General features: G+C 43.6%; 1 protein-coding gene across 2 annotated transcripts; it reads right to left on the bottom strand.

Moving 5' to 3' along the window:
- Positions 1–26,547: 26,547 nt before the first annotated feature.
- LOC115833272 (sarcoma antigen 1) lies at positions 26,548–56,682 on the bottom strand. Of its 2 annotated transcripts, XM_030807013.1 has the most exons (20): positions 56,516–56,682; positions 54,005–54,091; positions 48,642–48,774; positions 45,780–45,872; positions 44,955–45,095; positions 44,183–44,323; positions 43,796–43,936; positions 43,409–43,549; positions 43,022–43,162; positions 42,634–42,774; positions 36,039–36,179; positions 30,997–31,137; positions 30,610–30,750; positions 29,835–29,975; positions 29,444–29,584; positions 29,057–29,197; positions 28,280–28,420; positions 27,659–28,033; positions 27,196–27,289; positions 26,549–26,812 (listed from the first exon to the last, which is right to left on the bottom strand). In XM_030807013.1, the coding sequence occupies exons 2-20, from the start codon at positions 54,089–54,091 to the stop codon at positions 26,713–26,715; spliced, it is 2,715 nt and encodes a 904-aa protein (XP_030662873.1). In that variant the 5' UTR covers positions 56,516–56,682; the 3' UTR covers positions 26,549–26,712. The 2 variants fall into 2 exon arrangements, with proteins under 2 accessions (XP_030662874.1, XP_030662873.1); XM_030807014.1 differs by lacking the exon at positions 45,780–45,872 and having other exon boundaries at positions 26,548–28,033; positions 56,405–56,613.
- Between the last annotated feature and the right edge of the window lie 5,875 nt (positions 56,683–62,557).

Genomic DNA, 62,557 nt, shown 5'->3' with positions numbered 1-62,557 from the left:
TAAAGAAGAAAAGAGAGAAGAATCAAATAGACACAATAAAAAATGATAAAGGGGATATTACCACCGATCCCACAGAAATACAAATGGAGAATACTACAAACACCTCTACGCAAATAAACTAGAAAATCTAGAAGAAATGGAAAAATTCCTGGACACATACACCCTCCCAACACTAAACCAGGAAGAGGTTGAATCCCTGAATAGACCAATAACAGGCTTTGAATTGAGGCAATATTTAATAGCGTAGCAACCAAAAAAAGTCCAGGTCCAGACAGATTCACAGCCGAATTCTCCCAGAGGTACAAAGAGGAGCTGGTACCATTCCTTCTGAGACTATTCCAATCAATAAAAAAAGAGAGAATGCTCCCTAACTCATTTTATGAGGCCAGCATCATCCTCAATAAAATACTGGCAAACCAAATCCAGCATCACATCAAAAAGCTTATCCACTACAATCAAGTTGGCTTCATCCCTGGGATGCAAGGCTGATTCAACATACACAAATCAATAAATGTAATCCATCATATAAACAGAACCAAAGACAAAAACCACATGATTATCTCAATAGATGCAGAAAAGGCCTTTGACAAAATTCAACACCCCTTCCTGCTAAAAGCTGTCAATAAACTAGGTATTGATGGGACAGATCTCAAAATAATAAGAGCTATTTATGACAACCCCACAGCCAATATCATACTGAATGGGCAAAAACTGGAAGCATTCCCTTTGAAAACTGGCACAAGACAGGGATGCTCTCTGTCACCACTCCTATTCAACATAGTGTTGGAAGTTCTGGCCAGGGCAATCAGGCAGGAGAAAGAAATAAAGGGTATTCAATTAGGAAAAGAGGAAGTCAAATTGTCCCTGTTTGCAGGTGACATGATTGTATATTTAGAAAACCCCATCATCTCAGCCCAAAATCTCCTTAAGCTGATAACTTCAGCAAAGTCTCAGGATACAAAACCAATGTGCAAAAATCACAAGCATTCCTGTACACCAATAACAGCCAAACCGAGAGCCAAATCATGAGTGAACTCCCATTCACAAATGCTTCAAAGAGAATAAAATACCTAGGAATCCAACTTACAAGGAATGTGAAGGACCTCTTCAAGGAGAACTACAAACCACTGCTCAATGAAATAAAAGAGGACACAAACAAATGGAAGAACATTCCATGCTCATGGATAGGAAGAATCAATATCGTGAAAATGGCCATACTGCCCAAGGTAATTTATAGATTCAATGCCATCCCCATCAAGCTACCCATGACTTTCTTCCAGAATTGGAGAAAACTACTTTAAAGTTCATATGGAATCAGAGAAGATCCTGCATTGCCAAGAGAATCCTAAGCCAAAAGAACAAAGCTGGAGGCATCACACTACCTGACTTCAAACTATACTACAAGGCTACAGTAACCAAAACAGCATGGTACTGGTACCAAAACAGAGTTATAGACCAATTGAACAGAACAGAGCCCTCAGAAATAATACCACACATCTACAACCATCTGATCTTTGACAAACCTGACAAAAACAAGAAATGGGGAAAGGATTCCCTATTTAATAAATGGTGCTGGGAAAACTGCCTAGCCATATGTAGAAAGCTGAAACTGGATCCCTTCCTTACACTTTATACAAAAATTAATTGAAGATGGATTAAAGACTTAAATGTTAGACCCAAAACCATAAAAACTCTAGGAGAAAACCTAGGCAATACCATTCAGGACATAGGCATGGGCAAGGACTTCATGACTAAAACACCAAAAGCAATGGCAACAAAAGCCAAAATTGACAAATGGGATCTAATAAAACTAAGGGGTTCTGAACAGCAAAAGAAACTACCATCAGAGTGAACAGGCAACCTACAGAATGGGAGAAAATTTTTACCATCTACCCATCTGACAAAGGGCTAATATCCAGAATCTACAATGAACTCCAACAAATTTACAAGAAAAAAATCAAACAACCACATCAACAAGTGGGCAAAGGACATGAACAGACACTTCTCAAAAGAAGGCGTTTATGCAGCCAACAGACACATGAAAAAATGCTCATCATCACTGGCCATCAGAGAAATGCAAATCAAAACCACAATGAGATACCATCTCACACCAGTTAGAATGGCAATCATTAAAAAGTCAGGAAACAACAGGTGCTGGAGAAGATGTGGAGAAATAGGAACACTTTTACACTGTTGGTGGGACTGTAAACTAGTTCAACCATTGTGGAAGACAGTGTGGCAATTCCTCAAGGATCCAGAACTAGAAATACCATTTGACCCCGCCATCCCATTACTGGGTATATACCCAAAGGATTATAAATCATGCTGCTATAAAGACACATGCACACATATGTTTATTGCAGCACTATTCACAATAGCAAAGACGTGGAACCAACCCAAATGTCCATCAATGATAGACTGGATTAAGAAAATGTGATACACATATAACATGGAATACTATGCAGCCATAAAAAAGGATGAGTTCATGTCCTTTGCAGGGACTTGGATGAAGCTGGAAACCATCATTCTCAGCAAATTATGGCAAGGACAAAAAACCAAACACCACGTGTTCTCACTCATAGGTGGAAATTGAACAATGAGTACACTTGGACACAGGGTGGGGAACATCACACACCAGGGCCTGTCATGGGGTAGGCGGGGGGGAGGAATGGCATCAGGAGACATACCTAATGTAAATGATGAGTTAATGGGTGCAGCACACCAACATGGCACATGTATACATATGTAATAAACCTGTATGTTGTGCACATGTACCCTAGAACTTAAAGTATTAAAAAAAAAACTGGTGCAGTGTGGGATACCACGATGGTGGATACAGCCTTTCCTAATGTCACAGTATTGATTTTCTTGAAGCACCGTGGGTGGGAATGAAAATCCATATGCAGAATAAGTGTCCATTTGAGCAAGATCAACGTGATGCCCCTTCAATTGTGGAAGCAGACCCAAGTAATCACAGTGCTACCTGGAAGCTGACTGACCACTCTGGGACATGGTGCCATATTGGGGACTCAGTGTTGGTCTCTGCTGCTGGCAGATTGAATAGTGAGCAGTGGCTGTAGTGAGATGGGCCTGGTAAATGAAAGTTCATGTTGCCAAACCCGCAAATAATCTTTATCTCAGCCACCATAATCATGATGCACCATTACTGCTTAGGAGATAGAGGGGTGCACCCAAGGAGGTATGGAGGTGTCTCAGGTAGCTTAGAGTGGCCTCAGCCAAGACCGCAAGTATACGGCTACCTCAGTTCCACAACTTTAAGAAGTTAGACCTGCCCGTAACCCAAATGAGCTTGAAAACAGTTTCTCTCTGAGTCCTCAGTCGGCGGCTTGGTTGATACCTTAACTTTGATTTTGTGAGATCCTAAGCAGAGAAGCCAATCCAGGCTGCATGGATTTCGGATCTACAGAACTGCTTATATATTTGTGTTGTTTTAAGCTGCTAAATTGGGGATAATTTGTTTTGCAGCATTAACAAACTTAATACATGTTGTGCCTGCGTATTCTGAAGTAACATGAAAATCAGGCATGATGTTTTTTATTTTCTAGTCAACTGGTCACAGGGAACTTCACATGCCAGGTGCAGGATCAGAGAAGTTTCTCTGTTTCTGGGCCCCGATCCATGCTAGCAGGGTTTCAGTCACTTGTCAATGGGTCATGGTACTGCACAACATTGAGGTATACGCGAAAAAAGCATCTATTACACAATTCGTTTCATGTTCCTTATTTAGTGGTAAGAAAGGCAAGATGTAAGAATTTGCTGTTCACCTTATAAGCACCATCTTGACATGCCAGACTACTAGATTGTTAAACGTTTCACTCAGTTAGAAGGCCCCTGATTTTGTGTGGGAATTATTTATCACAGAATGTCTTGCAAGTGTGTTGCTAATGCGACTGGATTAGTTGCTATCTCCCGCTCAGTCAGCATAGTGTCATCCGTGCAAAGAATGGTGTCACATCTGGTATAAGGGAACAGTGGTCAAGGTCCCTAAGGACTCGTTTAGGATATAAGCCTAAAGAGTTGATATAAGCTTGAAATAGGAGGCCATAGTACATTGCTGACCTTTCCAGCCGAACCCAAACTTGTCTGTGATAATGACTGAAAGAGAAAAAAACATTCACCTAATTGATATTATGTATCAGGTTCCCAGGGATGTCACAGTTACCAAAGCAACAAAACCACCTGGAGCACAGCAGCTGCAGTACCTCCCAGGTCCAAGCAATTCTCCTGCCTCAACCTCCTGAGCAGCTGGGACTGTAGTTGTGCACCATCACACCTTGCTAATTGTTTGTATTTTTTAGTAGAGACAGGGATTCACCATGTTGGCCAGGCTGGTCTTGAACTCCTGACCTCAAGTGATCCACCTGCCTCGGCTTCCCAAAGTGCTGGGATTATAGGCGTGAGCCACCGTGCCTGGCCACAAATCCATATATTTCTGCACAGGACAAACAGTTCAGTTGAAAGGGATGGCTGAAGAATCACCAGCCTGTGTCCTTCAAATGCTTGGTGTTACCACCAGTTACTGCAGTCCCTCCAGGAAAGTAGTGTTGCTTGTGGATTATGATTTTTATAATTAGGGCAGTTCTAGTGGCTTCAACTTGGCCTCTCCATCCATAGCATCCCTCACTCCACAGGTCAGGGAACCAATGTGGGGATTCTGCCAGTCACCGTGTATGTCCCCAACTATGCATTCTGAAGCTGGGAGACAACCAGAGGGTGGATTCATGGACCAACTTAGTCCACTGTACATTGGACCTGATGTAAAGCCACATGGATTACCTGATGAAAAACCACATGACTAACAGAACAGCTCTTATTAGAAGAGCATAGTGACATTTTGGATATCCTGGAATTAGTACCAGTTCAGAACTTTTATCAAGTAATCCCTGAGAATTCTGATTACTTTTTCCACCATGCACTGCCACAGTAAGAATTGGGCACAGATCTGTTGAGGAAGGTCGGGACAACGATTAACAGCATAGTTATTAGGCAGTGCGGCGTGATCTTTCCTCAAGGGCAAGCCTGCAGTAATGTCTGACTAAAGAAGAGAGCCACCACAAACTCCTCACAGATTTCTGGGCTCCGTATCCAAAGTAATTTCTTGCAGCCTTGGTGAAAATCACGTCCTCTGGACCTACCAGCATGGCTGAGCAGTTCTTCCAAGATAAATTCACTCTAACATTCCAGTGTCCTTAAGCCTTTGGAGTATACCAAGGAAGTCCTTGAATTTCTCCTTAATTAAGGATAGTCAACATTTGCTTCCTTATTTTAGTCAACCAACCAAGCAAACTGCTAGAGCCATCCTTATCCTCTCAAAGAAAAACACTGAATCCAGAACCTTGGCTTAATGACTCTATATTGATAAATTTGGTGTGTATCAATTTATTTTTTTCTACCTTCATACCCCACCCTCGAGAAGCATTTTCACACAATGTCCCTAGGTTTCTGCCTATTAGCATTGGAAAAAAATATCAGTAGTTGTTACAGTAAATTCTACCCCTACTAATGGGTCACACTATGCACCCTCTAGTTTGCGGCTGGTGGAAACTTGAGTCTTACAGGGTTTTAAAGGAAGTAAAGGTGGTAGGTGCAGTTTCTCAGGAGGATTAACAGTGTCCTGCAAGGCCACTACTTCAGACGAGACTATTGCAGGTTCTTCAGGCAGAGGAGAAATAAACTCCTCAGGCGGGAGTGAAGGTGCTTTTTTACTTTTTTACACCTTTCTTCAGGTGTCTGAAAGACATATCTCACAGAATTTAGGGGTTTAAGGTACCCAGCTTCATCAAAGTCTGCATATATGTCACATTAAAATGTTCAAGATCCCATTCATTCCCAATCAGTGCTCTAACATGAACAGAAGAGACCTTGAGAGATTAGGAATTGCATTCGTGTTGTAATTCAGCCAACTGCAAGATTCAGCTTTGGATATGGTTTTCCCAAATATCAGATCTGTGGCTACGGGAGATAATCGGTTCTTTCATGGATGCTTTCTAGTTCTTTATGTGGATCTTGGTATGGATAAGGCTTTAAGGACCTAAGGTCATAATTTTCTTTTCCTATGTTCTCCAGCACATTTAGAGGCAACCAGTTATCTCCATTATACTCCTCATTTTCACTACAATGTTATTTTTTTTACTTTATTTACTTATCCATTTATTTAAATTTTGAGAAAACGTGTCTCTCTGTTGCCCAGGCTGGAGTGCAGTGACATGATCCCGGCCCACTGCAACCTCCGCCTCTTGAGCTGTGGGCGGCAAGCCACCCAGGTGCCGAGGCAAGAGACCAAAGGCACAAGCTGTTTCAGTATAATAAAGGAAATATATACAGTAAGAATATTCTAGAAATAGATTATAGATATGATTACATAGGAATATTACTAATCATTAGTTTTTAGCATTACTCTTTATTCCAATATTATAATAATCTTTGTTCTACAATGATAACCTAGGAAAACCCAGGCCATACAGAGATAGGAGTTGAAGGGACCCGGTGAGAAGTGACCAGAAGACGAGTGTGAGCCCTCTGTTACACCTGGATAGGGCCACTAGAGGGCTCCCTGGTCTAGCGGTAACCCAGTGCCTGGGCCTTACCCTGCCCCCTTACCTTGTATCCAATAAATAATAGCGCAGCCAGGCATTCCGGGCCACTACCGGTCTCCGCGTCTGAGTGGTAGTGGTACCCCGGGCCCAGCTGTCTTTTCTTCTCTTTGTCTTGTGTCTTTATTTCTACGATCTCTCGTCTCCGCAAACGAGGAGAAAAACCCACAGGCCCAGTAGGGCTGGACCCTACACTAAGCCCAAGTGACCTTCCCACCTCAGCCCCTAGAGTAGCTGGGACTATAGGCCTGCGCCACCATACTAGGCTTTTTTTGTACTTTTTAAATTTCTATTTTATTTTACGTTCTGGGATACTTCTTTACGGAAATCACCTACTTGATCACCTAGACCCTGGCATTCTTATAGGTGCTTGAGTGCAAGTCACTAAAAGTGATAATTTAAGAAAATCCCTTGCCACTTCTTGCTGTAGACTACCAGTGCACTTTTACCATTAGAAACAGGGTCATGAAGGCCTTTAAATCAAATTAGATAAAAGAGAGAACTCCAGAAACCCAGAATAATTTCAGAGAATTTCTTCTTAAAATTCTGTTCCTCTGAAATCACACTTAATACCAAAATCTATATCAATCAAACTTCAACCAGGAAAGCAGAAGCAGTAGGTGATAATATCTGTGTGTACAGATTTTTCATAATGAAAGGGCCTTCTGCAATGGTAGGAGCTCATTAAGCAGTCTCTGTAAGATTGCTGTCTCCTCATCTGGTGCTGGAGCAGGGCAGACATGCAGAAGAAAAGATTACATGCAGACGGCACCCAAAGATATGAGCTGGAAACCCTTAGGAAGACTTACTAAAATCCGTGTCCCTCCTTTTTCTCTGACCTTGGAGGAGAGGGGACTCTGCAGAAGCTGAGCCTTTCAGGGCCGAACTAAATGCATAAGGTCCTTTACTCCTGTCTCAGGTTAGATGTCTCTTTCTCAGAGAGGCCTTCCTTGACTACCAAGTTCGAAGTACCATCCACTTTTGTACCATCTCTTCACCTGATTTCTGCTTTTGGTGAATAACACGTTCTGTAGTTGCTCTGGTTGTTTAGTGCATTTGCCCTCCACTGGAATGTAAGATCCACAAGAACAGTTTAGTTCACTGTTTTTTTTCATGCCGATATTAGTGCCTGGCACTTAGAGGGTTTTTAGTCAATATAGAATAAATGAATTAATTCTTTTACTGTTTGCAACAATCCTAGGGAATAGCTGCTGTTATCATCCTCTGTTTACAGAAGAGGATATGGAAACACAGAGAGGTTAAGTAAGTAGTGCCGGGTCATAGGCACATAAGTGCATAGCTGTAGCAGCACCTCATCTCCAGCTCTGTCTTGAACCCAAAGCACTTTCCACTCATCCAATGCAGCCTCATCATACTCTCCAGCTTTAGGCTCCTCCTGACCCACAGCCTCCCATTGTGTTCTACTCATCACATGACGCTGACTCCAGAACTTTCTCTACTCACTTGTCGTCTCTTACGGGGTCTCTCAGGAGAATGAGGGCTTAGCTCCCATCTTCTGCTTCTGCCTCTGCCTCAGCCTGTCAGCTCCGAGTACTCCTGGGAAGCTCCCTCCTGTCAGGGCCCAATTACCCTCACTCAGCTTATTGCTGGCCTTCCGGGCTAGTCGTCACTCTGTGTACCCCAGAACAGATCACCGAAAATCAGCAAATGACCCACCTTGAACTTCGCTCTGCCCCAGAGCTGCAGCATCTACTAGGTACTTGGCCATGTCCGCTTCCCGTATGCCGTACCAACCCAGGAAGGACATCGCATGAGCAATGAAAACATGCTGGGCATTGCCTATGACTTCTTACATTCATGCTCACCTTCAATCCCCACACAACCCTTTGAGACGGGAGCTATGGTTTCTACGTAACCCCTGAGGAGACTGAGCCTTGAGAGATTAAGTCACTTGCCCAAGGTCAGACAACTAGCTGGTAGCTAAACCCAGATTCAAACCCAGGTGTTTCTAACTCCACTGCCAATGCTCTAAGAACTCTACTGCAATGTGACTGTACTACACAAAAGGGCGACTAGATTCCTCAGTAAACTGAGATCCCCAAACTAAAATGTGCGAAGATTTTGCCTTGCCAAGTGGACAAGTCCATGGCAAAATCCCCTTTCATCTTAAAATATGATGCAACTCTGTATCAGGTTCAAGAGCCCATAATACAAGGCTAAGTGTCCCTTGGCAGACGCTTGATATTCCTGCAACATGGAGCTTGTATAAAAAGGGACGTCCTTTCTTTTGAAAACCTGCACCTAGAACAACGTCTCTTTTCTTGGAGAGATACTCAGAAAATCAATTCACACTAGACAGTGGAGATTTTGCTTAAAGCTCATGCAGAGCATCTTAAATCGGGCTATCTTCCTCCCTCCAAATTGCATGTTTCCCTGTCCACAGGTTGTGCTCCATGGCGGACATCTCGGTACCTTTTCAGTTTCTCCTGGGGGTTAGGGGTCACCAGAGTCTGTCTCCCTGTAGGTGTCACGCAGCACCGATAAGCCCAGTCAGTGTCATTCATCCTTGCCCTCATCGTTAGCCCACACATTTTCTGACTATTCCCTGGCATGGTACAGACACTTGCAATGTTACACCTCTTTCACTCCTGTTGAGGATTCCAGGGAGTAGAAATTGCTCACCCCATTTTACTAGTGAGGAAGTTCAGGCCACAGAAGATGAGGGGACGAACCAAGTCCCACTGTCAGTAAATGGCAAATCCAAATCTTGATGGTTGAGGACATCCAGACAGGGCCACCGGAGCCAGCCAATGCTTTTAGGGGCCTTGGTGAGGGGGGAATGACAATAACTTGTGTTCTAATGTCCCTGCCTCTGCTGCCATGCCAAACACAACCTGAGGATTCCCAAAAGAGCTTTTGCTTTAAAGTAGGTCTTCTCTGATGGTGGAAAAGCATGGTTCCCACAAGGTTTTGCCCACAGATGTGTAGGGGGTCCATGAATATACTTGATATTCTGCTTAAACCTGACTTTCGCAAGTGTGATATCCAATGTATGTAATGCATTAGTCTCAGAACCAGAATGAAGAAGTTTCTGAACAAGTTGTTACAGAACATAAAATTATGTATACAGAGATCTTTCCGTTTGAGAAAGTTCCAAGTGCTCTGCAAGTCTTGTGAGGGAGATTAGTAAAAGTGATTCCCAAGGAAATGTAAAAAGGGGAATATAGATATTTGCCTTTTCCCAGTGTCTGCTATGCATCAGAACTCAGCTTAGCCACTGTGGGTTTTCTCTGAACTGGGAAGGAAGGACTTAGGATGGATTGGTGCTCCTGGGACACCGGAATCTGTCATCTACAAGGCCAGAGCTTGCTAGCAGATCCTGGAGCCTCAACTTTGCAGTTTCCAAGGAGAGAGCCTAGAGCCCAACAAGCAGGCTTACTGGAAGAATCTAATCCAGTTGGTGCCCCTTGGGCAATCTCTTTAATAAACAGGGAAGAAAAGGAGATACAAAGAGGAGGTTTGGGCCTCCTATGGAAAAATATGTGCAAGGTTTTGTAAATTGTGGAATTTGGAAAAATACATGGAAGGTTCTGTAGACTCCAGGTTTTACAGGGTCCAGGAGTGCTTTTCAAGGAAAGTGAGCAGAAGTGCAGTCCCACAAAGCTGGACCATGTATAGGTAAAAGGACTTTAAGGAATTCTGTGAACACAGGCTGAGGCCTCATCCCCTGTGCATCAGCTAGGAGGTTGGCAGCAAGACCAATCCCAGGCTGTGGCTGCTGAAGGAACTGGAGGAATAAGGGGCTTCTGCCTTGGCCAGCCCCAACTCCACGATGGGCAGGGAGGATATTGTGGATGGAGGCCAAAAAACAAAAACAAAAACCCAAATCATATTCTTAGACTTTTCATCCAAGAAAGACTGATGATGCAATCACAGAAGGGGCAGTTGGAAGAGCTTTGCATCATGAGGCCCCTGCTTCATATTCCCAACCACACTTGGTGCCACCCACCTGTCCCTGTCCCATCCATCCCTGTGCTGAAGTGACTCCAGCCTCTTTGCTGTTCCTCAAACATGACAGGCATGTGTCTATTACTGAGCCTTTGTAGTTGCTCTTTCCTCTGCCCAAATAACTGTTTCCCATTTTGTTATTTTTCTTTATCTTATGTTATTTTTAATTTTTTTTTGTAGAGAAGGAGTCTTTCTATTTTGCCTAGGCTGGTCTTGAACTCCTGGTCTCAAGTAGTCCTCCTGTCTCAGCCTCCCGAAGTGTTGGGATTACGGATGTGAGCCACTGCTCCTGGTTATCTTTTCCATCTCTCCTTAAATACCACTGTCTCGGAGATACCTTTTGTCATCCAGTCTAAAGTAAGACCCTCAGTAATATCAGCCCCTTGTTTTAATCATAGCACTACAACTTGCAGACAGTTTATCTGTGTCATGGTTCAGTGTCTCATTTGTGGGAAGGCATTGCTACCCGACTACCTACTATCCATTCCCCGTTCTTCCTCTCTTTTGTAACCTGATTTTGTTTTGGACAGCCTTTTAAAAAAATATTTTCCGTCTTGGACTCTGTTTCAGTAAGGGTGGTCCTCTGACCCAGTTGTTGACAGTGAGATGTCAGCTGAGATGGTGTTGAAAAACCTCTGCTTTCAGAGCCACCCCTACCTTCTTCCACTTCTCTCCTTTTTATATTCCAGGAAGAGTCACTCACAATGCCTGGATGTGGAGAGCCCTAATCCCCCGCCCTTACTTAGTGTTGTGCAGTCACACTGGAGCCCAAGGCACGGGGGAAATGTGCACCTCAATAAACATATTTTCATAAATTTTTAAACAATTAGTGTTTCCAGAACATTAAAGTTGTTGCAAATGTATTGAAGAATTGGAAAGTAGGTGCACAAACCTTACAATATTATTTTTTAATTTATTTTTGTTATTAACTATATATACACACATACATATACACACACACCTATATGTGTGTGTGTGTGTATATATATATATATATATATGTATTTTCTTCCACTTTCTGTAAGCAAAGATAGTTTTGCTTTTTTATATGTACAGTTATGTGTGTTTTTCTTGAGACAGGGTCTTGCTCTGTTGCCTAGGATGGAGTGCAGTGGCACAATCACGGCTCACTGCAGTATCGACCTCTTGAGCTCAAGCGATCTTTCCCCATCAGCCTCTCTAGTAGCTGGTGGGACGACAGGTGTATGACAACACACTTGGCCAGTTTTTATTTTGTTTTGCAGAGACAGGGTTTCACCATATTTGCCAGGCTGTTCTCGATCCCACCCACCTCAGCACCACTCCTGTCCTAGATATGGTTTTTTTTTTTTAATTGTAGAGCTTTATTAAATTTTTCTACTTGGTTGAAAATATTATTAAACCAAAATGTTGCAGAAATATTTGTAATCTACATGTGAAAAGACACTTTCTACTTGGCATAATGTTTTATGTTATTTCATACTGTGTCTTTTATTTTTTTTTATTTTGAGAGGGATTCTCTCTCTGTTGCCCAGGCTGGAGTGCAGTGGCGTGATCTCGGCTCAATGCAATCTTCGCCTCCCGGGTTCACGCCATTCTCCTGCCTCAGACTCCTGAGTAGCTGGGACTACAGGCACCCGCCACCACGTCCGGCTAATTTTTTGTATTTTTAGTAGAGACGGGGTTTCACCGTGTTAGCCAGGATGGTCTCGATCTCCTGACCTCATGATCTGCCCGCCTTGACCTCCCAAAGTGTTGGGATTACAGGCGTGAGCCACCGCGCCCGGCCATGTCTTTTAATATTTGATAACCGTCTTTAATTAGTTTCTAGTTTCTTGATTGCATGTTATCTTGAAGCCCAGTATGTCTCCATATAAATATATAATTTTCCAGATATATTTTGATGTATTATTTTGAACAGATATAAGAACTTCCGTATACTCATTGAATTCACACAAAAAAATGAACCCAATGAGTCTCATGTTTGGCATAATGATTTTTGATTAAATTCTGGCAGGTATGTACCCGTGTATACACCTGCCACAGATGCTCTGAGGGGAGGGAGAGCGTTAGGACAAATACCTAATGCATGTGGGGCTTAAAACCTAGATCACAGGTTGATAGGTGCAGCAAACCACCATGGCACATGTATACCTATGTAACAAACCTGCACATTCTGCACATGTATCCCAGTACATAAAGTAAAATTAAAAAAAGTGAGAATACACAGTTTGCTTGTGTGGTTTTCAAAGGATTTGACATGATTTCCCAGAAGCACTAAGTATTTGTTCTGAATTTTTAAGACCAATCAGACACGTGACCATTGCTCTATTGTTAACCGTAACATCATTATAAACACCTGTAAGTTCACCTAAATTTAGAAATATTAAAGCATTTGGACTTTCAATAATTTCCTGTTATCTTTTATGAGGTAAATTATTTCACATACAAATGTGTCGATATCTAATCACATTGATGCCGAATGGTTCACTGACAGAAGTATTTTATGGAAAATGGAAAAAGAAGGGCAGGATAATGTGGATAGTCTACAGCAAACAATAGACGCCCAGGCACTGCCACCTAATGCCTCAGCACAAAAAGCAGAGCTAATTCTCCTCGCTAGGGCCCTGGCTGTAGGTCAGGGAAAGATACTAAACATATTTATTGACTCCAAGGATGCCTGCTTTGTCCTTCATGCACATGTTGCTATCTGTAAAGGATGGGGTCTTCTAAATGCAAGGAATGCCCCCGTTGAACATAGTAAAGAAATACTGCAGCTTTTAGAGGCTGTGAATGACCCTAGGCAAGTGGCGGTCATTCACTGTGAGAGAAATCAAAAAGGAAACTCCTCAGTCTCATTGGACAATGCAAGGGCTGGCAGGCAAGATAGCAGGGCAACTACGGAAGCTGTAGCCCCTCTGGCCTTATTCCTCTCTGCCCATTCTCTTTATTTTATCTTATTTTTTATTTTTTTGAGACTGAGTCTTGCTCTGTCACCCAGGCTGAAGTGCAGTGGTGTGATCTGGGCTCACTGCATCCTCTGCCTCCTGGGCTCAAGCAATGTTCTTGCCTCAGCCTGCCGAGTAGCTGGGACTACAGGCATGTGCCATCGCACCACTAATTTTTGTACTTTAGTAGAGAAGGGGTTTGCCATGTTGTCCAGGCTGGTCTCAAACTCCTGGCCTCAGTTGATCCGCCCGCCTCGCCTCCCAGAATGCTGGATAACAGGTATGAGCCACCATGCCCATCCCGTTCTCTTGATATAAATCCATCCTATACTATAGAAGAAAGAGCATGGGTTAAAGAAAATCGAAGACCGTAACACCTGAGGGTTGGTGACTCATACGCCAAAAGCTATTGCTTCCTCAGTCCCACCGTGGCAGATTGTTAAAAGTTTACATAATTCCCTCCATATGGGCAGGACGCTATGACCCGCCTGGATGAAGCATGTTTTTACAGGTAAAGGCCTGGCAACCACAATAAAAAAGGTCACTCGGGCTTGTGAACTTTGCTCTCAAAATTACCTTGGGGGCAAACAAAACAAACAAACAAAAAACAAGGGTCTCCTCCTTTATTAACCTCAGTTTCCAGTGGTGAGGAACCTATCCTGGTGAGGAATCGCAAATTCACTGCACCAAAATGCCCTCCCTTCGGGTTTTTAAATACCTTTTAGTTTTTGTAGACACCTTTATTGAATGGGAAGCTTTCCCCACCAGAACAGAGAAAGCTACAGAAGTGGCCAAGGCACTGCCATGAGAGGTCATACCAGGATTTGGCCTCCCCTGCTCCTTGCAGAGTGACAAAGGCCCCTGTTTTCTTGCAACTGTAACCCAATAGATAGCCAAAGCTTTGGAAATTAAATTTCATCTCCACTCCTCATGGAGGCCACAATCCTCCCGCAAGGTTAATAGGACTAATCGAACTTTAAGGCAGACCCTGGCGAAACTGTGCCAGGAAACTTCTGAGTCTTGGTACACTCTGTTGCCTGTAGCCCTCATGAGAATACAAGTGGCACCCAAAGAAAAGACAAAATTTAGTCCGTTTGAGATGACTTCTGGGAGACCCTTCCTTTCCTTAGACCTGTTAATCAAACTAGAAACCCAGTCTACTATACAATACAATCGAAACCTAAGCCAGGGGCCAGGTGCGGTGATTCACATCTGTACTTTCGTCACTTTGGGAGACTGAGGCAGGTGGATCACTTGAGGTCAGGAGTTGAAGACCAGCCAGGGCAATATGGTGAAACCCCCCAAATACAAAAGTGAGCCGGGCACGGTGGCCATCCTATAATCCCAGCTACTCGGGTGGCTGAGGCAGGAGAATCGCGGAGGTTGTAGTGAGCCGAGCCCGCATCACTAGACTCCAGCCTGGGCGACAGAGCAACAGTCTGATGTCAAAAACAAACAAATAAATAAACAAACAAAACAAAAAACTAACCTGGGTACAGCAAGCTATCCAGGAGTATGGCAATGCAGTGCTGCCCTCACCTGGACAAGTGAAAAACATTCCCCAAATCCTACCTGCAGACAAGGTCCTATTAAAAACTTGGAAGGAAGGTCCCCTGGCAGATCCACTTCTTCCTAAATGGAAGGGACTTTAGCAAGTACTACTAACCACCCCAGTGGCTGTCGAGCTGCAAGGAATAGCCAGTCGGGTTCACGTGATCAGAATTCAACTTTGCAATAAATCTTTACAGGAACCAGAGGAAGCTACTAATTATACCTGCCAGCCCATAGAGGCTCTAAACTTTCTATTCTAGAACACAATTCCAGATAAAGCCAATCTGGAAGATAGGTAACGTCTTCATTTTCTTGGTACTTGCCTGCCCTACCGTAATGACTTTTAGAGACACTGGCCTGTCTGCTGGGGAAGTAATTAACCATACTGTTAGTCTATTAAACTTAACTCAGGCCTGGGCATGGTGGTTCATGCCTGTAATCTTAACACTTTGGGAGGCCGAGGCAAGTGGATCCACTGAGGTCAGGAGTTCGACACCAGCCTGACCAACATGGTGAATCCTGTCTCTACTAAAAATACAAAATTAGCCAGGCATAGTGTCGCATGCCTGTATCTCAGCTACTTGGGAAGCTGAGGCAGGAGAATTGCTTGAACTCGGGAGGCAGAGGTTGCAGTGAGGCGAGTTTGTGCCATTGCACTCCAGCCTGGGCAACAAGAGTGAAACTCCGTCTCAAACAAAACAAAAAAAAAACAAAACACAACAAAACAAACAAACACACACACACAAACCAAAACCAAAACAAAACAAAAACTTAACCTTGTTGATTTTACATAACTACCAAAGGTTGGGGATATGCCAGACCTGGGCCCTTAGAAGACTGGCCTGGCATCCCAGCACATCTCCAGAGACAAACTCACTGGCCCACAGCGTGGGGATATCAGGCCCAACAGTCAATACAAAGGGATTTTATTAGGTCAGGTCCTGGGTTTCTTAAGCTCCTCCTCCTAATTATCAACAGTAGTTCAAATATCTCAAAAGGAAAAAATGCTTTCTTACATACCTTTTATCCAGAGCTGTAGGGACCAGCCCCACAGGATCGGTGGGTCTCTCCCCGTGTGCGGCGACGAGAGAGTGTAGAAATAAAGACACAAGACAAAGAGATAAAAGAAAAGGCAGCTGGGCCCGGGGGCCACTACCACCAATGCACGGAGACCGGTAGTGGCCCCGAATGTCTGGCTGCACTGTTATTTATTGTATGCAAAGCAAAAGGGGCAGGGTAAAGAATGTGAGTCTTCTCCAATGATAGGTAAGGTCACATGGGTCACGTGTCCACTGGACAGGGGGCCCTTCCCTGCCTGGCAGCCGAGGCAGAGAGAGAGAGAAGACAAAGAGAAAGACAGCTTACACCATTATTTCTACATATCGGAGACTTTTAGTACTTTCACTAATTTACTACTGCTATCTAGAAAGCAGAGTCAGGTGTACAGGATGGAACATGAAGGTGGACTAAGAGCGTGACCACTGAAGCACAGCATCACAGGGAGACGGTTAGGCCTCCAGATAACTGCGGGAAAGCCTGACTGGTGTCAGGGCCTCCACAAGAGGTGGAGGAGCAGAGTCTTCTCTAAACTCCCCCTGGGAAAAGAAGACTCCCTTTCCCGGTGTGCTAAGTAGTGGGTGTTGTTCCTTGACACCTTTTGCTACCGCTAGACCATGGTCTGCCTGGCAACGGGCATCTTCCCAGATGCTGGCGTCACCACTAGACCAAGGAGCCCTCTGGTGGCCCTGTCCAGGCATAACAGAAGGCTCACACTCCTGTCTTCTGGTCACACCTCACTATGTCCCCTCAGCTCCTATCTCTGTATGGCCTGGTTTTTCCTAGGTTATGATTATAGAGCAGGGATTATTATAATATTGGGATAAAGAGTAATTACTACGAACTAATGATTAATGATATTCATATATAATCATATCTAAGATCTATATCTGGTATGACTATTCTTGTTTTATATTTTATTATACTGGAAGAGCTCGTGTCCTCGGTCTCTTGCCTTGGCGCCTGGGTGGCTTGCCGCCCACACAGAGCAATTCCCCTTCTGCCTTTACATTAATCATGGCAGTTCTGCCACTTTCGTAGAACTCCAGGAGAGTCAGTGTAGCTGACCCTTTATCACTGGGTCACATATTTTAGTCAATACCTCTACGGGAATCAAACTAATAATAAATGGACACCTCATTCAGACAACCAATTTTTTGCTCTATTATGCCCTCGGACTGGCACCACCTCTATTTCCTATCAGCCAAACTACAACCTCTAGTTTTTGCTGAGGCCATCCTCTCACGGGAAGCCCTTATTCACCTTATCTCAATACATCCCCCAAGGACTGTCAACATATTCTATCACAAGATAACTATGTCCTGTGGTGGAACCCTAAAGGGGGAACTTTATTTAAAGAGCTTATTAATGCCACCATCCAACTCTACCATTCGTTAATAGACCCAGTAACCACTGCCAACTTATCTGCACAAAACCTTTCACTTATAGGCCAGAAAATAGGAGACCCCTTTTAGAGAACCTCCGCTGCATTCACCACTTTAATGCAAAATACTTTTGCAGCAGAAATTTCACCATCACAAAAAATTTTGGGGTTTTGTGGATCTTCAGCATATCTACAATTACCTCCACTGTGGAAGGGGCGAGGCTCCATCGCTTACATTTCCCCTTATCTAACTTTCGCGTGGGCTAACACATCTCTCCCTTTCCCCATGTACCAACATAGCAAGATTCACCTCTGAGCAAGGCCCCATATTCCCCTGTGTTTAGTATTGCCCTCTCTATTGGGATTATCAGGGTCAGCTACAGGAGGTGGAGCCTTGGGAGTACAGCATAAACTGTTTTAGGAGATCACGGTGGCTCTCCAACAAATGGAAGAGGGCCTCACTGGACTTCAACAACAGCTGGACTCCCTGGCCAGTATAATCCTACAAAACTGAAAAGCCTTAAATCTTCTCACAGCTGGACCAAGAGAAACATGTTTGTATTTGAAAGAGGAATGCTCTTTTTACATCAATCAGTCTGGTTTAGTCCAAGAAAATATTAAAAATATCATTACTCAGGCAAATGAAATTAACACTTTACGAACTTCCATGGGAATTAGGAAGCAGTAGCTATTGTCTGCCTTGCTCCCTTTAATAGTGCCGGTCATTAACATACTTTATTTAACCTTTGGTCCAACTTTGTTTATAATGCTGATTTCTTACTCTCCTGCTTACAGCAATTTCAAGTCCACATGATGGTTTCACAAGGCTTTCAGCCTTGAGCTGCTGATGAGCTATCTCATGTTTTCCCCACCAGTCCCGTGAACAACAAGGTTTACACTGCACTAGATCAGGCAGGAAGAGACTTTAGGGCCCAGGCTAGGTAGGGACAACGCCCCACTCAGCAGGAAGCAGCTTCAGAAGAAATGACCTAGCCCCTCAACCTCCCATATGATTATAGGCCCTAAGATCTCTTAGGGGGGAATTGAGGCAGGGTAGGCCGTCAAGGAAGTGACCATGCCCTTGGCACACAGCAACTGTGGGGACCGTACGGCCAACACAATAAGCCTCAGCATTCACGTTGTAGTTAAGCTCATTCAAGCAAAGCTGTCTTCAGTAGGGAATTTCCTCTGTAGAGAGCACGTGCACTTTGATTTTACCTGTCCACAAACTGACCCTTTGCTCATTGTGATAGTAAAAAACACACCCCTGGGTGGAGATTTAAAATGCTAATGAGACATGTGATGTACGAACAAGCATGGATGGGCATGTACACCCAGAGGACCACCCAGAACATGTTTGCTAGTAACACATCTTCCCACCTCCTTATGAATAATCATGTAAGACTCCCATAAGGGGAGTTTCCCCAGTAATAATCAATGCTGTCTCATCCTTACAAGCAGCCAGCCCTGAACCTTCTCTGTCTCTCTCAGGGTGTATTCTGCATTTAACTTTCAAAATATTCATTTTCCCTTGCAATAAATTTCTCTATTCTGCATCTCCTTTGCTGTATGCCCCTTATTTAAATTCTTTTAAACCAAGAAAACAAGAACCAATGTCTCAGAACAGCCGTCAGCAACACTCCAAAATATTCTACCATTTTTGTTGATTTAATCACCTTCTGCAAACCATTGTTTATTAAGCTATGAGTCTGTATATGCATACCATAATACACTTCTATTTTGGAAAAGCATCGTGCTGGAACAGGAAATTCTCATGTTTCCAAGTTCTATTTCAATTCTTCCAATCTGTGAACCCCCTTTTTTTGAGTTTCATACATCTGATTCTGTCACATTACTGCTAAAAAGTATTTGCAGAGAGCCAGATAAAGACAAACATTATTTGGAATAAACGATCCAGTCAGGATGAATCCACTCTCTGTTAGTTGTTAGCATATTTTCTAATATACATTTTTTTTTTTAGAGAGAGACTCACTCTGTTGCCCAGGCTGGAATGCACTAGTAGGATGACAGCTCACTGCAGCCTTGATCTCCTGAGTTCAAACGGTCCTCCTACCTCAGCCTCCTGAGTAGCTAGGATCACAGGTGTGCACCACCACGCGCATCTAATTTTCGTATCTTTTGTAGAGATGGGGTCTTGCTATGTTGCCCAGGCTGGTCTCATACTCCTGGGTTCAAGTGATCCTCCTGCCTCAGCTTCCCAAAGTGCTGGGGTTACAGGCATGAGACACCATACCCAGCCATACACCCATCTTTTTAAAAATCTCCAGTCATCATATGAATACATTAGAATCTGCATGTTGTTCTTGGTCTTGTCCATATTCTGTCTAGTAAAGCCCCTTTTGCTTTATTAGCCCAAACTCATGACTATGTGTTTCTGAAATATCTAACACTCCCCTTCAATTTCTTCTTACCATTTCAAAAAGTTTCCTTAGTTTTCAGTGGATTTGAGGGTAACTGTATTCTAATAATGTCAATGATAGGAAATCATTTTTCAGCAGCTGCAATACTTTTTCAAGTCAACCTCATAATTGAATGACTCCCATAATTTTGATAAATTTCCACATGCATTTTACTTCTTTCTTGAACATTACACCTCTTACCTTTGGTGCCTTAACTGTCTAAATAATTTTAGTATAATTTACAAATACATTTACTTTTAATTAATACAATCTATTTAGAGTAAATGTGCTAATACATAATCAAGTAATTTATATTAATTATGGATACTTGTGTGATTTACAATATGTAGTCATTACACAGATGTCCATAAAAATTTATATAAAGATAAAAAATAGTTATTAAGAGTAAAAAATTTCACACCAGGCTTCTTATCAAATCTGACTGTCAAAAATTCTTGAAAATTAATTTTTTAAAAATGAAGTGAACACCAGTGTAATTTTCATAACTGTCTTCAGTGAAGAAAGTAGAAAGGTTTTTTGATAATTGCTATCTCCCTAGGAAAGAATACCATTTCAGAAAATGTTTGATATTTGATGAAATTCCATTTCAGAAAAGTCAAATATTTTACTGAATAAAATTTGCATGACCTACTTCAGGGTTCTTTAGAATATTTTCAAAAATTGCACAGACATATTTATAATTAAATCAAACTATTTCTTTTTTCCACCCTGTGGCACTATGGATTGCGTGAGCATAGAAAGAGAACAATTGCCAGCTTCCCTCAGAAGGAAGCAGTGGTCATCACAGAAAATTGCAAGTGAGACGTTTTTAAGCCACAGGCCTGTGGCACCCACATGTCCCCTCCACGTGCATGACTCTCAGGGCTCTGCAAGTACAAGGGCAAATCCTGCCTTTATTTTAAATTTCGATATTTTGTTCATTGTGGAAGTTTTCTATTAATTTTGATTTTTAAGAAATTATGGGCCGAGTGCGTTGGCACATGCCTGTAATCCCAGGACTCTCGGAGTCCAAGGCGGGAGGATCACCTGAGGTCAGGAGTTCGAGACCAGCTCGAAGTCTTTGAATGAAGGAATTACAGAAACACACCACTCTTGTGGCCAGGGATAGCAATCTACCCAGACAGGACTATCAAGGCCACAAGGAACATCAGAGATCAGTTATCCCAGGATTGTCATTTTCCAGAGATACAAACGAGGCCTCAAGAAGGAAGAGACCCATCCCAGGTCGTATGCAGCTAGGGTTGGAACAGAGTCTAAGAAGCCAAATATCCAGCCTGCCTGCTGCACAGGGCTGCTCCGTGCCCAGACCCAGGAGCCTCAAGTATCTGGGGTGAGAGCCTCTCTGCTTACTAAGGGCAGTATTTCAGGGAACGCACCCTCACTGGGTGCTTCCACTCTATTGTTCAAGCACAAAATATGGTTTGGCAAGTCCAGAAATGTTTGTCCCCTTATCCAGTATTATATGTGAGATAAGAGCCTTATAGAGACGGAATAGTCATGTAAAAATACTATATCGGACCAATTCTACATGGCAACTCCCTTTTATGTAGACAGATAGATGTTTAAAATTAGATAGCTATTTAACATTATATATGCATATATACACAGATATATCTATATGTGTGTGTGTGTCAGATCATGCGAATGCCTTTTACTCTATATATGTTTTTTAAAGATCATGAGGAACTGTTTGCTTTCAGCTGGCAAGGCCAGCAAAACCCCTTTTCCTTCCTACCTCAGTCTTATATCAACTCTCTAAGTGATAGAGGCAGGAGGCAGAGAAACTCTAGGCAGACAAGGGTGGTTCCTTGGTGAAACCACGCCTTCAAGCTGAAAAGCCTGAAGTGAGAACTTCTATCCCAGTTTGGCTGCTCTGTCAATTGGTTCTTTCTGAATAATGTCTTTTTACCAATGGAATGTTGCCTTTTCCGTAACTACCTACAGCCTGCCCTGCCCCCGGTCCCATGCCTATAAAGATTCTAGATTCAGCCAGTAGAGAGGAGAAGTAGCTGGACATCAGGGAGAGGTGACTTGACTTCAGAGACGATGGCTGCATGTCCGGAAGAAGCAACTTGACTTCGGAGGAGAGAGGCAGAGAGGCGACTTGACTTCAGGGGAGAGCGACCTGCCCTTCCCATATGCTTTCCAGCTCCCCTCTCTGCTGAGAGCTGCTTTTATTGCACAATAAAATTCTCTGCACTCACCATCCTTCGATTAGTCTGTGTGGCCTCATTCTTCTTGGGCACCAGACAAGAATTTGGGACCCACCATGTGTGGGTACCCAAAAAGGCTGTCGCACTGGCCCTTTGCCCTTGCTGACAGAGGGCAGCCACCCCAAGCAACGAGGCAAAGGTCCCGCTGAGCTCATAACACACTGCTGTCCGTGGATGGTGGAGCTAGGAAAGCATTGTAACACACACTCTGGGGCCTTGGGGTGGCGGGCATTCCTACCTGGATGCTGCCACAAAGCCTGGATGGAGTTTGCTCCTGCTGGTGCCAAAGCAGCTGGCCAGTTCCCACACTCACTTGCCTACGTATTCCCTCCCATGAGGGGTGGTGTGCGGTGGGCCCGAGGAAAAGGAGTTTGCTCCTGCTGGTGCCAAAGTGGCTGGGCACCCCTGTCACGAGTCCTGTGAAGGGGTCAAGAAAGTATCCTGCATCATAAACATGTCCCAAACTAGTCCTTAGGGATCTTGATCTCCTTTCCCTCCAACCATGTGACACCATTACTTTGCACTGATGACATTAAGCTGATTGGGCAGGACCTAGCAACTACTCTAGACACACTGGTAACATACTGACATGACAACCTAAGTATCAATTTGCACAAAAAATCAGGGGCCTTTAAACTTAGTGAAATATTTAATGGTCAAGCGCTCAGAGGCATGTCAACATCGTACTTATCAGGTGAACAGCAAGTTGGTACATCTCACCCTTCCTACCACTCAAAGGGGACACAAAAAATAGTGAGCCTCTTTAGGATCTGATGATGGTAACATGTACCTCATTGGTGTGTGCTGCTGTGACTTATCTGCTAATGACTGGAAAATCTGCTACTTCTGAGTTTGGCTTAGTACAAGAAAAAGCTCTCTGAACCCACACCTATGGCTCCGAGGGGGGTTCCTTATGAACAGAGTTGTCTAAAGAAGAAACAATCAAAAAATCCCTAGGCCTGGCTTACTTACTATTCTTTCTTTATAATGGGCTGGCAGCACGTGTATTAGTTTTCTATTGCCACATAACAAATTACCCCAAATGGAGCAGCTTAAAACAACACACATTTATTATCTACAGCTCTGCAAATCAAGACCGGGAAGGCTCAACCGGCCTCTCTGCTGAGTGTCTCCCAAGGCCAACTCAAAATGTCAGGCCGGCTGGGTGCTGATATGGAGACTGTGGAATAATCCACTTCTAAGCTTATTCAGGTTATTGCCCATTTAGATCTAGTTCCTTGAGGTGGTAGGAATGTGGTTCCCATTTTTTTTGCTGGCTGTCATCCAGAGACTGCTCTAAATGCCTAGAGCCACCCTATATACCTTCTCTGGAGCACAGCATTATCCTCAAAGCGGGCCTGCTGTGTCACATCCTTCTTGTGCTTTGACTCTCTTACCTCTTCTTCTGCTCCTTGGTAAGAAAAATGCTCTACTTTTCAAGGATTCCCCTGCCAGGTCTGGCCCACCCACACCACCTCCATGTCTCAAGGTCAACTGACTTGAGAGTTTAATTATCCAGCAAAATCCCACCATAGCAGTATTTGGATTGGTGCTTGATTGAGGATGCAGGAGATGGGAATCTGGGGAATCAGACTACAGCTGTCTCAGCTCGAGCTGCTATCACAGAATACCACAGACTGGGTGGCTTCATCACCAGACATTTCTTTCTCACGGTTCTGGAGGCTAGAAGTCCAAGATCAGGGTGCCAGCATGCTCAAATTCTGGTGAGCGTCCTCTTCCTAACTTGTAGTCAGCCACCTCGCTGTATCCTCACATGTTGAAGAAGCGTGGAAGAACAAATTCTCTTTTCTCTAATTATAAGGGCACTAATCTCATCATAGGGACCCAAACATCATGACCACATCTAAATCTAATTACTTCCCAAAGGCTCCACCTCCAAATATCATCCCATTGGGAGTCAGGGTTTCATCGTACGACTTCTCAGAGGACACACATATTCAGTCGGTCCATAATGCCTGCCTACCACAAAAGCCAAAAGTGGACAGCTGCATAGTCCTGAAGCACAGTGATGAAGGGAAATTCTCCCACAGGCAAGAACTTTGAGCAGTGCTCCTGTGTGGAGGAGAGACGGCCAGGCCTATGAGATATTTGGGTCTCATGAGAGTTCTCAGCAAAGGGTAACCTCAGCAGAGCAGAATTTTAATAATCTGAAGGGTAAGTTACCTATTATCTAGATATTAATCAGCCTCTTTCCCCAACACTTGTGTCACAACCTCATGGGCTCACAAAGTGGCCAAGGTGACCGGGGATAGAGATTATGCTTCAGTAGCATGGACTTCCACTCACCAGGGCCAACCTGGCTACAGTTGATAAAGACATGAGACAGCAAAGGATTCCCCGAGAAACCTGCCTTCAAGCCTAAAACGGCCTGAAGGTTGAAAAACCAGACTGCTGGTCCCGAATGTAACCGGCGATCCAGAGGGAGAACCGTCACTGTTTGCTCGCCCTTTCCCAACTGATTCTTTCTTAATAATGGCGACATGTGTACTGGGGGAAGGATGTGAAGCCACGGGAAGTTTGCACCTTGTGCAGGGGTGGCGGTGGGGAGCCTGGTCTCTTCGGTTCCTGTGTGGTGGCCCAGAATCAATATGTGAGATGGGGTCCTGTTAGCAGGACTCCCTCTTGCTTTGCCGGGAGAGTTTTTTCCTTCCTATTTTTCCTTTTCAACCAATAAATTCCGCTCCTCACCCTTCAATGCATCCGCGAACCTAATCTTTCCCGGTCGTGTGACAAGAACTTGGTTTTAGCTTATCTAAGAAGCAAAATTCTGCAACATAGTCATTGCTGAGTGTACGGTCTGCCAGAAACAGAGAGCAACACTGAGCCTCTTATATGACACCTGCCTGCAGAGTTATCAGCCAGCTACCAGATGGCAGGTGATTACACTGGACCACTTCCACTATGGAAGGGACAGGGCTGTGTTCTTCCTCAAAGAGACACTTACTTTGATTATGGATCTTCCTTCCCACCCACAGTACTTTGAGAAAAGCAACATTTGTGCACTTGGAAAACTGCCTTATTTACCATCATGGTATTCCACACAGCATCACCTCGAAAAAAGGCACTCACTTCACGGAATATAAAAAGTGCAGTGATGGGCCCATGCTCATAGAAATTCACTGTTCTTATTACGTATATCCCCATATCCCCCATCATTTTCTCAAGAGATGGTAGTGTCTTACCCACTTGGTCTGGGACTCCACATCAGCCTCCCAAAGTGCCCCCCATTATCTTAAAATGACTGGATCAACAGAACAGTGGAATGGCCTTGTGGAACTCAGTTATAGTGCTAGCTAGGCGGCAATACCTTGCAGGTCAGAGAAATTACTTTTAGGAAGCAGTGTTTGCTGTATATCTGCGTCCAACATACTTTGCTTTCTCTCCCATAGTTAGGATTCATGGGTCCTAGAATCAAGAAGTAAAACTGGGAGTGTCTCTATTCACTATTCACCCCGGTGATTGACTAGCAAAAATGCTTCTTATCCTTCTGCCTTTAGGCTCTGCTGAACTAGAAGTCTTAGTTCCAAAGGAAGAAATGCTTTCACCAAGCGACACAACAGTGATTCTATTGAGAACAGATTGATACTGTCAGCTGGCCATTTTGGTCTCTTCATCAATTTCCATCTAGAGTCAAAGGAGGGGGTCATCTACTAGCTGGGGGTGATGAACCTGATGATGAAAGGGGGATTAATTGCACTACACCAGGGGCTAAAAAAAGAGTATGTCTGATATGTCTAGAGAGCTGCTTAGACCTCCCACTTTGTTTGTTTGTTTGTTTGTTTTGAGATGAAGTCTCACTGTGTCGCCCAGGCTGGAGTGCAGTGGCGTGATCTCGGCTCACTGCAACCTCCACCTCCCAGGTTCAAGCAATTCTCCTACCTCAGCCTCCTGAGTAGCTGGGATTACAGCCGCGGGCCACCATGCCCGGCTAATTTTTTGTTTTTTTAGTAGAGACGGGGTTTCACCATGCTGGCCAGGCTGGTCCCGAACTCCTGAGCTTGTGATTTGCCCACCTCAGTCTCCCAAAGTGCTGGGATTACAGGCGGGTGCCACTGTGCCCGGCCCCTCCCATGTTTTTTGACTACACTTAACGGAAAATTACAGCAACCCAATCCAGGCAGGATATCGAATGGTCCAGAATGTTCAGTAATGAAGGTTTGAGTCATCCTGTGAGGCCAAGCACCATGGCCGGCTGACATGCTATCTCAGGGCAAAGGGAATGAGAAATGGGTAGTGCAAGAAGGCAGTTATAAGTACCAGCTACAGCAATGTGAGCTGCTGGAGAAACCAGGACTGTAATACTAAATATCTTGGTGAGTTATTAACTCATATCCCTCCTCAGGTGGAAGAAGAAACCAACAAACAAGAAAAGTGCAGCTTTTGCTAGCAGAGATTTATTAAATTTAAACAGCTCCCTTTTTCGTAGCTTCTGGAAGGGAATTCTCTTCACTTCAGGATTATAGGGAGCTTCAGCAATAACCTGTTCCATCCTACAGCATGTGTCCTTGTTTCTCCTTGGTCTTTGCACTAACACAATTATTTTTTCCTCATGTGCTTAACTTTTCTGAGACAGCAGTGGGAATCTATTTCTTTAAGCGCCTTCTCGAGTTGCTGAATTAAGACAACTTTTTTAAACCTGAAATTAAAGAGGTATTCCATTCACCAGAGGATACCTACAGCATCTATGAGATGTAAGAGGTAGAGTGGATACAAAATAGAGTTTACCATCTACATGCAAGTGGAAAATGCATCCTCATGGAAAGATGCAAACTAGAAAAACACAAAGCGAGTCAACTGAGGGCCCACGCACACTCCCAGATTTTGATAAATTTGGAAGGCTCCATGGTATTGGAAGAAACTGTTAGAATAAGAGAGTATCAACCTAAATGTCTGTGGAAATAGCATGAACTATGATTGAGGGCCAGGGATTAGGAGGAACAAAGCATGATTTGTTCCTGCCCCTGTCCCAAATTGGGCGCAAGTGCTTAAAACAATAGCACAGTTCCTTTTTGCACTCACCTTGCTGCTTCCTTGATGGTAAATTCAACAAATTGTCTCTTGACTTTCATAGATCCTTGTACCTCTTCAAGCAAAATGAAAATTCTTTCATAATCTGAAGATATTTAAAAAATTAGTATTTCTACAGTTACGAAAATGAAATATACCTCAATCTCAGTGCATCCACTACCACAGTATACATTTTCCATGGGCTACAATGTTGCATAGTGTTTGTGTTTTGAATGCTTTAATCACGACATCTGTATATTACTAAGGAAACTATTGTGAACACTAACAAAGGAAAACAAAACACTTAAGCAGACATATTAGCAATTTTCAGTGAAATTAAAGTAAAGCCATGCTAAATTATATACAGATCCAATTCAGCCAAACAATGAGCTCAAGAGGCAGCTCAATTCTGTTCTAAATCATAGAATGAGACATTTCTCATGCTTTCATTGATAGACATTCTTGCAGTACTTACTTTGCCCAAACCTTCGAACTTCTTTCATTAACTGATATTTTATATCGTCATTAATTTTCTTTGCCATGGCAGGAGATATTTGTGGTGTATTTGGCACAGTTTCCACTGAAGACATTGCTGTGACTGGTGGGTCACCTGCAGAGACACTGTAGTTTTTGGTGCCTACCGCAAATTCATTACTATCAGGTTTGTAAAGCAGCTCATCTTTGCTGAGACTTGTGAAGTCGTAAGAGAAAGAATCCAATGCATTGGGTGGCGTACGATGTCCTGTCATATTTATAAGCTCTGGTGAATCAGAATTTGACAGGAAGCCATCAGGAGGGGTTTGACCACTTTCCATCTCCTCCTCCTGGATATCGTGAGTGACAGTAGCATCTGGAATCCAAATGAAAAAGTTGAGCTGTGAGATAAGTGCATTATGTCACCCCCACAGTATATCCCTCTGATGCCTGGTTTCTAGGGAGTTATCTCATGAAGCAAGAGGATACACCAGGTGGCGATCCAAGACCCCTCAAACTAAGTTCAACTAAGATAATACAACAAAACCACCTTCTTCCCTGCAGGACACTATGCATGCATGTGGAAACCAATTAGGACAGTGCAACCAATACACAAACATACACAGATCCCTGGTACTCCTGCATGAAATACCAGCTCCTGACAGATTAATACACCCTGGTGGAACCGTTGACAAGGAGTTCTCAGGTGCCTGTTGGCCATTTGTCATCTTCTCCTCATGGACATTGTGAGTGGCGGTGACATCTGGAAACAAAATGAAGAGGTCGAGCTGTGAGGTAAGTGCATAATGACAACCCCACAGGGATATCCTGCTGATGCTCAGTTTCTAGGACATTATCCCATAAAGCAGGAGGATATACCAGGTGGCAATCAGAGACCCTGAAATTGAGGCAAGCAAAAGTAATACCGCAAAACCACCTTCTTCCCTTGATGACACTACGCATGCATACGGAAATCAAGTAGGAAAGTACAACTTACAAGAAAACATACACAGATCCCTGGTACTCATGGCTGGAATGTTAGCTCCTGCTATATTAATAAGCCCTGATGGAGGGGTTAACAAGAAGTTATGAGATGCTGGTTGGCCGTTTTTTATCTTCTCTCCACGGACACGGTGAGTGACGGTTGCATTTGGAAACCAAATGAAGAGACTGAGCCGTGAGGTAAGTGCATTATGTCAACCCCATAGGTATATCTCTCAGATGCTCAGTTTCTAGGAAGTTATCAATGAAAGAAGGCAAGGATATGCCAGGTGGACATATGACACCCCTCAAACTGAGGCTAGGAAAGAATATACAACAAAATTACCTTCTACCATTCATGAAAATATGCCTGTTTAGGGAAACCAAGTAGGACAGCACAACTAATAAGCAGACATACACAGATCCCTGGTAATCGTGGATGAAATTCCAGCTGCTGCCATATGACGAAGCCATGGAGGAGCAGTTGACAAGATGTTACCAGGTGCTGGTTGGCTGTTATTTTTCTTCTCTTCATGGATGTTGTGAGTGACTGCAGCATCTGGAAACCAAAAGAAGAGGTTGGGCTGTGAGGTAAGTGCATTATGTCAACCGCACAGGCATACCCTTCTGATGCTCAGTATCCAGGAAATTATCTCATTAGGAAGGAGGATATACCAGGTAGCAATCTGAGAACCCTAAAATTGAGGCCTGAAAAGATAATACAACAAAACTACATTCTTCCCTCATGACACTATGCATGCATATGGAAACCAAGTACGACAGTACAACAAGTGAACAAACTTACACTGATCCCTGTAACTCATGGATGAAACACCAGTTGCTGCCATATTAACAAGTGCTGGCGGAACAGTTGAGAAGACGTTATCGGATGCTGCTTGGCCACCTTTAATCTTCTCTTCATGGACATTGTGAGTGACAATAGCATCTGGAACAGAAACAAAGAGGTTAAGTTGTGAGTTAAGTGCATTATGTCAACCCCACAGGTATATCCTCCTGATGCTCGGCTTCTAGAAAAGTATTTCATAAAGCCGGAGAGGATATGCCAGATGGCGATCTGAGAACACTCAAATTGAACTCATGAAAGATAATACAACAAAACCACCTTCTCCTATTCATGACACTAGGCATGCATATGAAAACCAACTAGGACAGTACAACTGAATAAGCAAACATACACTGATCCCTGGTACTCATGGCTGGAATACCAGCTGCTGTCAAATAAGTAAGTCCTGGTAGAACAGCTGACAAGTCATAACTAGGTTGTGGTTGGTTATTTTCCATCCTCTCTTCACAGACATTTTGAGTGACAGTAGCATCTGGAAACCAAATAAAGAGGTCGACTTGTGACGTAAGTGCATTGTGTCAACACCACAGGTATATCCCTCTGATGTTCAGTTTGTAAGAAATTGTTCCATAACACAGGAGGCTATATCAGGTGGTGATCTGAGACCCCTCAAATTTAGTCCAGAAACGATAATGCAACAAAACCACCTTCTTCCCTGCATGACACTGCATGCGTATGGAAGTCAAGTAGGACAGTACAACTAGTAAACAAACACACACTGATCCCTGGTACTCAGGGATGGAATACCAGCCCCTGTGAAATGCATAAGCCCTGCTGTAACAGTTGACAATAATGTATCAGGTGCTCTTTGCTAATTTTTAATCTTTTCTTCACAGTCATTGAGAGTGATGGTAAAACCTGGAAACCACATGAAGAGGTTGAGCTGTGAGGTAGGTGCATTATGTCAGCCCTACAGATATATCCCTCTGATGCCCAGTTTCTAGGAAATTATCTAAGAAAGCAGGGGAGGATATGCCCTGTGGACAACTGAGATCCCTCAAATTGACGTTAGGAAAGAATATACTACAAAACCACATCTACCCTTCATGAAAAAATGCATGCATATGTAAACCAAGCATGACAGTACAACTAATTAATGGACATACACAGATCCTTGGTACTCATGGATGGAATACCACCTGCAGCCATATGACCAAGCCGTGGTGCAACATTTGATACGACCTTATCAGTTCGGGGTTTGCCACTTTCCATCTTCTCTTCACGAACACTGTGAGCAATAGTAGCATCTGGAAACCAAAGGGAGAGGCCAAGCTGTGAGGTACGTGCATTACGTCAACCCCACCGATATATCCCACTGATGATGAGTTTTTAGAAAATTATCCCATTAAGCAGGATAATAGATCATATGATGATCTGAGGCCCCTCAAATTGAGGCCAGGAAAGATAATTCACAAAACAACCTTCTTCCCTTCCTGACACTATGCATGCATATGGAAATCAAGGAGGACGGTATAACTACAAAACACACATACACAGATCCCTGGAACTCATTGCTGGAATACTAGCTCCTGGCATATTAATAAGCCCGGAGAGAACATTTGACAAGACGTTATCCTGTGTTCGTTGGCCATCTTCCATCCTCGCTTCATGGACATGGTGATTGACGGTAGCATCTAGAAACCAAATAAAGAGGTCGAGCTGTGAGTTCAGTGCATTATGCCAAGCACACATGCGTATACCCCTCTGATGCTCAGTTTCTAGGAATTTATCACATAAAGCAGGAGGATATACCAGGCAGCGATCTGAGACCGCACAAATTCAGCTCACGAAAGACAATACAATAAAACCACATTCTTCCACTTATGATACTGCATTCATATGGAAACCAAGTAGGATAGTACAACTAGTAAACAAACATACACTGATCCCTGGTACTCATGGGTGGAATACCAGCTCCCGCCAAGTTAATAAGCCCTGGTGTAACCGCTGACAAGACGTTATCAGGGGCTGGTTGGCTGTTATCTTTCTTCTCTTCGCGGACATTGTGAACGATGGTAGCATCTGGAAACCAAATGTACTTGATGAGCTGTGAGGTAAGTGCAGTATGTCAGTCCCACAGGAATACCCCCTCTGATGCTCACTATCTAGGAATTTATCTCCTAAGGAACTAGGATATACCAGGGAGCAATCGAAAACCCTAAAATCGAGGCTGGAAAACATAATACAACAATACCGCCTTCTTCCCTTGATGACAATATGCATGCATGTGGAAACCAGGTAGGACATCACAGCTAGTAAACAAACTTACGCTGATCCCTGGTACTCAGGGATGGAATACCAGCCCCTGTGAAATGCATAAGCCCTGCTGTAACAGTTGACAATAATGTATCAGGTGCTCTTTGCTAATTTTTAATCTTTTCTTCACAGTCATTGTGAGTGATGGTAAAATCTGGAAACCACATGAAGAGGTTGAGCTGTGAGGTAGGTGCATTATGTCAGCCCTACAGATATATCCCTCTGATGCCCAGTTTCTAGGAAATTATCTAAGAAAGCAGGGGAGGATATGCCCTGTGGACAACTGAGATCCCTCAAATTGACGTTAGGAAAGAATATACTACAAAACCACATCTACCCTTCATGAAAAAATGCATGCATATGTAAACCAAGCATGACAGTACAACTAATTAATGGACATACACAGATCCTTGGTACTCATGGATGGAATACCACCTGCAGCCATATGACCAAGCCGTGGTGCCACATTTGATACGACCTTATCAGTTCGGGGTTTGCCACTTTCCATCTTCTCTTCACGAACACTCTGAGTAATGGTAGCATCTGGAAACCAAAGGGAGAGGCCAAGCTGTGAGGTACGTGCATTACGTCAACCCCACCGATATATCCCACTGATGATGAGTTTTTAGAAAATTGTCCCATAAAGCAGGATAATAGATCATATGATGATCTGAGGCCCCTCAAATTGAGGCCAGGAAAGATAATTCACAAAACAACCTTCTTCCCTTCCTGACACTATGCATGCATATGGAAATCAAGGAGGACGGTATAACTAAAAAACACACATACACAGATCCTGGAACTCATTGCTGGAATACTAGCTCCTGGCATATTAATAAGCCCGGAGAGAACATTTGACCAGATGTTATCCTGTGTTCGTTGGCCATCTTCCATCCTCGCTTCATGGACATGGTGATTGACGGTAGCATCTAGAAACCAAATAAAGAGGTCGAGCTGTGAGTTCAGTGCATTATGCCAAGCACACATGCGTATACCCCTCTGATGCTCAGTTTCTAGGAATTTATCACATAAAGCAGGAGGATATACCAGGCAGCGATCTGAGACCGCACAAATTCAGCTCACGAAAGACAATACAATAAAACCACATTCTTCCACTTATGATACTGCATTCATATGGAAACCAAGTAGGATAGTACAACTAGTAAACAAACATACACTGATCCCTGGTACTCATGGGTGGAATACCAGCTCCCGCCAAGTTAATAAGCCCTGGTGTAACCGCTGACAAGACGTTATCAGGGGCTGGTTGGCTGTTATCTTTCTTCTCTTCGCGGACATTGTGAACGATGGTAGCATCTGGAAACCAAATGTACTTGATGAGCTGTGAGGTAAGTGCAGTATGTCAGTCCCACAGGAATACCCCCTCTGATGCTCACTATCTAGGAATTTATCTCCTAAGGAACTAGGATATACCAGGGAGCAATCGAAAACCCTAAAATCGAGGCTAGAAAACATAATACAACAATACCGCCTTCTTCCCTTGATGACAATATGCATGCATGTGGAAACCAGGTAGGACATCACAGCTAGTAAACAAACTTACGCTGATCCCTGGTACTCAGGGATGGAATACCAGCCCCTGTGAAATGCATAAGCCCTGCTGTAACAGTTGACAATAATGTATCAGGTGCTCTTTGCTAATTTTTAATCTTTTCTTCACAGTCATTGTGAGTGATGGTAAAATCTGGAAACCACATGAAGAGGTTGAGCTGTGAGGTAGGTGCATTATGTCAGCCCTACAGATATATCCCTCTGATGCCCAGTTTCTAGGAAATTATCTAAGAAAGCAGGGGAGGATATGCCCTGTGGACAACTGAGATCCCTCAAATTGACGTTAGGAAAGAATATACTACAAAACCACATCTACCCTTCATGAAAAAATGCATGCATATGTAAACCAAGCATGACAGTACAACTAATTAATGGACATACACAGATCCTTGGTACTCATGGATGGAATACCACCTGCAGCCATATGACCAAGCCGTGGTGCCACATTTGATACGACCTTATCAGTTCGGGGTTTGCCACTTTCCATCTTCTCTTCACGAACACTCTGAGTAATGGTAGCATCTGGAAACCAAAGGGAGAGGCCAAGCTGTGAGGTACGTGCATTACGTCAACCCCACCGATATATCCCACTGATGATGAGATTTTAGAAAATTATCCCATAAAGCAGGATAATAGATCATATGATGATCTGAGGCCCCTGAAGTTGAGGCCAGGAAAGATAATTCACAAAACAACCTTCTTCCCTTCCTGACACTATGCATGCATATGGAAATCAAGGAGGACGGTATAACTAAAAAACACACATACACAGATCCGTGGAACTCATTGCTGGAATACTAGCTCCTGGCATATTAATAAGCCCGGAGAGAACATTTGACCAGATGTTATCCTGTGTTCGTTGGCCATCTTCCATCCTCGCTTCATGGACATGGTGATTGACGGTAGCATCTAGAAACCAAATAAAGAGGTCGAGCTGTGAGTTCAGTGCATTATGCCAAGCACACATGCGTATACCCCTCTGATGCTCAGTTTCTAGGAATTTATCACATAAAGCAGGAGGATATACCAGGCAGCGATCTGAGACCGCACAAATTCAGCTCACGAAAGACAATACAATAAAACCACATTCTTCCACTTATGATACTGCATTCATATGGAAACCAAGTAGGATAGTACAACTAGTAAACAAACATACACTGATCCCTGGTACTCATGGGTGGAATACCAGCTCCCGCCAAGTTAATAAGCCCTGGTGTAACCGCTGACAAGACGTTATCAGGGGCTGGTTGGCTGTTATCTTTCTTCTCTTCGCGGACATTGTGAACGATGGTAGCATCTGGAAACCAAATGTACTTGATGAGCTGTGAGGTAAGTGCAGTATGTCAGTCCCACAGGAATACCCCCTCTGATGCTCACTATCTAGGAATTTATCTCCTAAGGAACTAGGATATACCAGGGAGCAATCGAAAACCCTAAAATCGAGGCTAGAAAACATAATACAACAATACCGCCTTCTTCCCTTGATGACAATATGCATGCATGTGGAAACCAGGTAGGACATCACAGCTAGTAAACAAACTTACGCTGATCCCTGGTACTCAGGGATGGAATACCAGCCCCTGTGAAATGCATAAGCCCTGCTGTAACAGTTGACAATAATGTATCAGGTGCTCTTTGCTAATTTTTAATCTTTTCTTCACAGTCATTGTGAGTGATGGTAAAATCTGGAAACCACATGAAGAGGTTGAGCTGTGAGGTAGGTGCATTATGTCAGCCCTACAGATATATCCCTCTGATGCCCAGTTTCTAGGAAATTATCTAAGAAAGCAGGGGAGGATATGCCCTGTGGACAACTGAGATCCCTCAAATTGACGTTAGGAAAGAATATACTACAAAACCACATCTACCCTTCATGAAAAAATGCATGCATATGTAAACCAAGCATGACAGTACAACTAATTAATGGACATACACAGATCCTTGGTACTCATGGATGGAATACCACCTGCAGCCATATGACCAAGCCGTGGTGCCACATTTGATACGACCTTATCAGTTCGGGGTTTGCCACTTTCCATCTTCTCTTCACGAACACTCTGAGTAATGGTAGCATCTGGAAACCAAAGGGAGAGGCCAAGCTGTGAGGTACGTGCATTACGTCAACCCCACCGATATATCCCACTGATGATGAGATTTTAGAAAATTATCCCATAAAGCAGGATAATAGATCATATGATGATCTGAGGCCCCTGAAGTTGAGGCCAGGAAAGATAATTCACAAAACAACCTTCTTCCCTTCCTGACACTATGCATGCATATGGAAATCAAGGAGGACGGTATAACTAAAGACACACATACACAGATCCGTGGAACTCATTGCTGGAATACTAGCTCCTGGCATATTAATAAGCCCGGAGAGAACATTTGACCAGATGTTATCCTGTGTTCGTTGGCCATCTTCCATCCTCGCTTCATGGACATGGTGATTGACGGTAGCATCTAGAAACCAAATAAAGAGGTCGAGCTGTGAGTTCAGTGCATTATGCCAAGCACACATGCGTATACCCCTCTGATGCTCAGTTTCTAGGAATTTATCACATAAAGCAGGAGGATATACCAGGCAGCGATCTGAGACCGCACAAATTCAGCTCACGAAAGACAATACAATAAAACCACATTCTTCCACTTATGATACTGCATTCATATGGAAACCAAGTAGGATAGTACAACTAGTAAACAAACATACACTGATCCCTGGTACTCATGGGTGGAATACCAGCTCCCGCCAAGTTAATAAGCCCTGGTGTAACCGCTGACAAGACGTTATCAGGGGCTGGTTGGCTGTTATCTTTCTTCTCTTCGCGGACATTGTGAACGATGGTAGCATCTGGAAACCAAATGTACTTGATGAGCTGTGAGGTAAGTGCAGTATGTCAGTCCCACAGGAATACCCCCTCTGATGCTCACTATCTAGGAATTTATCTCCTAAGGAACTAGGATATACCAGGGAGCAATCGAAAACCCTAAAATCGAGGCTAGAAAACATAATACAACAATACCGCCTTCTTCCCTTGATGACAATATGCATGCATGTGGAAACCAGGTAGGACATCACAGCTAGTAAACAAACTTACGCTGATCCCTGGTACTCAGGGATGGAATACCAGCCCCTGTGAAATGCATAAGCCCTGCTGTAACAGTTGACAATAATGTATCAGGTGCTCTTTGCTAATTTTTAATCTTTTCTTCACAGTCATTGTGAGTGATGGTAAAATCTGGAAACCACATGAAGAGGTTGAGCTGTGAGGTAGGTGCATTATGTCAGCCCTACAGATATATCCCTCTGATGCCCAGTTTCTAGGAAATTATCTAAGAAAGCAGGGGAGGATATGCCCTGTGGACAACTGAGATCCCTCAAATTGACGTTAGGAAAGAATATACTACAAAACCACATCTACCCTTCATGAAAAAATGCATGCATATGTAAACCAAGCATGACAGTACAACTAATTAATGGACATACACAGATCCTTGGTACTCATGGATGGAATACCACCTGCAGCCATATGACCAAGCCGTGGTGCACATTTGATACGACCTTATCAGTTCGGGGTTTGCCACTTTCCATCTTCTCTTCACGAACACTCTGAGTAATGGTAGCATCTGGAAACCAAAGGGAGAGGCCAAGCTGTGAGGTACGTGCATTACGTCAACCCCACCGATATATCCCACTGATGATGAGATTTTAGAAAATTATCCCATAAAGCAGGATAATAGATCATATGATGATCTGAGGCCCCTGAATTGAGGCCAGGAAAGATAATTCACAAAACAACCTTCTTCCCTTCCTGACACTATGCATGCATATGGAAATCAAGGAGGACGGTATAACTAAAAAACACACATACACAGATCCGTGGAACTCATTGCTGGAATACTAGCTCCTGGCATATTAATAAGCCCGGAGAGAACATTTGACCAGATGTTATCCTGTGTTCGTTGGCCATCTTCCATCCTCGCTTCATGGACATGGTGATTGACGGTAGCATCTAGAAACCAAATAAAGAGGTCGAGCTGTGAGTTCAGTGCATTATGCCAAGCACACATGCGTATACCCCTCTGATGCTCAGTTTCTAGGAATTTATCACATAAAGCAGGAGGATATACCAGGCAGCGATCTGAGACCGCACAAATTCAGCTCACGAAAGACAATACAATAAAACCACATTCTTCCACTTATGATACTGCATTCATATGGAAACCAAGTAGGATAGTACAACTAGTAAACAAACATACACTGATCCCTGGTACTCATGGGTGGAATACCAGCTCCAGACAAGTTAATAAGCCCTGGTGTAACCGCTGACAAGACGTTATCAGGGGCTGGTTGGCTGTTATCTTTCTTCTCTTCCGGACATTGTGAACGATGGTAGCATCTGGAAACCAAATGTACTTGATGAGCTGTGAGGTAAGTGCAGTATGTCAGTCCCACAGGAATACCCCCTCTGATGCTCACTATCTAGGAATTTATCTCCTAAGGAACTAGGATATACCAGGGAGCAATCGAAAACCCTAAAATCGAGGCTAGAAAACATAATACAACAATACCGCCTTCTTCCCTTGATGACAATATGCATGCATGTGGAAACCAGGTAGGACATCACAGCTAGTAAACAAACTTACGCTGATCCCTGGTACTCAGGGATGGAATACCAGCCCCTGTGAAATGCATAAGCCCTGCTGTAACAGTTGACAATAATGTATCAGGTGCTCTTTGCTAATTTTTAATCTTTTCTTCACAGTCATTGTGAGTGATGGTAAAATCTGGAAACCACATGAAGAGGTTGAGCTGTGAGGTAGGTGCATTATGTCAGCCCTACAGATATATCCCTCTGATGCCCAGTTTCTAGGAAATTATCTAAGAAAGCAGGGGAGGATATGCCCTGTGGACAACTGAGATCCCTCAAATTGACGTTAGGAAAGAATATACTACAAAACCACAGCTACCCTTCATGAAAAAATGCATGCATATGTAAACCAAGCATGACAGTACAACTAATTAATGGACATACACAGATCCTTGGTACTCATGGATGGAATACCACCTGCAGCCATATGACCAAGCCGTGGTGCAACATTTGATACGACCTTATCAGTTCGGGGTTTGCCACTTTCCATCTTCTCTTCACGAACACTCTGAGTAATGGTAGCATCTGGAAACCAAAGGGAGAGGCCAAGCTGTGAGGTACGTGCATTACGTCAACCCCACCGATATATCCCACTGATGATGAGATTTTAGAAAATTATCCCATAAAGCAGGATAATAGATCATATGATGATCTGAGGCCCCTGAAGTTGAGGCCAGGAAAGATAATTCACAAAACAACCTTCTTCCCTTCCTGACACTATGCATGCATATGGAAATCAAGGAGGACGGTATAACTAAAGACACACATACACAGATCCGTGGAACTCATTGCTGGAATACTAGCTCCTGGCATATAAATAAGCCCGGATAGAACATTTGACAAGACGTTATCCTGTGTTCGTTGGCCATCTTCCATCCTCGCTTCATGGACATGGTGATTGACGGTAGCATCTAGAAACCAAATAAAGAGGTCGAGCTGTGAGTTCAGTGCATTATGCCAAGCACACATGTGGGGTATACACATCTGATGCTCAGTTTCTAGGAATTTATCACATAAAGCAGGAGGATATACCAGGCAGCGATCTGAGACCCCACACATTCAGCTCACGAAAGATAATACAATAAAACCACATTCTTCCATTTATGATACTGCATTCATAAGGAAACCAAGTAGGATAGTACAACTAGTAAACAAACATACACTGATCCCTGGTACTCATGGGTGGAATACCAGCTCCCGCCAAGTTAATAAGCCCTGGTGTAACCGCTGACAAGACGTTATCAGGGGCTGGTTGGCTGTTATCTTTCTTCTCTTCGCGGAAATTGTGAACGATGGTCGCATCTGGAAACCAAATGTACTTGATGAGCTGTGAGGTAAGTGCAGTATGTCAGTCCCACAGGAATACCCCCTCTGATGCTCACTATCTAGGAATTTATCTCCTAAGGAACTAGGATATACCAGGGAGCAATCGAAAACCCTAAAATCGAGGCTAGAAAACATAACACAACAATACCGCCTTCTTCCCTTGATGACAATATGCATGCATGTGGAAACCAGGTAGGGCATCACAGCTAGTAAACAAACTTACGCTGATCCCTGGTACTCAGGGATGGAATACCAGCCCCTGTGAAATGCATAAGCCCTGCTGTAACAGTTGACAATAATGTATCAGGTGCTCTTTGCTAATTTTTAATCTTTTCTTCACAGTCATTGTGAGTGATGGTAAAATCTGGACACCACATGAAGAGGTTTAACTGTGAGGTAGGTGCATTATGTCAGCCCTACAGATATATCCCTCTGATGCCCAGTTTCTAGGAAATTATCTAAGAAAGCAGGGGAGGATATGCCCTGTGGACAACTGAGATCCTTCAAATTGACGTTAGGAAAGAATATACCACAAAACCACATCTACCCTTCATGAAAAAATGCATGCATATGTAAACCAAGCATGACAGTACAACTAATTAATGGACATACACAGATCCTTGGTACTCATGGATGGAATACCACCTGCAGCCATATGACCAAGCCGTGGTGCAACATTTGATACGACCTTATCAGTTCGGGATTTGCCACTTTCCATCTTCTCTTCACGAACACTCTGAGTAATGGTAGCATCTGGAAACCAAAGGGAGAGGCCAAGCTGTGAGGTACGTGCATTACGTCAACCCCACCGATATATCCCACTGATGATGAGTTTTTAGAAAATTGTCCCATAAAGCAGGATAATAGATCATATGATGATCTGAGGCCCCTCAAATTGAGGCCAGGAAAGATAATTCACAAAACAACCTTCTTCCCTTCCTGACACTATGCATGCATATGGAAATCAAGGAGGACGGTATAACTAAAAAACACACATACACAGATCCGTGGAATTCATTGCTGGAATACTAGCTCCTGGCATATTAATAAGCCCGGAGAGAACATTTGACCAGACGTTATCCTGTGTTCGTTGGCCATTTTCCATCCTCGCTTCATGGACATGGTGATTGACGGTAGCATCTAGAAACCAAATAAAGAGGTCGAGCTGTGAGTTCAGTGCATTATGCCAAGCACACGTGTATATACCCCTCTGATGCTCAGTTTCTAGGAATTTATCACATAAAGCAGGAGGATATACCAGGCAGCGATCTGAGACCGCACAAATTCAGCTCACGAAAGACAATACAATAAAACCACATTCTTCCATTTACGATACTGCATTCATATGGAAACCAAGTAGGATAGTACAACTAGTAAACAAACATACACTGACCCCTGGTACTCATGGGTGGAATGCCAGCTCCCGCCAAGTTAATAAGCCCTGGTGTAACCGCTGACAAGACGTTATCAGGGGCTGGTTGGCTGTTATCTTTCTTCTCTTCGCGGACATTGTGAACGATGGTAGCATCTGGAAACCAAATGTACTTGATGAGCTGTGAGGTAAGTGCAGTATGTCAGTCCCACAGGAATACCCCCTCTGATGCTCACTATCTAGGAATTTATCTCCTAAGGAACTAGGATATACCAGGGAGCAATCGAAAACCCTAAAATCGAGGCTAGAAAACATAATACAACAATACCGCCTTCTTCCCTTGATGACAATATGCATGCATGTGGAAACCAGGTAGGACATCACAGCTAGTAAACAAACTTAGGCTGATCCCTGGTGCTCAGGGGTGGAATACCAGCCCCTGTGAAATGCATAAGCCCTGCTGTAACAGTTGACAATAATGTATCAGGTGCTCTTTGCTAATTTTTAATCTTTTCTTCACAGTCATTGTGAGTGATGGTAAAATCTGGAAACCACATGAAGAGGTTGAGCTGTGAGGTAGGTGCATTATGTCAGCCCTACAGATATATCCCTCTGATGCCCAGTTTCTAGGAAATTATCTAAGAAAGCAGGGGAGGATATGCCCTGTGGACAACTGAGATCCCTCAAATTGACGTTAGGAAAGAATATACTACAAAACCACAGCTACCCTTCATGAAAAAATGCATGCATATGTAAACCAAGCATGACAGTACAACTAATTAATGGACATACACAGATCCTTGGTACTCATGGATGGAATACCACCTGCAGCCATATGACCAAGCCGTGGTGCAACATTTGATACGACCTTATCAGTTCGGGGTTTGCCACTTTCCATCTTCTCTTCATGAACACTCTGAGTAATGGTAGCATCTGGAAACCAAAGGGAGAGGCCAAGCTGTGAGGTACGTGCTTTACGTCAACCCCACTGATATATCCCTCTGATGATGAGATTTTAGAAAATTATCCCATAAAGCAGGATAATAGATCATATGATGATCTGAGGCCCCTGAAGTTGAGGCCAGGAAAGATAATTCACAAAACAACCTTCTTCCCTTCCTGACACTATGCATGCATATGGAAATCAAGGAGGACGGTATAACTAAAAAACACACATACACAGATCCGTGGAACTCATTGCTGGAATACCAGCTCCTGGCATATAAATAAGCCCGGATAGAACATTTGACAAGACGTTATCCTGTGTTCGTTGGCCATCTTCCATCCTCGCTTCATGGACATGGTGATTGACGGTAGCATCTAGAAACCAAATAAAGAGGTCGAGCTGTGAGTTCAGTGCATTATGCCAAGCACACATGTGTATACCCCTCTGATGCTCAGTTTCTAGGAATTTATCACATAAAGCAGGAGGATATACCAGGCAGCGATCTGAGACCCCACAAATTCAGCTCACGAAAGACAATACAATAAAACCACATTCTTCCATTTATGATACTGCATTCATATGGAAACCAAGTAGGATACTACAACTAGTAAACAAACATACACTGATCCCTGGTACTCATGGGTGGAATACCAGCTCCCGCCAAGTTAATAAGCCCTGGTGTAACCGCTGACAAGACGTTATCAGGGGCTGGTTGGCTGTTATCTTTCTTCTCTTCGCGGACATTTTGAACGATGGTAGCATCTGGAAACCAAATGTACTTGATGAGCTGTGAGGTAAGTGCAGTATGTCAGTCCCACAGGAATACCCCCTCTGATGCTCACTATCTAGGAATTTATCTCCTAAGGAACTAGGATATACCAGGGAGCATTCGAAAACCCTAAAATCGAGGCTAGAAAACATAACACAAGAATACCGCCTTCTTCCCTTGATGACAATATGCATGCATGTGGAAACTAGGAAGGACATCACAGCTAGTAAACAAACTTACGCTGATCCCTGGTACTCATGGCTGGCGTATCAGCTGTTGCCAAATAAGTAAGCCCTGGTAGAACAGTTGACAAGGTGTTACTAGGTACTGGTTGGTTATTTACCACCCTCTCTTCACAGACATTGTGAGTGACAGTAGCATCTGGAAACCAAATGAAAAGCTTGAGCTCTGAGCTAAGTGTATTATGTCAGCCCTACAGGTATATCCCTTTGATGCTCAGGGTCTAGGAAATTAACTCATAAAGCAGGAAGATACAGCAGGTGACGATCTGAGACACCTCAAATTGAGCTCATGAAAGAGAATCCAATAAAACAACCTCCTCCCCTTTATGACACTGTGCATTCATATGGAAACCAACTAGGACACTAAAACTGGTAAACAAACATACACTGATCCCTGGTACTCATACCCGGAATACCGGCTGTTGTCAAATAAATAACCATTGGTTGAACAGTTGACAATATGTTATTAGGTTGCGGTTGGTCATTTTCCATCTTCTCTTCATAGACATTGTGAGTGACGGTGGAATCTGGAAAACAAATGAAGAGGTTGAGCTGTGAGGACGTGCATTATGTCAGCCCCACAGGTACATCCCTATGATGCTCAGCTTCTAAGAAATTATTGCATAAAGCAGGAGGACACGACAGGCGGCGATCTGAGACCCCTGAAATTGAGCTCAAGATAGATGATACAACAAAACCTCCATGTCTCCTTCATGACAATATGCACGCATATGGAAACCAAGCAGGATAATCCAATTAACAAGCAAACATACACAGGCCATTGGTGCTGATGGCTGGAGTACCAGCTCCTGCCACATCAATAAGCCCTGTGGAAGCAGTTGACAAGACGTTATCAGGTTGGAGTTGGCCCTTTTCCATCTTCTCCTCAGGGACATTGTAAGTGATGGTAGCATCTGGAAACCAAATGAAGAGGCTGAGCTGTTAGGTAAGTGTATTATGGTAACCCTGCAGGTATATCCCTCTGATGCTCAGTTTCTAGGAAATTATCTCATAAACAGGAGGATATACCAGGTTGCCATATGAGACCCCTGAAATTGAGGCCAGGAAAGACAATACAACAAAACCACCTTGTATGCTTTTTGACACTATGCATGCATATGGAAACCAAGTAGGACAGTAATACAAATAAACAAACTTACACGGATCCGTGGTACTCATGGGTGAAATACCAGTGTCTGTCATATTAATACGATGTGGTCGAAGAGTCAACAACACGTTATCAGGTGCTGGTTGGACATTTCCCATCTTCTGTTCACAGACATTGTGAGTGACTGTAGCATCTGGAAACCAAAGGAAGAGGTTGAGCTGTGAGGTAAGTGCATTATGCCAACTCACAAGTATATCCCTCTGGTGCTCAGTTTCTATGAAGTTATTTCATAAAGCAGGAGGATATATCAGGTGGTGATGTGAGACCCCTCAGATTTAGGCCAGAAACAACAACACAACAAAACCACCTTACTCCCTTCATGGCACTATGTATGCATATGAAAACCAAGTAGGACAGTACAACTTATAAGTGGACATACAGAGATCTCCGGCACTCATGGCTGGAATAGGAGTTGCTGCCATATTAATAAGCCCTGTGGGACCAGTTGACAAGACGTTATCAGGTTGGCGTTGGCCATTTTCCATTCTCTCTTCACGGAAATTGTGAGTGACGGCAGAATCTGGAAACCAAATGAAGAGTTCAAGCTGTGAGGTAAGTGCATTATGTCAGTGCCACAGGTACATCCCTCTGATGCTCAGTTTCTAGGAAATTATCCCATAAACCAGGAGGACATATCAGGTGGTGATTCGAGATCCCTGAGTTTTAGGCCAGAAATGATAATAAAACAAAACCACCTTCTTCCCTGCATGACACTGCATGCGTACGAAAAACAAGTAGGTCAGTACAACTAGTAAACACACACTGATCCCTGGTACTCTGGGGTGGAATACCAGCCCCTGTGAAATTCTTAAGCCCCGCTATAATAGTAGACAAGAATTTATCAGGTGCCATTTGTTCACTTTTTATCTTCTCTTCACAGATAGTGTGAGTAACAGTTGAATCTGGAAAACAAATGAAGAGTTTGAGCTGTGAGGTAAGTCCACTATGTCAGCCCAACCTGTATATCCCCCTGATGCTCAGTTTCTAGGAAATTATCTAGGAAATCAGGGGAGGATATGCCAGGTGGCCACCTGAGACCCCTCAAATCGAGACTAGGAAAGTATATGCAACAAAAGTGACTTCTACCTTTCATGAAAATATGCATGCTTATGGAAAACAAGTATGACAGTACAACTAATTAGCAGACATACGCAGATCCCTGGTACTCATGGATGGAATACCAGCTGCAGCCATATGAACAAGCCGTGGTGGAACAGTTGACAAGACTTTATCAGTTCGAGAATGGCCATTTTCCATCCTCTCTTCATGGATATTGTGAGTGATGGTAGCATCTGGAAACCGACGGAGCAGGTTGAGTTGTGAGGTATGTGCATTATGACAATCGCACCAGTATATCCCACTGATGCTCGGTTTCTAGGAAATTGTCCCATAATGCAGGAGAATACATCATATAATGATTTGAGTCCACTCAAGTTGAGGTCAGGAAAGATAATTCAACAAAACCACCTTCTTCCCTTCATGACATTACGCATGCATATGGAAACCAAGGAGGACGCTACAACTAATAACCAAACATACACAGATCCCTGGTACTCATCGCTGGAATGCCAGCTCCTGTCATATTAATAAGCCCTGATAGAACATCTGACACGACATTATCTCGTTGGGGTTGACCATTTTCCATCCCCTCCTCACGGACATTGTGATTGACAGTAGCGTGTGGAAACCAAGTGAAGAGGTTGAGCTGTGAGGTAAGTGCATTATGTCAACTCCACAGGTATATTCCTCTGTGTTCAGTTTCTAGGGAATCATCCAAAAAAGCAGGGGAGGATATGCCAGGTGGCCATCTGATACCCCTCAAATTGAGGCTAGGAAAGAATATACAACAAAACCACCTTCTATAATTCATGAAAATATGCCTGCTTGTGGAAACCAAGTAGGACAGTACAATTAACAAGCAGACATACACAGATCTCTCATACTCATGGATGAAATTCCTGCTGCTGCCATATTGCCAGGCCATGGTGGAGCAGTTGACAAGACGTTATTAGCTGCTGGTTGGCCGTTATTTATCCTCTCTTCATGAACGTTGTGAGTGACTGCAGCATCTGGAAACCAAATGAAGTGGTTGAGCTGTGAGGTAAGCATTATGTCAATGGCACAGGCATACCCCACTGATGCTCAGTATCTAGGACATTATCTCATAAAGAAGGAGGATATACCAGGTAGCAATCTGAGAACCCTAAAATTGAGGCCAGAAAAGATAATACAACAAAATTACCTTCTTCCCTCATGACACTATGCATATATGGTGCGTAGTGGAATCCTCGTAAGACAGTATAACAAGTGAGCAAATTTACACTGGTCCCTGGTACTCATGGATGAAATACCAGCTGCTGCCATACTAATAAGCACTGGTGGAACAGTTGCAATGACATTATTGTGTGCGGATTGCCCATTTTTTACCTTCTCTTCATGGACATTGTGAGTGACGCTAGCAGCTGGAAACCAAACGAAGAGGTTGAGCTGCAAGATAGGTGTGTTTTGTCCCATCCCCCCCCAGAGGGACAGCTATGTGTTAATCAGGTTCTAAAGAATTATTTATTTCATGAAACAGAAGGATTTACCACGTGGAAATCTCAGATCTTGCAACAGAGATCAGGTCAGATAACACAATAAAACTACCTTTTTACCTCTTGGCATAATGAATACATGCAGTAAAGAAGTACGACAGCAGAATAAACATTCACAGGTTTTTGTATTCGTCATTTTCTATCATCTTGCTGCCCCTTAGACAATTCTCACTTGATGTTATTTGTATAGTTCACCTATAAATGCCATGCTGTGCACAGCAGGAAGCCAGACTAAGTGAGCCCTCCTTAACCTGCCTCCTTTCTACCCCAAATACTCTGAGAAAATAGACGTGGCTATTGGAGTTGAACGCTCTTATCTCCACTCCATCATCACACATCTGTGTTTTTATATGATTCTACAGATCCTTCCCTTTTATCTAGAAAAAGTGACTTTCTTTTCACTCCAGGTCTGACGCCTCTTTCATTTATTCATCATCTGTGGCAGGCAGCACGCCAGGACCCGGGGATCAGCAGTAAACAGCCCAGAGAGCAACGTTCCCTGCCCTTGCGGAGCTCACGTCCTCATGGGGCAGTCAGACAGTGCATGCACAATGAGCAAATGAAACAAGCAGCATTGGGCTGGTGTTGGAAAAGCAGTCCACAGGCCTGTGGGAGACAGCAGCAGAGGGAGCTCCCGGGGCTGCAGCTGGTTTGGCAGGGCCTTCTGAAGAAGTGCCATTGGGCAAGGCTTGGAGGAAAAAGCAGAGCCTCCTGTGCAGAGGCAGAGGGAGAGTTCCAGGCTGCAGTGAGGCCAAGGGTAGGGAATGGAGTGGGGATGGACCGGGCACTACAGAGGTGAAGGACAGAGGCAGAGAGAGCCAGGAGGAAACGGATGGGACCCGTGTTAGGAGAGGGTGACAGAGGCCAGGCCATGCAGAGGCTCGCAGACCAAAGCCGGTTCAGGGTCTGTTCTGAGTGCTTAGGAGAGATGAGGATGGGTTTTCAGGAGGGACATGGCACGATGTGATCTATGTGCTGACATAATTATCTAGCCACAGGGTTAGAGAGTATGCGACAGGTGAGCGAAGATTAGAAACACAGAGCTAAGAAGGCATTGTACTAGCCTGGAGAGAGATTACGGCAGTGTGCACTGGAGGCATAGAGAGAAATGGTTGGACGCAGATTTATACTGGGCATCGGCTGCTGGACTTGCTAAGAGATGCGAAACGAGAGAGTAATAAAAGAATCATAAGATAACTCATAAGTGACTTTAAGTGTTTTGACTTGAACTACTAAGTAAAAGTACACCAGGGGTGTTCAGGAGGTGTTAGGCCGCTGACTATGAGAGCTGAGTGTTGCCAACTCTTCCTGAATCTGGTTCAGTGACCTTATGTTGACGGCTTGAACTAGGCCATGGTGGGATTATTTGCCCGATGGATAGCTGCAAACTGTAAAAACCAGGATTCCTCAATCCCCCATACCTGTGAACAGCTGGTTGTTACACCTCTGTGGATGTTTCACCTAATGGACAGTATCTTTAATTGAAATAGTGAAAGCTAAAAGTAGTGTATTTTTGGAGAGAGGGAGGTCAGAAATTTGAGCATGTAGAGTCAGTTGAATTTTACATGCCTATTAGACACCGAGTAAAGATACCGCGAGTGTAGTTGTATTTGAGTCTGGATTTCAGGAACAAGTTGTAGTGCAGAAGTACAATGGTGAGAGTTCTTGTAGTGTGGATCATTTAAAATTCTAAGACAGCATGGCATCGCCTAAAGAGATAGTATATTGAAGAGAAGAGAGTCTAGGATCAAGCTTTGGGGCTCCGAAATATTTAGAGGTGGGAAGGGAGAGGAGAAAAACAAAAAAGAGAAGGAAAATGAGTCTCTAGTAACAGGGTAAGAAATCCAGGTGTCTGGGGACCCAAGAAGCTTTCCGTGCAGGAGGGAGTAAACAACTGTGTCGCATGCTGCTGAGACATTAATGCCAAAGCGCAGCAAACACTGGTGACCTTGATGATAGTAGTTTCATTGGAGTACACTAAGAAGCCAGACTGCACTGGGTTAGAGCGGAATGTGAGGACAGGCAGAAAGTGAGCAGACCCATCCTCTTGTTGAGCCCACCATCTCCTTCTGCCTCAGGAACCTGCTTTATTCATCTAACGCTTGCAGCAACTCCAAATTGTTGCACCTAATGAGAACCTTGCCCTTCCACTTGCAAATGTGCTCATATCTGTTCATCCCTCAAGGACATGACTACAAATGTCCTTTGACATGGTTGAGGCCCAAAGATTGGATTCCCCCTCACCTTCCTGTTTGTCTAACTGCAGGGACATACTCTTCCTTCTCTTAGATGAAGAGTGTCTCTTGGATTTTCTGGAATGTTTCTTTTTGCTTTGATGCCCTGTTGCAACCAAATTTACTTCGTCACTCCTCATTTGCTGAAAAACATCAGTGAACATATTCCATTAAAGACAAATCCAACCATTGCAAAGTCACAGTCTTCATATGCATACACAGCCATGCATTTATATCATTAATGTTAGTTTTAGTCACAGGTCAAAGATTTCTCATCCCTGAACACACACGATGCTCTCAGAAAAGGCAAGCTAATTTTAATCTAGTCTCAGTGAAACAAGGGAAGGTAAAATACAAGGTGTTATCCAAAGTCAAACATGGTACAGTCATGATAAATCAGAATGCTTGGGGAATGAGTGGCTTTCCTCATCCAAAGGAATAAACATATGGTTATCTCTCTCATGAAGTACACATCATTTCGTCTCAGCCCTTGTTAGGGGAGAAAAAAAAAAAAGGAAATACCTTTTTTATCTTTTAGTGCTTTTTTTGTGACAGAGTCTCACTCTGTCGCCCAGGCTGGATTGCAGTTGCACGATCTCGGCTCACTGCAAGTTCTGCTTCCCGGGGTCACGCCATTCTACTGCCTCAGCCTCCCGAGTAGCTGGGATCACAGGCACCCGCCACCACGCCCGGCTAATATTTTGTATTTTTAGTAGAGTCGGGGTTTCACCGTGTTAACCAGGATGGTCTCGATCTCCTGACCTCCTGATCCTCCCGCCTCAGCCTCCCAAAGTGCTGGGATTACAGGCGAGAGCCACTGCGCCCGGCCTCTTTTAGTGCTTTAAAGTTACTTATTAACAAATACTGATTAATACTTTATTAGATGATACATATAGATAATGAAGGGTAGGATAGATTGAAAAGGTAAATTTTCCCACCTCCAACCTTATGGAGATTCCAATACGTTGATCTTGCAATTAGGTAGGTGTAGGGCATGCTTTACAATGTTAGTGGTAGATAAAACATGAAAATGAAGGGTATAGTATGTTAACTAAAAGCTGTTTTCATCAAAGGATAACCCAAGAATATGTTCCTGCCTGCCAGAGGTACCAAGAAGAGCTGGTAATATTACTATTGAAACTATTCCAAAAAATTAAAAAGGAGGGACTCCTACTTAACTCATTTTATGAGGCCGGCATCACCCTGATACCAAAACCTGGCAGAGATACAACAAGAAAAACTTCAGGCCAGTATTCCTGATGAACATCGATGCAAAATCCTCAATAAAATACTGGAAAACTGAATCCAGCAGCACATCAAAAAGCTTATCCGCCATGATCAAGTTGGCTTCATCCCTGGGATGCAAGGTCGTTTCAGAATAGGCCAATCAATGAATGTAATTCACCACATAAACAGAACTAAAGACAAAAACCACACGCTTATCCCAATAGATGCAGAAAAGGCCTTTGATAAAATTCAACACCCCCTTATATTAAAAGCTCTCAATAAACAAGGTATTGAAGGAACATACCTCAAAATAATAAGAGCCATATATGACAAACCCACAGCCAGTATCATACTGAATGGGAAAAACCTGGAAGCATTACCCTTGAAACTGGCACAAAACAAGGATGCCCTCCCTCACCTCTCCTATTCAGCATAGTATTACACGTTCTGTCCAGGGGAATCGGGCAAGACAAAGAAATAAAGAGTATTCAAAAAGGGAGACAGGAAGTCAAATTACCTTTGTTTGCAGATGACATGACCCTATATCTAGAAAATCCCATTGTCTCAGCCCAAAAGCTTCTTAAGCTGATAAGCAATTTCAGCAAAGTCTCAGGATACAAAATCCATGTGCAAAAATTGCTAGCATTCCTCTACACCAGAAACAGGCAAGCAGAGAGACAAATCGTGAATGAACTCCCATTCACAATTCCTACAAAAAGAATAAATTACCTAGGAATATGGCTAACAAGGGAAGTGAAAGACCTCTTCAGAGAGAACTACAAACCACTGCTCAAGGAAATCAGAGGGTAAACAAACAAATGGAGAAACATTCCATGCTCATGGATAGGAAGAGTCAATATTGTGCAAATGGCCATACTGCCCAAAGTAATTTAGAAATTCAATGCTATTTCCACTAAACTATCATTGACATTCTTCACCAAGTTAGAAGGAGCTATTTTAAAATTCATATGGAACGAAAAAAGAGCCAGAATAGCCAAGACAATCCTAAGCAATAAGAACAAAGCTGGAGGCATCACGCAACCAAACTTCAAACTATACTACGGGGCTACAGTAACCAAAGCAGCATGGTGCTGGTAGAAAAACAGATATGTGGACCAATGGAACAGAATAGAGAACTCGGAAATAAGATCACACAGTGATAACCATCTGATCTTCGACAAACCTGACAAAAACGAGCAATGGGGACAGGATTTCATATTTAATTAATGGTGCTGGGAGAACTGGCTAACTGTATGCAAAAATTGAAACTGGGCTCCTTCCTTACACCTTGTACAAAAATTTACTCAAGATGGATTAAAGACTTAAATGTAAAACACAAAACTATACAAACCCCAGAAGAAAAACACAAGCAATACTATTCAGGACATGGGCACTGGCAACGATTTCATGACAAAAATGCCAAAAGCCATGGCAACAAGAGCAAAAGTTGACAAATGGGATCTAATTAAACTAAGGAGCATATGCATGGCAAAATAAACTATCATTAGAGTGAATAGACAGCCTACAGAATGGGAGAAAACTTTTGCACTCTGCCCATCTGACAAAGGTCTACTATCCAGAGTCTACAAGAAACTTAAACAAATTTACAAAAGAAAACCAAACAACCCCATTAAAAAGTGGGCAAAGGACATGAACAGACAGGTCTCAAAAGAAGATATTCACGCGGGCAACAAAAATATGAAAAAAAGCTCAACATCACTGATCATTAGAGAAATGCAACTCGAAACCACAGTGAGATAACATCTCGTGGCAGTCAGAATGGTGATTACTAAAACGTCAAAAGACTACAGATGCTGGCAAGGCTGTGGAGAAAAAGGACTGCTTTTACACTTTTGGTGGGAGTGTAAATTACTTCAACCATGTGGATGACAGTGTGGTGATTCCTGAAAGATCTAGAGGCAGAAATATCATTTGATCCAGCAATCCCATTACTGGGTATATACCCAGAGAAATAGAAATCATTCTATTATAAAGGTACATGCACGTGTATGTTCATTGCAGCACTATTCACAATAGCAAAGATGTGGAATCAATCCAAATGCCCATTAATGATAGACTGGATAAAGAAAATGTAGTACATATACACTATGGAATACTATGCAGCCATAAAAAGGAATGAGATCGGCCGGGCGAGATGGCTCACGCCTGTAATCCCAGCACTTTGGGAGGCCGAGGAGGGCAGATCACGAGGTCAGGAGATCGAGACCATCCTGGCTAACACGGTGAAACCCCGTCTCTACTAAAAATACAAAAAAATTTAGCCGGGTGTGGTGGCGGGTGCCTGTAGTCCCAGCTACTCGGAAGGCTGAGGCAGGAGAATGGCGTGAGCCCGGGAGGCAGAGCTTGCAGTGAGCCGAGATCACGCCACTGCACTCCAGCCCGGGCGAGGGAGCGAGACTCCGTCTCAAGGAAAAAAAAAAAAAAGGGAATGAGATCATGTCCTTTGCAGAAACATGGATGGAGCTAGAAGCCGTTATCGTCAGCAAACTAACGCAAGAAAAGAAAACCAAACAGCACGTGTTCTCACTTATAAGTGGGAGCTGAATGATGAGAACACATGGACACGTCGGGCAGGGCAACACACACTGGGCCTGTCGGGGGAGGAGTGGGGCGAGGGAGAGCATCAGGAAAAATAGCTACTGGGTGCTGGGCTTAATACCAAGGTGATGGGTTCATACGTGCAGTAAGCCACCATGCCACACGTTTATCTATGTAATAAACCTGCACATCCTGCACATGTACCCCAGGACTTAAAATAAAAGTTGAAGAAATAAAGAATATGCTCTTGCATTAAATATGCAGAAGCATATTTAATGAAAATTGTATTCCAATATATAATTTTGATTAAAAAATTTTCCAAACCATTTTCATTTCCTATAAAAGCAGAGTGGAGAATGTGTGAAAACATTTTTACTGAACATTTACTACCCTCCAGGTACTGTTCTAAATGCTTTACATGTATTAATTCAATCCTTGGCCAATCCCTATGAGTGAGGTGTGATTCTTATGACTATTGTTAAAAAAGAGAAAATAAAGGCACGGAAAATGAAGAAAAAGCCTAATTAACTGAGGAGTTTTGGGAATGTGGTGGAATAACTTTAGTCTGGTTTTGTTACAGAAGAGATTATTGCCTAATTGCGTCCTTACACCAACGGTCTTTTCCATGAGTGCAGATGCAATTCCCTTTGTCTTCATGTTTTAAGGGTGAAGTTAGTATGTCTCTCTCATACACAACACAAAACTCACGTTAAGATCTCCATCAGGACAATCCAATCATGGCAACATCACCTAGTGCTTCATATTCCTCGAGGAATACTTAGTCATTTTTTTAGACAGAGCACTAGTGACTTGGATAACAGAAACAGAGACTGTAGACTGCAATCTCGATATTAAAGGAGTTATTGTGGGGAGTGGGAAAGAATATAGACTCTGGAGTCAGAAAGGTATGCGTTCAAACCCTGGCTCTATCTCCTATCATGTGTCACGTGGGGCAAGCCATTTGACCACTGTCAGCCTTGATTTCTTATTAAAGGGTAGATAGTAATACACATCTGCAGAACAACTATGAGCACTAAAGGCGATAACTAAAAACATCAGTTGGGCCGGGTGCGGTGGCTCATGCCTGTAATCCCAGCACTTTGGGAGGCGAGGTGGGCGCATCACCTGAGGTCGGGAGTTCGAGAGCAGCCTGACCAACATGGAGAAAGCCTGTCTCTACTAAAAATACAAAAAATAAGCTGGGTGTGGTGGCACATGCCTCTAATCCCAGCTACTCAGAAGGCTAAGGCAGAAGAATCACTTGAACTCGGGAAGTGGAGGTTGCGGTGAGCTGAGATCTTGCCATTGCACTCCAGCCTGGGCAACAAGAGTGAAATTCAGTCTCAAAAAAAAAAAAAAAAAAAAAAAAAAGATATCAATAAAATAAAATAAATCAGTTCCTAGTACAACCGATCCACTCTTGGATCAAAAAGTTCCCATTTTATGTTCACATAAGATTTCCTGTGTCATATTTTATCTTTTAAATCAAGAGAATTAGCACATATAGTTTATATTCATCTTTCCAACGAGAAAATAATTATACGAAGAATGTCACAGTTAGGGCAGAAATAGAAAGAGTTATCTTACCTGCCCATCAGTTGTAAACACATAGGCAGCAGCATGAAGTTCTTCAGGTGGAGTTGGTTGACTCGTTTGAAGTGGAGAAGCCTGCATCTGCAGATAGTCCTCACAATTAACTATGTGTGTTACTAGAACACTTTGATTTATAACTGGAACATAACTGGCACATAAATTGGCGCTATACAGCTGAAATATATTATCCTCTTGAGAGTACATGATCACAGACTGTCTTAGCAATGTGTGCCTTGATACCAAACAGAGTTTAGAATCTCATGTCTAGAATCTATATCATGTTCCATGATCTAGAATCATCTCCCTTTACCTAAGTCGTGACTCAGTCCACCATCACTACTTCCTGTAGGTTCACACCACTGGGTTAAACGACTCCCTTATTCCTCCAGCCCAGTTTGAGAATGGGCTGATCTTCCTTATACCACCATCCCAACTAAAAATCTATAATTCTAAATATTAACACTTTAATATTTAGAATGCCAATTTTCACTGAATTCCACAAGTTCATTTTTTCAGACTTAAAGGATAAGTATGTATTAATGAGCACATACACTGTTCTAGTTATCCTACCTGCCCATCATTTATAACCACATAGTCCAAAGTATAAAGCTCTTCACCTAGAGTTAGCTGACTCGTTTGAAGTGGAGGAACCAGCATCTGCAGATATTCCTCATAGCTAACTATACGTGTGTGACTAGAACACTCTGATTAAAAACTAGAACATAAATGGCAAATAAATTGGCACTATTCTTCCCACTGGAAGGGTGTAGGCTCCATGGCATTCTCTTATCATCCAGGGAACGCTGGGTAGGGGGCCTAACCCTCTTTGGATAATTTGATTAAATCTACAGATATTTTTCCCTGGGAAAGTACCTTTACACACAAACCTGGTGTACAATTTTAGAAGTGTGACCAGCCTAAGATCTGTTTAATTTAGTGGACAGATGACCCCACTTAAAATCACCAAAGTGGGGGTAAAGAGGGTTTGTAAACTGTTGCCAATTATCCTGGATACTATCAGTTTTGTTATTTCCATATAAACAAGGAATTCTCTGCTGAACTCACAGCAGTAAGCAGTGTGATATAGTATTCGTGTGTGCAATCTCTGGAATCTGAGAGACCTAGGTTCTGTCACTTTTCCAGCTGGTTATACCTGGGAGAGCTACTTAAATGTACACTCTTAAGATTCTATTTCCATAAAAAGGGCACAAAACAGTATCTAACTCATGGTGCTCTTATAAGGATTGCCAGAGATAAAGCACAAAGAGGATAGTGTATGTGCTGGTTAATACGTACTTTCCTTTAAGTTAAAAAAAAAAAAAAAACTTGTGGGATTTAGTGAAAATGGGTATTCTCTAAATTAAAACATTAAAAAATAAACTGCTCATGCAATAAATAGCTTCCTACAAACTAGACTTGATATTTTCAAAATCAGTAAAAGCCCGGCACAAAAAAAAAACTTGTTTGGTTTCAGCACACCAAATTTCCTTCTGGTTAACTGGTCGAAATGACGGCTGCTTGCAATATCATAAGCATTTCTACATGTCTAAGATTTCAAATCTTCCTTTGCGAAACAAATCATTTGTTATTCCTGACGTTTTAAACTGATGTATTTGATACAAGCAAGCAGAAGGAGGGGAATGATGAAAATTAAGAGTAGAAGAAAATCAATGAAATAAGAAACAGGAAAATCAACGAAATCAAAAGTTGGTTCACAGAAAAGGTGAAAAAAAAATCTAACAATCTTTTAGCTTGACTGACCAAGAAAAATAGAAAGGACTACATAGATTATCAAAATGAAAAATGGAAGGGGGGTTATTAATACTGACCTTATAGAAATTAAAAGGAATACATTATGAACAACTTTACGCCAACAAACTAAACAATTTAGGTAAAATGGAAAAAATTCTTGGAAGACAAATGACTGACTCAAGAAGAAACAGTCTGGGCGCAGTGGCTGACGCCTGTAATCCCAGCACTTTGGGAGGCCAAGGCAGGCGGATCACCTGAGGTCGGGAGTTTGAGACCAGCCTGACAAACACGGAGAAACTCCGTCTCTACTAAAAATACAAAATTAGCTGGCTGTGGTGGCGCATGCCTCTAATCCCAGCTACTTGGGAGACTGAGGCAGGAGAATCACTTGAACCCGGGAGGTGGAGGTTGGGTGAGCCAAGATCACGCCATTGCACTCCACCCCGGGCAACAAGAGCGAACAACAAGAGCGAAACTCGGTCTCGAAATAAATGAATAAATAAATAATAAATAGAAAATCGAATTAGGACTATAGCATGAAAAGAGATTTAATTAGTAATTTTAAATCTCCCCAGAAATACACGCCAAGCCAAGATGGCTTCGCGTGTAAATTCTATCAAACATTTAAGGAAGAAGTAATACCAGTACTTAGCAATGTCTTCCAAAAAATAACGGCGGAACACTACTTCATTCTATGAGGCCGATATTACCCTGATATCAAAGCCAGAGAAATACATCACAAGATATATTTGCCTATCAGCTGCAAATTCACCCTTTTATCCCGCTGTGCGAGAAGGTTCTGCGTTCCTCTGCCTCTGCCCGCTGTGCAGTTGATAGCGAAGGCCGCCTGTAGAGAGCACCAGAGTCAGCTAAGGGGAGGGCTGCGCTTCCTGGTTCTCCCGCTGGCGCCCGCGGTCCTGCTGAGCGCAAAACTTCTCTTCCGGACTCTGGCGCCCCGCACAGGTTCCCAGCGTTAGGCTGGGGCAGGGCACGCGATGGCCGGCAGCTTCCCTTCCTTCCCTCTGCCTTGAGCCTTTCCGGATTGGTGCTTCTGGTGACACGCCTCCCCGTGAGCATCACTCCCAAGCACGCGAGGGGGCACGTTTCCCATAACTCCCAGAAGGCAAGTTTCTAGAAAGTTACACCAGTGGGGAGGCGCCACAACTTCACTGCCATTTTGTGAGGTGCTGCCGCCCCTCCTCCGGCAAGGTCAGGACTTCAGGACTGTGAGTGGGGCAGTTTTTCCCTGGATGCTTTAATTTCGCCCTGGAAAGTGTCCTTTTTCCTCAGAAAGTGTCTTTTCTGAGGTGTTCTCTGTCGGGTGTGTGGTAGGGTTCCCTGGGAAAGTGGCTCCACTCTGAGGACACCGCCATGGGCGCCTGTGTCAACCGCGGGGGAGCGTTTTCCTTGGGCACCCCGTCTCGGCTATGTTGTGCGTCCGGGGGGCTTTTCTTGGGGGCTCCCTCGGTGATGCCAGGGACTTTTCCTGCTGAAATGACCTGAGCCCGGGGTTGGGGACCCTGCCTTGGTTGCCTGTGTCAGCCTCGGGTGTGGCCGTTTTTCTTCCCTGCTCGGTGGCAGCCCTGAGGGGGGACTCTGCCTTGGGAACTCTGTCTATGTTCAAGAGCCGGGGTGGTGGTGGCTGTGCCCTGGATGCATGATCGCAGCCCTATGGGGTCACTCTCCGTTGCGGGCTTTGTCTCAGCCTGTGAGGGACTCTTCCTTGAGTGCTGTTTTCGGCTGTGGGGCACATTTGTCCGTAGATGTCGCTCGCTCTCAGCTAGGATGTGTTGGCTTTTCTTTGGTTCTGCTTATCCCTGATGGGGACGCTTACCAGACGCTTTCTCTTGGTGCTGGGTTTTTAAAATTGTTATCTCTGGGTGCTGTCTCCTGGTGCCGCGGGGGAGTGGAGTGCTGTTCCTTGGATTCTCTGAGCCTGTGGTGGGACTCGGGGAACTCTGTGTCAGCCACGAGGGCGCCCAGCTGACCTTGGGAGCTCTGTCTCACCCCGGGGTTGGGTGCTTTTCCTTGGTTGGTTCTCAGTCCTGAGGGAGCTCTTCCCCAGGATTCTATCTGACCTTTCAGCCATAGCCTCGGATGTCTGTGCGGGAATCGGGGTCCAGAAATGTTTGAAGGTTCCAGATTCGCCACATGCACACAACTCACTGTGCAATTATTCTTTCATTCCAGCCACTCTTTGGGAGTGTAGTGATCTCTCCTTATGTCTACACTTGCAATTTTGTGCTAATTAATGAGATTGAGCACCCTTTTTAAAAAAGTGTTCATTTATTGATTTTTGATTGTTTTTTGGGACGAGGTCAGGCTGGAGTGCAGAGGCGTGATCTCGGCTCACTGCAACCTCGACCTCCCAGGCTCGCTCGATTCTCGTGCGTCAGTAGCTGGGACTACAAGCGCATGCCACCAAGCCTGGCTAATCTTTGTATTTTTTAGTAGAGACGGAGTTTCGCCAAATTGCCCAGGCTGGTCTCAAACTCCTGGACTCAAGTGATCTGCCCAATTCGGCCTCCCAAAGTGCTGGGATTACAGGCGTGAGCCACTGCGCCCAGCTATTTATTGATTTTTTTTCGGAGCACTTTTTTATGTGTTTATTGGTCATTTAACCATGTCTTTAAGGAAGTTCCTTTTGAGGTCTTTTCTGCCAATTTTGTTGAGATGTTTGTATTTTAAAAACGGATTTGTAGTTTACGTATATTCTGGGTTTCAGTTATACACACATGCACACAGGCATATATGTACATTATATTAAAATACATATACAATTTTAATGTCTTCTACAAATCTGTTTTGCTTTTACACTATCTCAATAATGTGTTTTAGATGAACAGATTCTCTTAATCTTATTAATCAGTCTATTGTTTATGGCTAGAGCTTTTTATTATTTTAAGTGCAAACCTTTGCCTCCCCCAATGCCATGACGATAATATTCTAAGTTTTCTTCTAGATCTCCTATTCACCTCAAATAAATTTTCATGGAATGGAGTAAAGTCAGAGTCCGGGTATATTTTATGTGATTATTAAAGGTATATTTGAGTATGACTCTTATGAAGTGCGTATTCAGCTTTTCCCCCCAAATTTTATTGCGATGTTTGCTTTTAAAATTGATCTGTAGTTCTGGATATACTCTGGATTCCACTCAGTTGTTGTCAGATGTATATAGTGTTATATATATAATATATATTATATATAAATATATATTTCTATATGATTAATGTATATTTTTATATATAACCTATACTACACATTATATAATATGTAATCTACATTTATGCTTTGCTTTTGCACTCTCTTAAGAGTGTCTTTTGAGGAATAGAAGTTTTACATTTAATTATGTCTAATTAAACAATGTATTCTTTATGGTTAGAGCTTTTTTATCCTAATCAAAAACACCTTGGCCTATCCTAAAGCTGTAAAGCTAATATCTTATATTTTTTACTGGATTCACTGTCTATCTTTAATAACGTTTTCTGCAGTGGGATGGGGTAAGAATCAAAGTTTGTATTTTCCCTGCATTTATGAAGTGATTTTATTAAAAGCACTAGTCTTTCCACGGTGATTTACAGGAGCTCTTCTGTGGTAAATCTAGCTATTTTCCATTTCCAGATTGTTTCTGGCCTCTGTGTCCTCTGCCCTTGGTGTATTTGCCTGTCATTGCTCCAGTACCACACGGTTTTAATTACTCTACCTTTATAGTAAATCTCATATTTAGTAGTGTATATCTACCAACTTAGTTCTTTTTCTTAAAGACTGTCTTAGCTTTACCAAATCTTCAATTTGCATATACTTAAAACAATTATCTGTTTGTCAGTTTTTAGAAAAAATTTTGTTAACGCGGTGGAATTTTAAATATGATTGCTACGATCATTCTGAGAGAAATAACAATGATGTCTCTTAATAATGTCTTCCATTCCATGGAAAGAAAACCAAAGCGCCAAAAAAGGCATGCCTTTTTATCAAGCAATTCAAGTCAAGTCAAAATCAAAACTAGAAGTATCAAGCAACTCAAGTCAAGTCGAAAACAAAAACCAAAGTGCTGGCACAGGCGCACCGTGGGTGATCTGGCCACGCTTCCACTCAAATGGAGTTGGCAAGTTCCAAAGACCAGTCTTACCAAGTTTTAGATGTCCAGACTTAAAGTGCCAGTTCCTTCCCGGTGTTCAGCCACTGCGTTGATCCTCCGCGGGGGCCTGCTGTGCACTGCTCTGACAAGGCGTTCCACCGGGGCAAATGCCTACCCCGGAGCGCTCTCAGGATCCGCATCGCTCAAGCTGGCCAGAGTTCCCAGCAGGGATGCTCTACAGGGCAGGCATAAGCTGCCTAAGGGGCTGCCTCGACTGTCCTTTAATCACCTCGCTTCCCGGTCAGGAAACCAAGAAATGTAGCAGGATGAGCCGCAGACAAAACTCCTCAGACACCGGATTAAAGAAGGAAGTGGTTTATTCGGCTGGGAGCGTCGGCCAACTTGCGTCGTAAGAGCTGAGTTCCCCGAAAAAGGAATTCTTGGCCTTTTTAAAGGCTTACAACTTTCAGGGGTCCGCGTGAAAGAGTGGTGATAAATTGGGCAAGCGTGGGAAATGTGACTGGGGGCTACATGCAGCAGCTAACGGAACAAAAAGTTTTACAATGCTTTTTTTCATACGGTGTCTGGAATTTACAGATAACACAAATAGTTTAGGTCAGGGGTTGATGTTATTATTATTACTTTTTTTAATTCCTAGGGCCGGGTGGTGGTGCCAAGGTTGTCTGGCTATTTATTTTACTTTTTTTTTTTTTTTCCAACTTTTTGCTTTCTCTCTTTCCTCCTGTCTTGTGAACTAGGCAAAGTAGGGGGAGGAGGGCAGCAGGAGTAATAGTGGTCTCCTTCCTTAGCGGGACTACAGGTGCGCGCCACCACGCCTGACTAATTTTCTGTATTTTTAGTAGAGACGGGATTCACCATGTTGGCCATGCTGGTCTTGAACTCTTGACCTCAGGTGATCCAGACACTTCGCCCTCCCAAAGTGCTGAGATTACAGGCGTCAGCCGCTGCGCCCGGTCAGGGTTGACTTTAAAAAACAACCCCCTCAAGTGAAAATTTCAGTTTGTTGTTGTTGTTGTTTCTTTTTCTTTCTTTTTCTTTTTTCTTTTTTTTTTTTTTAATAGAGTCTCCTGTATCACCTGGGATGGAGTGCACTGGCGCGATCTTGGCTCACTGCTACCTCCGCCTCCTGGGTTCAAGCGATCCTCCCACCTCAACTTCCTGAGTAGTTGGGACCGCAGGCATGCACCACCATGCCCAGCTAATTTTTGTGTTTTTCTTTTTTTTTTTTTTTTTTTTTCTTTTTTTGGTTGGTTGGTTGCTTTGTAGAGCCGGGGTCTCACTATGTTACCCAGGCGATTTCATTCCGCTGTGTGAGAAGGTTCTGCGTTCCTCTGCTTATGTTGCTGTGCAGTTGTTACTGAAAGTCGCCTGTAGAGGGCGCCAGAGTCAACGAAGGGGAGGGCTGCGCTTCCTGGTTCTCTGGGGCACGAGGCTTCTCCTCAGGACTCTGGCGCCCCCAACAGGTTCCCAGTGTTCGGCTGGGGCAGGCACGCTGTGGCTGGCTACTTGCCTTCCTTCCATCCCCTTTGGGCCGAACGGGATCGGTGCTTCCGGTGAGACGCCTCCCCATGCACATCACTCCCAGGTGCCCTAGGGGGCACATTTCCCACAACTCCCAGAGGGCAGGTTTCTAGAAAGTGCCACCAGTGGGGAGGCGCCACAACTTCACTGCCATTTTGTGAGGTGCCGCCATCTCTCCTCCAGCAAGGTCAGGACTTCAGGACTGTGAGTGGGCAGTTTTTCCCTGGATGCTTTAATTTCGCCCTGGAAAGTGTCCTTTTTTCCTCAGAGAGAGTCTTTTCTGTGGTGTTCTCTGTCCGGTGTGTGGGAGGGCTCCCTTGGGGAAGTGGCTCAGCTCTGGGGACACCGCCATGGGCGCCTGTGTCAGCCGCCGGGGAGCGTTTTCCTTGGGCACCCCGCCTCGGCTATGTTGTGGGGCCGGGGGGCTTTTCTTGGGGGCTCCCTCGGTGATGCCAGGGACTTTTCCTGCTGAAATGACCTGAGCCCGGGGTTGGGGACCCTGCCTTGGTTGCCTGTGTCAGCCTCGGGTGTGGCCGTTTTTCTTCCCTGCTCGGTGGCAGCCCTGAGGGGGGACTCTGCCTTGGGAACTCTGTCTATGTTCAAGAGCCGGGGTGGTGGTGGCTGTGCCCTGGATGCATGACGCAGCCCTATGGGGTCACTCTCCGTTGCGGGCTTTGTCTCAGCCTGTGAGGGACTCTTCCTTGAGTGCTGTTTTCGGCTGTGGGGCACATTTGTCCGTAGATGTCGCTCGCTCTCAGCTAGGATGTGTTGGCTTTTCTTTGGTTCTGCTTATCCCTGATGGGGACGCTTACCAGACGCTTTCTCTTGGTGCTGGGTTTTTAAAATTGTTATCTCTGGGTGCTGTCTCCTGGTGCCGCGGGGGAGTGGAGTGCTGTTCCTTGGATTCTCTGAGCCTGTGGTGGGACTCGGGGAACTCTGTGTCAGCCACGAGGGCGCCCAGCTGACCTTGGGAGCTCTGTCTCACCCCGGGGTTGGGTGCTTTTCCTTGGTTGGTTCTCAGTCCTGAGGGAGCTCTTCCCCAGGATTCTATCTGACCTTTCAGCCATAGCCTCGGATGTCTGTGCGGGAATCGGGGTCCAGAAATGTTTGAAGGTTCCAGATTCGCCACATGCACACAACTCACTGTGCAATTATTCTTTCATTCCAGCCACTCT

Source organism: Nomascus leucogenys, chromosome X, assembly GCF_006542625.1.
Source record: "Nomascus leucogenys isolate Asia chromosome X, Asia_NLE_v1, whole genome shotgun sequence".
Taxonomy (NCBI): domain Eukaryota; kingdom Metazoa; phylum Chordata; class Mammalia; order Primates; family Hylobatidae; genus Nomascus; species Nomascus leucogenys.
Note: the sequence above shows the minus strand (reverse complement) of the source record. Positions and strands in the feature narration are given on the sequence as shown.

Bases quoted from the DNA above. Each gene is read 5' to 3' on its own strand.
- LOC115833272 (XM_030807013.1), bottom strand. From the start codon at position 54,091: ATGCAGGCTTCTCCACTTCAAACGAGTCAACCAACTCCACCTGAAGAA. The intron at 43,163-43,408 runs GTATGTTTGCTT...TTTGTTTTCCAG, and splicing joins CATCAGCACCAATGGCCTGT to ATTCCACCGTCACTCACAAT. The intron at 28,421-29,056 runs GTATGTCTGCTT...TTTTGTTTCCAG, and splicing joins CACGATTACCAGGGATCTGT to ATGTCACCGCCACTCACAAT.